General features: G+C 36.6%; 2 protein-coding genes across 2 annotated transcripts; both read right to left on the bottom strand.

Moving 5' to 3' along the window:
* Positions 1 to 11678: 11678 nt before the first annotated feature.
* Positions 11679 to 12618, bottom strand: LOC115965701 (15.7 kDa heat shock protein, peroxisomal-like). The gene is made up of 2 exons (XM_031084994.1): positions 12350 to 12618; positions 11679 to 12089 (listed from the first exon to the last, which is right to left on the bottom strand). The coding sequence occupies exons 1-2, from the start codon at positions 12486 to 12488 to the stop codon at positions 11800 to 11802; spliced, it is 429 nt and encodes a 142-aa protein (XP_030940854.1). The 5' UTR covers positions 12489 to 12618; the 3' UTR covers positions 11679 to 11799.
* A 13345-nt stretch (positions 12619 to 25963) lies between these two features.
* LOC115965576 (plasmodesmata-located protein 7-like) lies at positions 25964 to 28138 on the bottom strand. Its single transcript, XM_031084835.1, has 3 exons — positions 27394 to 28138; positions 26466 to 26579; positions 25964 to 26316 (listed from the first exon to the last, which is right to left on the bottom strand). The coding sequence occupies exons 1-3, from the start codon at positions 28136 to 28138 to the stop codon at positions 26309 to 26311; spliced, it is 867 nt and encodes a 288-aa protein (XP_030940695.1). The 3' UTR covers positions 25964 to 26308.
* Positions 28139 to 72089: the final 43951 nt, after the last annotated feature.

Raw genomic sequence — 72089 nt, 5'->3', positions numbered from 1 at the left:
ATCAGGACATTGTATGGTCCACGGACTCAAGCTTATGGGGAAACCAACTACCTGGATGAGGAAAACTAGGTTTTGGACAGAACCAGGCATTGTATAGTCCTCGGACTCAAGCCTATGGGGAAACCAACTACCTGGATGAGGAAAACTAGGTTTTGGACAGAACCAGGGCATTGCATGGTCTACGGACTCAAGCCTATGGGGAAACCAACTACCTGGATGAGGAAAACTAGGTTTTGGACAGAACCAAGACATTGTATAGTCCTCGGACTCAAGCCTATGGGGAAACCAACTACCTGGATGAGGAAAACTAGGTTTTGGACAAAACCAAGGCATTGTATAGTCCTCGGACTCAAGCCTATGGGGAAACCAACTACCTGGATGAGGAAAACTAGGTTTTGGACAGATGGGTTAATACCTTGATTGCGCGGATTCCTCGGTCTACCCTCAGATCCCCAGTATCAAAGGGGTTGATGCGATACGGCGCAACATATTACCCAAAAGCACAACCAAAGCCCCTCGATACTCGGCTACCCTCTCGGACGAATGATTTAGAGTTTATCGTTCTCGGACATCGCTCTAGTATGCATCGCGCAGCACTCAGCGGTTATCCCGGTTAGTTCCAAGAGTTTAATTTATTGATGATTAACCTTGTTATGCTTGATAATATTTGTAAGTTTAAACTAGTATGAATCTGTGTTAAGACATTTTTCTGCCTAGAATGTCATTAAGGGCAAGCTTATATTTAACATTCATGCACAAAGTAGTGGTTACGGAGAAGAAAGATATGTATAGAGAAATAGACACATATTTTATTAAGACAAAGGAACAGTACAGTGTACAATGAAAAGCCGAAACAAAGCCTATATTGAAGCTAACTACGTAAGTAACGAAAAATACAAGAGAGTGAAGATAAAGCCGTGGAGGTAGCAAAGAGGAGAGGTTGACTGCTGCCTCGAGACCTTATTTCTCCTCAATGCTTCTGCGCGCCCATAACTCAGGCAGCAAAAGAACCCAACTTGAGGCCTGCACCGGTGAAGAAAATGTGCAGGGAACCTGACCTCAGGCTAACACCATCTACAGGAAAGGTGCAGGGAGCCGGAAGTTGGGGAGCCCCCACAAAAATTTGCCTGCTACAAGGCAGACGGCGCTGATGGCGGAAATTCTTTTTTCTGACATACCAAAAATCTGGCATGACCAGAACCTGCTTCGGATTTTGGCTAAAAGAAGGAGGAATACTATCTTCCTCCTGTCAAGGCGGAGGACTGGCTTGGATCTGTGCCATCCTTGTCCATACCACATCACCTTGAGGATTCGGTGCCTCTGAAGCGGGTGGAGACCTTTCATCCCCATCCACGCCTCAAACATCTTGCTTTGAGGCAGTGGCACTAGAAAGAGAGATCGCGGATATGGAAGAAGTATGGTTCTGAAGGGAACATGAGAGTTCATGTGCAAGTGAAGTGACCCCCTATCCCATTTATACCCAGAAATAAACCGGTGGCATTTAATTCACGCAGCGTCCCAAGGAACGCTACAGACAAAACGTCTCAGGCTCGATTTCCAACGCCTTCTGCAGCCTTGAGGTTAAAGAAGTCTCGAGAAAGCGCACCTCGAACACTGGGACGCCAAAAAGTACCGCGTGATCAAAGACTATGGAAATACCTCTTAATTTATGGGCCCAGTAAATTCGCGGCCCAGGCCCGTTCAGCATATGGGCCCAGGGACAGAACCAAGGCCTTGCATGGTCCTCGGACTTAAGCCTATGGGGAAACCAAGTACAAAAAAGAAAAAAATCACAAGTTTTGGACAGAACCAAGGCCTTGCATGGTCCTCGGACTCAAGCCTATGGGGAAACCGAGTACAAAAAAGAAAAAAAATCACAAGTTTTAGACAGAACCAAGGCCTTGCATGGTCCTCGGACTCAAGCCTATGGGGAAACCAAGTACAAAAAAGAAAAAAATCACAAGTTTTGGACAGAACCAAGGCCTTGCATGATCCTCGGACTCAAGCCTATGGGGAAACCAAGTACAAAAAAGAAAAAATCACAAGTTTTGGACAGAATCAAGGCCTTGCATGGTCCTCGGACTCAAGCCTATGGGGGAACCAAGTACAAAAACGAAAAAATCACAAGTTTTGGACAGAACCAAGGCCTTGTATGGTCCTCGGACCCAAGCCAATGGGGAAACCAAATACTTGGACAAGGAAAGGTTTGAATTTTGTAAGATGGGTTACTTGATAAAAATGTCAGGTCACTTCACCCACGGCTTAAACACCATAAAGAGGTTAAGACCAGTAAAGTTGTGAGGAAGGTGGTGAAACGCCCAAGCATTAAGTCGCATAAGAAGGCTGTTCATTTGGTGAGTGCGATATCTTCAAATGGTTATTCCTCACACGGCATCAAACCTTCGTTTTACTCCTCGGCTAGCATGGGGTAAGTATTACTTTTCACTGGTCGGCCTTATTGTGCCAAGCGTTTCTATTAAAGTTATGGCGACATCTTTTTATTATCAAGTATTTTGATCTTAGTCGTCATTGATTTAGATGCTATATTATTGTGCCGAGCAGCGTTTGTAAATTTAAAAAAAAGAAAAGAAAAGAAAAGAAAAGCCATAGAGACAAAACATGCGAAATAAAGTAACAACAATTTTTATTAATACGAAAAATTATTACAACGTACAAAGAGGGGCTCAAGCGAGCCTATACAAAATGAGAACTGCCTAAGCAACAATTACATCCGTAGTACAGATAAGTAAACTGTCAGGCGTCTTTTAAACTCGTCTTCAAAGTCTCTCCAATCTCTGCCTCAATACTGCTCATATTACGATAAGAACCTTCTTTGAAAAAAAAAATGAATGAAGGAGAAGGAAATAGTAAGGAAGAAATCAATGAAGAAGATGGAGGAGATGAATGAAGAAGATGGAGGACATGAGTAAAGAAGGAGGAGAAGAAGAGAGAAGAGATGAAAAGAAAGAAAAAGGAGCAAAAGAGGGAGAAGTGAAAGCACCAGGATGGAACTGGTGCTGGGAAGACTAAGAGAGGGAGACGGAGGATAGCACCAGTGAAGGAAGAGAGGGGGAAGTAAGGGCACTTAGTCCCTGCCTCGATCCTGACTCCCAACACACTGGAGCCATACTAGGTATGCTCATAGGAGAGCGGTTGGTACTGATGGTAGGTGTTCTCGACTCAGTCACGCCGAAAGTTGGACGTGACAAGCCCCTGCTTCGGATTTTGACTGAAAGAAGGGTGAGGTTGATTTTGAGTCTTCGCCATCCCTGTCCCGATCGAGCTATAATGAGCTTTATTGGAACATGGCGTTTATGGGAGGGGTTTGACTCCTGCATCACTCGTTGTTATGATAAATTATACCACGATTTAGTTTGTGAACCAGTGGGTAAAATGAACCCTAGGGGAGGCCAAGTATTTTAAATCTCAGAAAGATGAGAAAGAATTCTTTTCGAAAACAATAACCTTCTCCCTTCCTTCTTATACAGAGGGTGGAGCGGGAGACATTTAATAGGTTCAGATCTCCAAAGAAATCTGCCAACACCAACATGCCGGTTCCGTTTCTCCACCCCATCAAAACAAACCGCCGTATTAAAGTAGTCTCGTAAATAGTGGTCATTAAAAGCACGTTTTGGGAAACCCAAACGATAAGAGCGCATCAAGCGCGAAATCAAAAACTGTCTCATAGATCGGCACATTTCTTGGACAGATGAAGAGCTGCCAGTATTATTAATGGGCCAAATTGATTGGGCCGTAGGAAAAGGTTCGGCATCACCAAAACCCCCCTTCCCAACCAAGAGGTTGGACAGCTGTGTTTTGAGGGGCTATTGTGGGGCCCAAATGATTTATGGGCCAGGCTCCTCTACCTGGGGAGAATCCGAAGGCCCAAGCCGAGGAGAGCTACGGCCCAAGCTCGACAAAATAGCCTATGGATACCGCCGAGGACAGCTCAGTCCTCGGCAGACCCAAAGTCCCCCCTGAAAGAAGGGTAAAAACGGTATAGGACTGAAACTAGGAAGAAAGATCTAAAATATCCAGGGAAAGCTGCCCTTACTGCCATTCAATGCTCTAAACCTGACAGAGCCGCATTCTTTGACTTTTACAACCACCCCCAACGACTTTGAATATGGGTTGATGGGACAAGTATCAATCTTGGAAAAGTTGACCCTATACGTGGACGAAGGACAATAAACGCAGGCGAATATAAAAGGAAAAAACAAGTAACCTAAAAGGAGGGTTGGGAAAAATGGCCAAAAACCAGAGCCTCCCAGTCTACCTCCAGGAGAAAGACTCCAGGGGTGAAGGAAAACCGAAACTTGTATGAATACCACAAAAAGCCCACTGCCTTTCCACCAAGGCCTAGCCTTCCAAACCCACGCTCTACAAATGATATTGTTAGGGGCATTTTCACGTGCGAACCCGACACTGTTTAGGTTCGTCACCAAATCGCGTCCTTACACTATGATTTTGATTTTCTTCAATATTATGGGTTATTATGGTTAAGTAATACCATGTACCACAATAGTTTTTAAAACTTTCATATTTGTATTACATTCACTACGTATATTTTAACATTCAAATTTGACGAGTGAATATATCGTGGTTTAAGGCTTTGTGATGTGAATTTAGGTGTTTAAAATTAAACCAGGTTAGTCTCTTGTGATTTTTTCCCCGGCCCTCTTATTTCTTCTTAATATGTTAACATTTATATATAGTTACTACTTAGGTATGTGTTAGTTTGATTATAAATTTATAATCATTTTAAAAGTTTTTGGATGAAGTTGTTTAGAATATGAGGGAACAAACATAGTAAAAATATTAGTAAAATTAATGTTGCTGAAAAAGCTCTAGGCAAGGAAAAGTTTTGCCTCTCCCAAGAAAACTTCTACAACTCTTTTCAACGGATAAATGTTATTTTGAATATCATTCAGGCTAGATGAAGTAACAAAAGTGTATCATATATTTTATTTTGATCGATACATTTTTTCTATCTTTATAATCTTAAGAAAAGAAAAGAATGCACTTGTAATTTATGTCAAAGTATGTGATTATACTAGTTTTACAATCTTTTTTAGCTCCGACGGAAAGAAGTAAAATGCAGAAGAGAGATGAAAACAGATTTTTTTTTTGTTTTTGTTTTTTTGGTTAAAGATGAAAACAGTTTCTCCCAAACTGTTTTCTTGAAAAACTTGTCCCAAATTTTAAATATAAATCATAAATAAGTGTTGGGATAGTCTGACAACCTTAACGACAAGCTAGGAAAACATATAAAGCCGTCGTTCTCTAATCTCCATTACAAGAGTCAACTTTCGATTTGGTCGGTTTTATATCCATACTTTCTGCTCGTGGGTCATGTGCAATGAATTTGCAGCACAGAAAAGCAGCTCATTGTGAGGAACAAATTATTTATGTTTTAATTGGACAAAACATGGTAGGTGTTGTTTTTTAGGTTCTCCATTTAAAATTGAGCTATGTGACTACTTAACTAAAAAAATACACTTCTATTCTATAAAGAAAAATCCATATGACTGAATTTTAAGAGGAGAACGTAAGGAACAACATCTAAGTACTGTACCTAAGTCTTGCCTGTTTTTATTGCGATGGTTACCAAATTTGTGTGTGAAGAGTTTTAGGATCTCAAATTATTTCACAACTTTTTTATCACAAATTTGATATGGCAAATTGTGAAACCATTATTTACACACATGAACTCACAAATTTTTTTCACTAATCACATTCACCAAGTTATGACTGGCAAAAAATTGTGAAAAATTTTGTAGTCTTAAATTTTTTTTTTTTCTTTTGGTAAATTACTTTTTATTTTTATGCTGGTTGCTACACTTGATAAATATGAACTGTTCTATAGTGTAGACCACCAAAATAAAAATTCATTCAATAATAATATTTTTTAGCCTTTTATCAAATAAATAGATGACTTTAAAAGATAAATTTAATAGGATAAAATTTAGTTAGCATAAAATTAAAATCTTACTCAATAAAATAAGCATTACTACATATTTTGAAAATCTAATCATTGAATTGCATTTTTTTTACACTCTTAATACACATGTCAACTTTTGTGTCAATCAAATGTTATTTACTATATGATCGATGGAATATAAACTTATATTTTCTGCATAATTTTAAACTACAAAAACTATCAGTTTAAAGAATTTATTGATGACATAACTATTGATTTTTAATTTCTTATAAATTTTGTAAGTATAAGAAAAAGATGTAATCCAACGGTGTATTTTTCAAAATTCAAATCCAATAAAATGATTTTAAATAAAGTTGTAGTTTAAGGTTATAATCAATTTTTTAACTAAATTTTGTCCAATTTAATATCTAAATTTAAAGAAATTAGTTCCTAAAAGAAGAAAAAAATTCAAAGAAATCTAATATGTATCTACTACAATCAGATAAGATTCTTTTAAAAAAAACTAACCTAACAATTTATCAATCTATATACTTAACTCATAATAACAAAAAAAGTTCAATCTTTAAATGATAAAATTAATTGAAATAAAGACACCCAACTAACATTGTTGGATATCGTACCCATACGACGCAAAAGGAAAAGACAGTGGGGTCCTCTTATTTGTTTCCCAACAGGGAGATGACGAACTGACATATAAATAGTTGGCCTTATGTCAAGTTACGGCGCTTTCTATTTGTTGGGTAACCTAACAATTGTTTCATCCCTTCTTAAAGTCTTTGATAAAAGTAATGGGAAATGTTAGCCAGCACCGTGCAAATGCAGGTTAACATTTTCTTTTTTTGTGTCTCACTTAAATAAAAAAAGTTATCAAAAAAATTATTAAAAGAAATAAAAAATTATCTAAAATTGGTCAAAAAGTTGAAAAACTACCAATAATTGTGTTGTTAACGGTGCCCATTAATACAACCCAAAAGTAATTATAGTGTGAACAAGGATTATGTTGTTGCAAGTAAGCTTAGTAAGACTATTAGCATTTGGAATTGCAAATAATATCATCCCAGTTTCTATTTTACTGTACAACTTATTAAAATAATATATACTATCCAATAAAATAAATAATCCAAAGAGAAATTAATCAAATGAAAGTTGTGATGTATCTCTGAGTTATGGTGTGTATATTGTTGTTGATGGCCATTTTGGAAGCCCAAGTGGAAGGGAGAAGCCCAGCAACACAGACAGAAAGGAGTTGGCAAACGGATAGAAAACCCATTAAGCTCAAGCGGTAGGAATAATGGATCACAGGCCCATGAGATAAACAAATGAGTTTTGAAGAGGTAAATGGGCTTAAAGGAGCCTGGAAAGAGAGAAAAAGCAAATTATGGACAGTATATGATGTGAAAAAGTGAGAATGGGCCGCGACAGGCTCAAAGTAACGAAAGTAAAGAAAGTAAGGGGTTGATGGCAAGCCCATGAACCCCCATGAACCCCAAGGATGAGAAATAACGTAATTAAGCCGAGGAAGCCCAAATAATTTAGTAAAAGCCCATGGTAATGTGAAGTTAGGAAAAGGGCCAAGGAAGCCCAAGGAAAGCAAACGGGTCCGGGATGCCCAAGGGAAAACAAATGGGACACAGGAGTTCGCTAGTAATGTAACACAAGAACCAATGGTCTTGCTTGGCCATTAGAGGAAGAATAAACGCCAGGCCCAAAAGGAAGCAAACGGGCCTGGGACGCCCAAGGAAAAACAAATGGGATACATGAGCCCGCTAGTAATGTAATACAAGAACCAATGGTTTTGCTGAGCCATTAGGGGAAGAATAAACGGCAGGCCCAAATGGACCCAGCCAGATTGAAACAAAACAACTTCGCAGCAGGAATGATAAAGTGGTATGACAGGAGATAGTAGCAAGAAGAATGGTGGGTTGAGGTAAAAGCAAAGCCCACCATCAAGTAAGGCCCAGCCCCAACTAGGGCAAGCCATAAAGGAAAGGGAAATCAGAAAATGGTCAAGAATGGACGGTAGACTGTGCAGACCAATCACGGTAGGTGCATGAGCAGCAGGCAGATTTTGGACATACATGGAAGAGAGGCACGCGCAAGGCCTAGACCTCACCAGCCTGTACCTAGCCAATATAGGACATGGTGAGGTCATGTGTCAGAAGTAAGAGGGCATGGTTTGGTGGTGGGGAAAGGGGAAAACCTATTTTGAGGTTCCTGCTAGGGCTCTTTTGGGGGAAGTGTTCTGCTGGGATGACATACCACCTAAATGGGCATAGCTGAGTTGGAACCACTAGGTGCATGCCATGAGGGATAGGGAGAGAGAAGGCACCCACATCGTAGTAGGAAAGGGTGCCACAGCAGACAAACAGACAAAATAACTTTCTTTTGTCTGGCGATGGGGAGTGGCATACAGTCGGATCAGTGGTAGTCGGCAAGTACACCCAAACCAGATAAAGGTGGTTAAGGGCTAGAATAGTAAAATCCGGTCACGGCAGGCACTATAAAGAGGCCCTTGCCGTGTACAAGAAAAAACACAACAACAACAGTAAGCATTGCAGTGTTGAGGACTTGAAAACCAGGAAATAGAAACGAGGATTAAGAAAAGAAAAAAGATAAGAAAAAGGGGAATATTAGAAAAGGAGAGAAAAAAAAGATAGAGAATGAGAACGGCAGGCATGCACCAATAGGTTGATTCCCCCTCTCCCTCTCAAAATCTTGCTCTCTGCCGGAAATGAAAGGTGTTCTTGTGTGCCAATAATTCAGGTCCACTTCCCTTAAAATGATTAATTTCCGTGGCAGGATCTCCCTGAGAGATTATTCACTTTGAGAAGAGGTATTCTTCCCTCTCTGGTTTTGGTTCTGCGGGTCAGACCTGATCTAATTTATTTACACTCTCAATCAACTCACATACTACCCACTTGTTCCCCTTTACTTTTCTTATAAAATAATTGTTGTTAAAACTGTGATTATCTTTTTCTTTAAGTAAGGTTTATCTATTCACCTTAATAAAGATCTCAAAGTCTTTGATTTTATTATTATTATCATATCTGCTTGCCGCAATCCATTTGAAACAGTTCCGCCTGCCGTAAGCGTGCTCCTGGCAGACGATGCATAGTTTTTGCACAAGCCAGATCAAGTTGAATTACAGTTGGATCGGTCTCAACTTCCTTACTCAAAACACTCAGGCCCAATAACACAGGAGGCAGCCCAACCCACTTTAACCACAAAAAGGCCCACTACAATTGTATTGATTTGGATTTGATCAATATAAATGTGTGTTATGAGCATGCCGCATGCATTCAGTCATACATCAAATGTGTACTAGATTAATCTGAATATGAATACAAATATTCTGTCTTATGCTTTTTGTTTTATTTTATACTCTACCAATTATGGTGTGTCATGTGTTTGATTTTTTTTTTTCCCAATTTAAATTTTGGTTATTTTATAAGGAAAATCTAATGAATATATGACAAGTAATGATTGATGGAATATGAAGTGAAACATAAAAGTGAGACAGATGATTTTACTATTAAGTGGTTAAGTGGTTAAGAGAAACCTTAATTGTAGTTTGACTAGTCATTTTGAAGTATAGGATAATAAACAAAAAATTTAATTTGAATTTTTTTTGAGGTTAAATTTTGACATATAATTTTGCAAGATTTATGTCATAAATTGTAGTACTTATAGCTGAACTTGACTTACATATCTTAAGGAATGATGACAGATAATCAAGGTGTTCAAAGTGAGCGAGCAATAATGACGTGGGATCTAATGAGAAGTTAAGAAATTAGTGAACAATATTATTTCGTTTATAATATTAGAGTGTAACTCCATGCATATGCACAAGTACAATTAATTAAAAACAATCACAATTATACAGTTCAAATTATAATTTTTTTTAGAAGATGTTGAAATTATGCATGGTATTATTTTACACATTTTTCAAACTATTGATTTTTAAAATATGTAATGGTTTCTCATTATATATATGATTTAGAATTTAATCGGATTTAGGCTCTTCGATTTTTGCAACCAATAATTCACTTGTTACAAAAATTTAAAATTTAGATAGACACGTGGCGCAAAATTGAATTTCAATTGAAATCCAATTTAAAATCTAATTGAATTTAGAATTTTTGATTTTTCACTCGATAATTTACTTGATACAAAAATTAAATGGGACACATAACACACAATTGAACTCCAATTGAAATTCGATTTAGAGTTTAGTTTAATTTTCTTTGAGTTTTGGTTTTTAATATATATATATATATATATATGTGTGTGTGTGTATGTGTGTATGTGTGCATGCGCGCGCACACGTGCACGAATCCTAATTACGTAGGTTCATACAATATGAGAGAGATAATGCGTATAAGAGATGCCATGATATATTTCTTAGAACAACAAGCATTAAATTAACCAGCTGCCTAACCAATTGTAGTACTAGTATCCTTATAAATAAATAAAAATTGTGCAGTAATAGTACGTTCTACTTCCATGTTTTGCAGAAATCTATCCAACTCATTATCAAATGAAATGATGACATCTTCTTATGTAAATGAATTAAAATAGCGAGGCCCATGCCATATATTCAAACCCAACTTAGCTATTACTGCCCAAAATTTTTACCAGGATTTGATAAGGTCCAATCTAAAATTATATAATGGATTGGGTACCTTTTGCAAGATAAATAGAGGATGAAGAAGACAAATATATTTACACCAAAAAAAGAAGAAGACAAATATATGAACCGTGCGAAGCAAAGTGACTGACGAACTGGATCCTTTTCGTCCTGTAAATCATGATCATACATGAATGACAAGAGAAGATGTTGTCAACCTGAATGATCAGAGTGGACCACAAATGGAGGGGCTGATGTTGAAATTATCTCTTGTAATAGTCATATCAAGTCACCCGTATAAGTCAATAAGTAAAAACCATGCGTGAGATTGGTTGGTCAAGAATGACAAGGGATTATAAATTGAATGACATGCCATCACAAACTAACTTCTTAATTACATTAAGTGACTTGGTAGATTCTTTTCATGTTGTATGGGGGCATGTTGGAAGTTTTGTGATGGGATATTAGTTCAGAAGTCTTATTTGTAACTAAATGGAAGCAATAAAGATTTCATCTTTTCGTGTTTGATTCTAGAGAAGACTAAGGGTACCCCATATAACAGAGAAATATATTGCAAATTATTTGAGTTAATTACAAAGAAGCAAAAAGCACCTCAGGCTTAAGAACATTGCTCTCTGATTCAATATCATATAAAAGGGTATATAAGGGTAGAGAAAGTCCAGAGAAACAATAAAAATTTGATACCGCTAATGTGTGGCAAATGGATAGCAATAAATAAAAAAGTAATATCATTGATGGGTCAAAATAAAAATCTAGTAAATGCATACCAACACAGCCGACGTTAAAAAGAATGTCAAATTTTTTGTGTATACAGTAATATTAATTATAAGAATTTATTAATGTTTGTTTTATTTTATTAATACGCCCTTAAGACGCATGTTAACCCGACCCTTAATCATACAAGGGTGTCAAATTTTTTGTGTATACAGTAGTATTTATCATATAAGGGTATCCTCTGAAACGGCATCCTTGTTATACCAAAGTAGGATCAGACTCATGTATAAAAGTCCTCTACCATTTGATAAATATGCATGGATTATGAAAGATAGAAGTGTTTATGAAGAAAGGCAATCTGAACCCAGAAAAGACGTCATTGGTATTATTGGAGTCGATTTTATTACACATAATATCCCATACATTATACATTTTAGAGACCATCCACTATTATTCTCAAACCATCATTCTGGGCTTCTAGCTCAAGCCTTAAAACTCAAAGCTTGCTAGTAATGTTGATGTTTCTAACTTTGGATGACTTTTGGGTAGTATCTTTTGGGACAGTAATAGTGAGAACACCATTCTCTACTTGGGCCTTAATCTGATCCACCTTCACATTCTCCGGCAATTCAATTTCCCTAGAAAACTCTTCCTTTCCTGTCCCTCTCTCAGCTACAAGCCAAACAGTGTCTTTTGCATTGTGCTGCTCGTCTTTCCCACCTTCTCCTTTTATGTGCAAAACGTTACCATCCTCTATTTGCACCTTTATGTTATCTTTGCTGTAACCTATTCACACACAAATTCGCTTAGTCCAAATCCATAATTTGAGCAAAACCCATTTGAAAAAAAATTGAAAACTCTTACAAACTCACAAAAATTTTCCTCTCAAAAAGGTGAGACAATTGCAAAATAAGAAAAACCCAGTTGAAAATTGAAATTGAAAAATTAAAAAGCAAAGAGAATTAAAAGATTGGGAGAATATATGAATAACAATGATTCAATTATGCTTAGTACCCAAATGAAATGAGAGAGTCCAGTGGTGTTACCTGGAACGTTGATCTTGTAGATGTGGGCATTAGGGGATTCGAGCCAGTCCATGAGGGCCGTCGATCCTGACCATTCACGGAAGATCGTAGGGCTCAAGAAGAAGCGCCTGAAGGGGTACCCAAAAAACGCATCAGCCATGGTGTTATTTTCTTAAGAGTTTAGCTTTGGCTTAGATATGTCTGAAATTGGATATAAGAAGCAATTTGTTTTAGCTTCTAGGTGTAACGGAGAGAATCCAGAAGGTTCCGTGGGTCTAAGAAGCAAATTGGATATAAGAAGCAATTTGTTTTAGCCTCTAGCTTTGTCTAGAACTTTGGAGAAAATGATGATCCAACTTGTGTTATTTCAAAAAAAAAAAAAAAAAAATTATATAAAAATCATTTTGAATTACTTCAAAAAAAAAAAAATCTTTAAAAAAATCATTTTTAATTACTTTATGTACATGTGGATTACGTGGGTATCAGAAAAATATTAAAATAATTATAAATTTTACTATTTAAGCTATTTTTATAGTAATAAATGTAAGTAATAATTTAATAAATAAATTTATTAATTTTTTTGTATTTAAAGTTTTTTTTAATAGAAAATTGTATATCTGTCATTTATACACAATCAACATTATTTATATTAGGCGAGTTCCAGTTACCTTAACTGTTAAAGTTTCTGATGGTTGAATAAGAGATCTATGTTTCAATTCTCGCTTACACCAAAAACTGATTGGTATCTTAGTCTGATGAGAAAAGGTTATAATTAGGTTGAAACTCTCTTAAAAAAAATTATTTATATTTGAAGAGCATTATAATTTAATGATATTGTTTATTTTCTTTTATAAAGAGAATTATGATTCATAACCTTCCTTGCTATTGTTATAATTATTGAATTATAAAAAATGATATCATATTTGTGAAATGCTAGAAATAAAAATATTTTCACATTTAGAAATTAAGAAAAAAAGAATCATTATTTTCCTCACAATTGGTTAAAGTGAAAAGTTGTGATTAAAATAATTATCATTTTCATATAAACTCACAAATAACATCACTCTTAATAAGCAAAAAATCGTCGCAGAAAATACTTCAAACAATTATGAAAAATTTGTATCAATAGATTTGTTATTTACATTTCCATGTTATCACCTGTTTGACCTAGCGAGAAATTCTAGGCTTGGGCTTTGAAGATGTTTTGGTCTATTAAATTTGAACTGGGCCTCGTTCAATAATAATTTGCGTCAACTCAGACTAGTGAAAGAAAGAAACGAACAGTCCGAATCTATCTTGGTGTCAATTTATCTCTTGTTTTTTAATTTCTTATTTTTTTACTGAACTCTTGTTTTTTAACCTGGACAACTTCTCACGTGAAACTTTAGAAGTTAGAACAACAGTGCCCTAAAGGCTTTTTCTTTATTTTTATTTTATTTTTTATTTTATTTTATGTGTGTCTACTGCTCGGTAAGGATAAATTTATTTTGTTTAAAATTTTTTAAAAAACTGGGTTTTTTTTGGTAAAATTTGTTGGTTAGGATTTTTTTTTTTTTTTGGCTTGTATATTTTGTTTTAGATTTTGGACTTATAATTTTTTTAGGCTTTTAAAAGTAGAAAAATGTTAGAGTTACAAACTTTATTATAAATTACTAATGTCATTAGTAAGTAAAAAAGTAATGTAAGTGGTAGACCTAAATGCAAACTAATAAGAATTTATTATCTCAATAATTTGTAAAAATATTGTAGAAAATTTTGTGGTTATATCATTACTCTTAAAAGAATTAAAGATATTGTTAAAGAGGCAAAGTGCAAATTTATAGAACAAAATTGCTAAAATTAATAACTATATATATACTAATATTTTTTTATAAAAAAAATTGGGGGCCATTCGCCCCCATAGTCCAAGCTTAGCTCCATCCCTGGAGCTGCGTTATTTGCAAAGACAATTATGAATATAGTGTCTTACAAGGCTGTTGTAGTTGGAAAGGCAGTAGCAAAGTCTACAAAGAGTTTCAAGCATTTTTTCCAATTCATCTAGTTTACACTATCCAAATTCCAGAAATGGATCTTATATTTAGAAGGCCATTCAGGTGGGATGTGCCTATATTAAAAGAGTAAAATCTAGGATTTTAGAATTTAGACCGATAGAAATACTGAAATCAATAGTATTGTATTTCATAGTGAAAGAATATACATGGGTGTCTTTATATAGGAGGTAAATGTGTGCAGTACAAGTAATAGTGTAGTACAAGAATGTGTGCTATACAAGTAATCTAGTTGGGCCTAAAGCTCACAACACTATACACGTTAACAACCCCCCTTAAACTCAAGGTGGATGTGAGACCAGCTTGAGATTGTCAACCAAATCACGAAGGTGTCCCTTAGGATATGACTTGATGAAGATATCTGCAAGTTGATCTTTAGAGGAGACCGAGAAGAGCTTGAGAGCACCATGGACAAGATGATAACGGATAAAATGGTAATCAATCTCGATGTGTTTAGTCTGTTTATGGAAGACATCATTGTGAGCAATATGAATGGCACTCTGGTTGTCACAATAAAGAGGAGTAGCAGAGGATGTGGACACACCTAAGTCCTTAAGAAGCCATCGTAGCCAAAGAAGCTCAGATGTGGTATCAATAAGGGCACGATATTCTGCTTTAGTATTGGAGCGGGCCACAAAGGTTTGTTTCTTGCTTCGCTAAGAAATCAAAGAAGAACCAAAGAGAAAACAATAACTAATAGTGGACCTGCGATCAGTGGGATCTCCTGCCCAATTAACATCAGAGAATGCACGGAGTACAAGAGGAGACTGAGCTGAGTAGAAAAGGCCATGGAAGAGAGCACCTTGCAAGTATCGAAGAATGTGCAGAACAGTAACAAAGTGAGTCGATCGTGGAGCAGACAGATACTGGCTCACTTGATGAACAACATAGGCAATGTCTGGACGAGTAACTGTGAGATAAACTAAACTGCTAACCAATTTTCTGTAAAGAGAGGGATTAGACAATGGTTTCCCTCCTGAGGGTGTCAGATGCACATTAAGTTCAACTAAAGTGTTAACAGTCTTGCTGTCAGTGAGTCCAGCTCGAGACAAAAGGTCAGACGCATACTTGGCTTGAGTAATATAAAGACTATGTGTGAAATGAGTGATTTCAAGACCCAAGAAATAGTTGAGATGTCCAAGATCTTTCATCTCAAACTACTGATTGAGGAAATCCTTGAGTTCTTGAATGCTACTAAGGTCATCACTAGTTATGATCATATCATCCACATATAGGAGAAGCAAAATGGTGCCTTTATCAGTGCAAAGAAGAAATAAGGCAAAATCATAAAGACTGGTAGTGTAACCCAAGTGAAAGATGGTGGAGCTGAACTTTGCAAACCAAGCTCGTGGAGCTTGTTTAAGGCCATAAAGTGTACGTTGAAGGCGACAACCTTATTTGATTCAACAGAGAGACTAGGGGGAGATTGCATATAAACTTCTTCACTTAAATCCCCATTAAGGAAGACATTTTTAACATACATATGAAAAAGATCCCATTTACTAGCAGCGGTAACAGCTAAGAGGGCATAAATAGATGAGATACGAGCAACTAGAGTAAAGATCTCTTAATAATCAATCCTATACTCCTATGTAAAACCCTTTACAACAAGACGAGCCTTGTAACACTCAATGGACCCATCAGAGTGAGTCTTGATTTTATAGATCCACTTATGACCAACCACAGATTGTCTAGGAGGGAGAGTAACTAGATCCCAAGTATGATTTTTGGTTAATACATCAAGTTCATCTTTCATTGCAATCTTCCATAAAGGGTTAGTGGAGGCCTCACGATAGGTGTGAGGCTCGTGGAGTATAGCAAAGGCAGTGTAATGATAGTCAAGTAAATGTGCAGGAATGGATCTTACCTGAGTTGAGTGGCGAGGTGGAATGTCTTGTGGAGGATCTTTAGGCAGAGCAGGAGCAGGGGATCCAAGCTTAAGGTGGGGCAGCTCGTCATCAACCTATTCATCTTCGACCTGTCTAGGAGAAGCATTAAAAATATCTGGAGGTTGGATAGAGAAGTCCAAAGGAAGATCAAGAGTATTTGTAAAAGGAACATGAGACTCATTTGGAAAGATTTCTAAAACAGAGGAGGTAGTCAGGGAAGAATGAAAGTAAGAAAATTCAACAAACAAGCGGTGTTCCCAAAAGACAACATTACGGGAAACACGAAGACAATGAGAGACAGGATCATAACATCGTTACCCCTTTTGAGTTTCATCATAACCAAGGAAACAACAAAGTTTAGATCGAGGCTCAAGTTTGTTGTGCTCATGAGGCTGAAGAAAAACGAAACAAGCAGATCCGAAGAAGCGCAGATGATGATAGTCAGAGGGTGACCCAAAAAGGCGCTCATACGGAGTTTGATTATGGATGACAGTGCTTGGAATGCGATTAATAGCATAAACAGCATGAAGAATAGCTTCACCCCAAAATGGGGTAGGAACTTTGGCAGAAAGAAGAAGAGCATGAACAGTGTTAAGAATATGACAAAATTTTCGTTTGGCTCGACCATTTTGCTGAGAGGTATTTGGACAAGTTAGATGATTATAGTGCCATAGGAATGTAATAGAGCTTGAAAAGTATATTGAGTATATTCAAGAGCATTATCAGATCAAAAAGTTTTGATATGTTTGGGGAATTGTGTTTCAACCATTTTTGTAAAATTACTGTATATTGGTAAAATTTTAGAATGAGATTTCATAGAAAAGATCCAACTATAACGAGAATAATCATCAATAAAAATAACAAAATATTAAGATTCACCAATACTAGCAATAGGAGAAAGTCCCTAAACATCATAATGAATTAACTCAAAATATTATTAGAGATAGATTCACTATTATTGAAAGGTAAAGCTAACTGTTTTCCTAACTAGCATGAAGTGCAATCAAAATTGTCTTTGGACACAGAACCTAATAGACCCTTAGAAGCTAATTGTTGTACCATAGAAGATGGTGCATGACCAAGATGAGAATGCCAAAGAGCGAGAGAAGGTAAGGAAGAAACCACAGCAGCAACAGAAACATGAGCAACAGGTGGAAGATGAAGATTGTCCACAGAAAACATACGCCCAACTCTAGGACTGGTCTCAAACTCTTGCCCCTTCCTCGGATCCTGCACAATACATTTAGAATAGTAAAAAATAAGGCGATATCCTAGTTCAGCTAATTGTCCCACAGAGCACAAATTATAAGATAGGTCAGGTTCATGGAAGACCCTAGGAATAGAGATGTTGGAGGTCGAAACAAAACCTAGACTATTCTCATGCATGGTGGAACCATCAGCTATATGAATATTAAGAGAATGTGATGCAGGGTTAAGTTTGGAGAATAAGGACGAGTGAGGTGTCATGTGATTGCAATAGACAGAATTAAAAAGCCAAGTTTGAGACTTACTGGGAAAAACTGAGAGAGCAGTGGAAAGAGATGCATTACCAGCCATACAAACAACCTGAGCTATGATGTCCTGTGGTTCAGTAGGGGAGAGGTTGATAGTGGATCCAGAAGAATAAGACTCAGCTGAAATGGAAGGCATCAACGGAGTAGGCTCAGTATTAGCAACAACAGCAGTAGATTTGTTGCGATAGTAACAAGTCTCAATAGTTACAGAACTTTTTATTGGTCTGCTTGCGACGATTGCTAGAGCCAGAGGAATCACCTGATTGCTGAGGTTGCTCTATAGGTAGAGCAGAAGGAGTAATAGCCAAAACATTAAACTTATTCTAGGCTTGAAGGGTTGCAAGACGAGTTTCTTCTCTAACCAACTCGTTTACATCAGTATCAAGAGAGGGAGGAGGACTGCGATTAAGAAGCTGACCTCAAATGGGCTCAAAGTCCTTGTGAAGTGACATCAGGAATTCATAGAGACGAAATTCATCTCTAATGGTAGCATATTGCTGAGCATCCTTTGAGCATGCCCAAGTTGGATCAGAAAGGTCAATTTGGTCCCAAATGAAGTGAAGCTGATCATAGTAGTCATTGATGGATTGCCCTGGTTCTTGCCTGAGTTGATGCAGTTCAACCACTAATTGATATTTCATGGATCTGTGAGTAATGGAGTACCTTTTAAGAAGCTAACCTCAGATGGGCTCAAAGTCCTTGTGAAGTGACATCAGGAATTCATAGAGACGAAATTCATCTCTAATGGTAGCATATTGCTGAGCATCCTTTGAGCATGCTCAAGTTGGATCAGAAAGGTCAATTTGGTCCCAAATGAAGCGAAGCTGATCATAGTAGTCATTGATGGATTGCCCTGGTTCTTGCTTGAGTTGATGTAGTTCAACCACTAACTGATATTTCATGGATCCGTGAGTAGTGGAGTACCTTTTGGCCAACATATCGATTTTGTATCATCAAAGCTGCCCAACAGATTGGAGATGCAGAAATGGAAGTGTTCCGAATCCATGTGAGGATCATGTGGTTGTGACTATCCCATTCAATCATGCAACTGAAGAAGGCAACATCTTCTTCACTTGCCCCCTTGATAAGAATAGTAATTGCACCAGTACAATATTGCTAGAGCATGCGACTCTTAAGAAAATTGTGAATAGCTTAAGACCAAGATAAGTAATTCTTATTCCCCTCCAATATAGTGTTGATAGGGCGAGGAAGAAAAATATCTTTTTTATCCATTTAGAGACAATATGCAAAAACAGACTACAAAAAAAAAAAATCTACGTGAAAAACTGGGTAAGGTGAACCTAGACGGCAAAAGTCAACCCTAGGGAATAGTCAACAATCAAAGTCAACTCAGTCAACGGTTAGCGGAGATGACATCAGCAAGATGACATGGCGTTAACGTCAGCAGATGACTGGATGTTGACGTAAGCTAGGGCCAACGTGGCAATGATGATGTCACAGGTGACGTCAGCTTAGAGTTGATGACGGTGCGTGGGGCATGTGAGCTTCGACGTAGAAACTTTGGGCAACATGTGCAGTCGATGATGTCTGCGAGGCTTCCACCAATGTGTAGATCAGCATAAGATGGTCTCAGTGATACCTGCAGAAACATAATCGGTGCAACATTTGCGGTGGTGATGACACGTGTAGTGGTTTGTGCGGTGCAGGACTCCTCAACGGTAGCGGTTGCAGGTTCAGAACCTAAAGACAACAGCTGGAAGACGTCAGAGGTTCAACGGCAAGAGGCTGTGGCGACTGTTGTGACGGCGGAAGTGATGTTAAGAATGGAGTAATGCCAATGAAGACAAGATTGCTAAGAAAGGTCAAAGCAATGGCTTTGATACCATGTTAGAAATACTGAAATTAATAGTATTGTATTTCATAGTAAAAGAATATACATGAGTGTCTTTATATAGGAGGCATATGTGTGTAATACAAGTAAGAGTGTAGTACAAGAATGTGTGCTATACAAGTAATCTAGTTGGGCCTAAAGCCCACAACACTATACACGTTAACATAGACAATATATCTCTTTAAAGGAGGAAGTACTTTTATGAGCAAAATAGTGCAAACAAATATTCACAGAGTTTTCAGCATAAAGTGGCGATTAGCACTTAAGTCAGATTTAGAATCTAGCCTTCTAATCAGTAGATGGAGGCCTCATTTTGACACTTCCTTGACACCTTAAGTGCTTATCAACCTAGAACCTCTTTGCTTCCAAATTGACACAACAATCTCTAGGACTAAGGACACATGTTAGAAGCATGTTGAATTGGAGCTCACATTAGAATTCTCTTATATAATTTGGTTAAATAATAAAAGTTAGTTAGACTTGATAAGTTCTAGCATATGCACAAATTAAATAGTACATGCGTGTTTGTTGGGAGTAAGGGTGCTCACTGTTCAAGTTGGATTGGGTTTAAGGTGCTCCTGCCACTTGACTTAACAACTTTGGGTGTTGAAGTTCTAGACCTTTTTGCCAACCATAGATTATGTTGAAATTGATCACCACATGCCTTGTAATCCCTTTGGTTGAGTTCATCAAAGTTGCTTCTCTCATGGTGTATGTCGATGTCATTGTCATCACACTATGGAACTCAAGAGGTTTGACCAAGTTGTCACTAGTTCTTGTTGAGATCTCAATAGATTTGTAGAGATCTCCATTGATTTGGTGAAGATCTCTCCGAATCTACGATGAACAATAACAAAACTTGAAGAAAGTGGCTCATGGTGAGGGGAGGGGGAGAACAATGGGGTCTTAGGTCAAATCGAGTTTCTCGAGTCTTAGATAGTGAAACTTGTCACTTAGCATGCCAATATCAGGTGTTGAAGACACATACCAACTGCTGACCACCACACTACTCAGATCGAGTCAGTTCCAATTTTGATGGCTCTGATGAAAAGGATGGATTTTTTGAGTTTTGGTTGGACAACCCTATTTAGACTTTATTTAACACTAGTTAAATATACAATTATCCATCTTTAACATCTACTAGAAAGGCCACCCAATAGGAGAGAGCCACATGTGGCCAAATAGAATTAGATGTTAAGTTGTATAAATAGAAAAGTGTTATCCCTCATTTGATAAGAATGAGATAGAATAAACTTGTTTATCCTTAGACTATTGTAGTCTTGCTTGGAGGTCAAGATACCTTAGAAGTGATCTCATTTGAGAAAAAGTAACTCTCTCAAAGGGATTACAACCATTCCCCTCATCCAGCACTCACATGTAATTCCATTCTTAAATCTATCTTTCATACAATTCCTACATACAATCCAAAACCCTAATTGCTTAACCATCAACCCTAGCTTTATCTAACATCAATTTGCATCTTTTTAATCATCAAGAACCATTAGAACACAAACATGTAAGACCTCCTAAGCCCCTAAAAACCAATATACAACACCTCAATCCTCATTATCGATTTAGCTAACCAATGAACACTACCCTTAAATGTATTCCTTCCATTTGGTACTTGAGTTTGATACTTGAAACTACTATTATTTTTATTTTCCTTGATATGTTGATGCCTACCTCTATTGTTGGTAGAATTTTGATTCCTACAATATACTAAAGTCCTATATTGAATAATGATGAGAAGAATAAGTAGTTAATATAACATAATTGAGCATATATCCATTGGGCTTAGGCTTTTTGAGTTAAAATGTATCTCTATATATTACATTAACTGTTCAAGAAAGTTCTCCAAAGTGTTTATCTCCCCAACTAGTGGTATTAGAGCCCATAGTGGTGCAGGGCAAAAGGTGGCAAGCTTACTTGGAGCCCTTTAGCAAATGGAGCGGGGATGGATCCCTTTCACAGTTGGAGCAAGATGGTATATTACACCAAGCAAGCCCATAAAGCCCACACAAATGATCTTGGAAAAAAGGCCCAACAAATGAGTATTATTACCAATGGTGCTAGACAACAGTGGGGTGTGAGGTTCTCATGAAGGATAAGAGACGTGCGAGATTGACACGTGGAGGAGGCGCATAGATGATGCACTAGTGAAGGAAAAATCTCATTAGGCAAGGGGGAATGAGTAGGACTCGTTCATGGCTCACAGAGAGGTTTTGAAACCCATAAAGCGGCAGAGACTCACATGTGAGGGGGAGACTGTTGGGTATACAGGAGTCCCATATTAAACAATGATGAGAGAAATGAGTAATTAATATAATATAATTGAACACGTATCTATTAGGCTTAGGCTTTTTGGGTTAGAGTGTGTCTTTATATATTATATTAATTATTTAAGGAAACTCCCCAAAGTATTTATCTCCATGTCCTTAACATTTTCTTTTTTCATGTGAAGGTTTTTTGAGTGATAATTTCCAAAGTCACATTGAGAATATTCAAAAAGAAAAAGAAATTATTGAGTAAAACTATTTGTTTTCTCCACTTTATAATAATGTGTAATTCACATATATTGATATGACTCATGGATACTCATAGTAATCGATTCTACAATGTTCTTTTCTCGATTGAAATATATAAAGCTTATGTGACTTGACAATGTTTAAAGGGAAATTAAAGTTGGTATCCTGAGCTTCACATTTTGTAATATGTACACCAAAAGCTACCGAAAGAGATTAGCATTATTGATATCTTTGTATCAATCATGGGATGTTTGAAAAAGATGGCCTTATTGCTTAACAGTGCATTTGCATATCAATTATATACTGGTTATCAAATTGAAAGGTTATCGACAGATAAAGTTATATTGGTCTATACTAGCTGTAATTTATTAGGACTTTTTCTTTCTTTCAGGGCATAAATAATGACTCTTGGTTCTTTTATTTTTTGAATGAATACCTTTTTTTGGTTCCTTTCCTGGAAGACCACAATCTCTTTCATGCTACGTTTTTATTTTTTTCTCTGTGTGTGTGGTTCCTTAACTAATAAGCTCAGCAATCCCAGTGGTTGATTCCATACAACTCTATTATATGTGGGGTGGAGGGTTGCTGAATTGTATATACTCAGTCTAGCATAAAAGGTTTGGCCTCGCAAGTCGCAACCATAATTGGTATAAACAACTGAACTTGTTCCCATTCGATGATTTGTCAAGTGCTTTGTGGTATGAAATTAATTCTATCTAAACGTTGCTGCGTTAAGTTTTTCCACTTTAGGTCATATTCATTACTAAAAGCTCTAATAATCGGTAAGAGCATATACTGTGTGGTTCTTGCTTTTAGAGAGAAAACAAGCAATTTTCGTGTCTCATTATGCCAGCATGTAATCCACTAAATGCTGGATTGCATTATTATTTACTAAAGAAGAAGAGGCTGGTCAAAATATTGTTGACAGAACTCCCTTTTTAGCATTAGTTGATGGCCTTTCCAACCTCTAGTTTGGGTGTCTTGGTGTTTGTTTAGGATTATATTTTTATGTACTTGACGTATCCTATAACAAAATGTATTTTACTTGAATTTGGGTAGTTCTAAGTGGATTCGAGAATATTATGAAGTATTTTGAAAAGATTTTACAAATGGTAGTATTACAGCACAAAGAAATAAGTGTGAAAAGCTGAAAACTGGTGGCTCAACACCTAGCTCAATACCTGCTTCTATTGAGAATTAATGAACCTTGATATATCTCAATCTATCGAACTTCACAGATCTCGAATTTTTGGATCTGTTTTTCAGTCCATGATGACTTGGCTTTCTAGGGTTTCATTTTCTAACATATCAGATGATATAAAAGCTTTATTTTTCAACCGTCATCATACACAGAGACTCATATAGAAAATCTATATGCTTCTTGTGAAGTTATTGCTCACTTATGCACCTTAGGTGACCAAGTTGTTTTCTCTTCTACAAGTGTGTAGTAAAGAACTTTGCATCCAATAACAAACTTCAAGTTACTGAGAGTTAGTCACAGATTAGAGATTTGTGAAATTGAAAAAGTCTCTACAAAATCAAGTCTAATTGGAAATTAGCATAAGGATTCTACTGCAGGTAGGTACTTTGGGATAGGTCGGGTAGTGGTAAGATTCTTTGTACTAGTAATCACTTAATTCTTGATTAGTGGATTCTTAAGAGTAGTGACTTGAAATTCATTCAGTGGGGTTTTTGCCTTGATAAGGTTTTCCCTATGAATCAACAAATCACTCTGTCAAATTTATTTCCGTTGCACTCTAGATTAGAATTGTGATTTCTGTTGCGTTCATGATATTGCATGTAATTTGACATAATTGATCAACTTGGATAATTGAATTAACTAATTGGGGTCAATCTATAATCCAACAGTCTCGTTGGAAAGTTTGTGTTGGCTAGCTACTTTCAAATGGTACCAAGTTTATGCAATTTTGATCGAGAATTAGAACTGTCAATTCAGGTGGGATATCGGGTGGTTTAGTCAATTTTTCAAAATGATTTATTATCATTTTGCTTGATTGGTATTCGGAAAATAAGTGAAAATCCGGTGAAATAGTTTAAAGCAAGTAAGCGGACCAAGCTGATTTTGTGTAAAACTTGGATTTTTCCACGATTTTTTCCACTTTCACAGACTTGACTCTTGGCCTTACCAACCTCAATTTGGCTCAAACAACGTATCACCATTTTTTTTTTTTTTTTTTGAGAATCAAGTATCACCATAAAGTTTGAACACCAATTTTCTCAAGATACCAATGCTGAATCTTAACGATTTAGAATGGGGAAGTTATTGGCACATATTTTGTTCCAAAATCCCCTTTTTCATTTTCTTGTGAGTTATCTGGGCTTGTGTGAAATTTTTGTATGTTGGAACTCGCCATATTGAAGCTTTTGATCATTCCAATGGCATCATATTTGTGTCAATCCAACATTGTTTTTTCACGGTTAGACCATGATGACAACTCATCTCATTTGCCTATAGGATCTGCATGTGTGTGTGATATTGCATGCATCCAAAACAATTGATACCGCCTAAAAATGGATCTAAAATTTTTGGTGAAAGAGAAATAAATTTTCATTTCAAAAAACCTAGGGAGGACGACTAGAGACAAGAAAAACACCATTTGTCCATCTTCCATTCATTCCTTCCTCATTAGATTAAATCCCAAGTACCTTCCATCAAAATCCAAAACACTGAGTGTCCATAAAATGGCCACCTCTTTAATCAACTCCAAATGTTTCATCAATTGAAGTTTCAGGCTTTCAGCACATCATCCATTAATTTCATCATCTCATTCTTAATATGATATAGTTTGCATTTGACTTTGACTTATTTAACTTTTTGCTGATTGTTATTTTGTTAAAAGTAGGCTAAATTATACATATACTTTCAAAAATTGTGGTTTAAAAAAGCTCTACATAAGTAAAAAGAAAAAAAAAGAAAAAAAAAAGAAAAAGTACACAAACAAATATAAAGTTGACAAATTCATTCAAGAGCATACCATCCATAAAAGCCAAACGTGTCAGGTTATACATCCTTAATCAACGACAAATGCATTGACAAGCACTATTTCCTTAACTGAGCAAGTGGAAGATTGATGGATTGATCCAAGGAAGCAAGTATTGTAACACAAATCTGTTTTTTATTTATTTATTTATTTTTAAAGGTAATCCACCATTAAACCATTTTCAAGAGCAGGTGCATGCAAGTAAGCATCTAAACCAAATTTAATTTGATTTAAAATTGCACAACATGCTAAATGTTGATGACATGGGCTAATGTTTGAACATATTTTTTTTAGTGAACTCTAGCAGCGTGGCATGGGCTCTACCTATCTCTTATAAAAAATATTTTTTGAATATTTGTTTGCATCCAATATCTTTGCATAAAACCAATAAGTAGTTTGGGTTTTTTTTTTTTTTTTTTTTTTTTTTTAATTATTTTTTTTAGACGTTATTGATTTGTAATATATATTGGCTTGTTCAAGTGTTTCTAAGTACATGTTTATGCACATGTAATACTTTTTTCTTACCAACAATCTAAAAAAAAAAAAAAAAGACTAACAGTCAAAACTTTGAAATTAAGATAAGAGTATATAATATTATTATGTAATCACATATTTCTAGGTTGGGAATGTTAATTGGCATATATATCATTTGGGGCCAGGAATTATTTTGCTTTGAGTGGTTTATAAAATCCTTGTATTATGAGGATACAAAAAAGTAAATAAAATTAATAACACGAATACAACATCAAGAAGAAACATCATCTGATTACCAAAAAAAAAAAAAAGAAGAAGCATCATCTGCAACTTTACATAAAGAATATGCCATTTTCATATTTAGACAAAACAGCTTTGTCAATAGGAAAAGAAAGTGGAATCTTTTAGTCTCCTCTTATCCCCTTTTAAACTTTGGTTTTTTCCGAGTAAGTGCCCCATCACAAGTCTTTCAATCCTTCTTATAATCCTCCTTTTGGAGTGAGAAATAAAGCAAATCCAAGAGAAGAACAAAGGAAAAAGATAGAGGCAGAGGAAAAGTAGGCATCATTGGGGAAAAAAAGGAAGCAAAAAGAGCCAGAGTCTAAAAAAGCAAAACACTTGAGGAGAGGTCGAGAATTTGAGTGCTGAGTGCCGATAACTTTGATAAATATATAATTTATTTACCTGCATGAAAAGAGTAGCAGCCAAATAATCAAAAGTTAACACTTATTAACACTGATTTCTGCTTTTCCAGTTCTAAGATGGAAATGAAATAAAGTACATGAGGAAGATATTAAATTAAAGGCATAAAAGAAAGTGAAGAATTTAATTACCTGGTCCCTCGAACACCTTTCTTATGAATGTAAGGAAAATAATGAGTAGAGCCACTCCGGTTAATAATCCAATTATTATTGCGAATGTCTTCTCACCGTCAGTAGTCGATTTATCTGCAAACAACCACAACCTATAAACAATGGAGTTCACTGACAAAACTTAGAAAATTCTTAGGTTTTTTCCCCCACATATTTAAATTTTTATGTTTCTTTATTAAAGAAAAATGCTGTACACTTTTGGCCTTTTCCCAGATCCAATCAACATATACGGCTGAACATTTCAGAATATTCTATTACTCTAATACTGGAAAATCAAATAAAATTGAGCATACAATCAGACCGATTCAGTTTGGTAATATTTCAATTGCTACCCATAACACAAATTAATCCAGGATTGGCCACAACAATCAACATGGCTGAAAATTCTTATGAAAAAAAAAAAAAAAACATGGCTGAAAATTTCAGAATCTAATAATCTAATACTGGATAATCAAATTTGATTATACAAAAATAGACTAGTTCCAATTGCTACCAATAACACAAACTAACCAAGGATTGACCACGATATTTTCCACGCTTGATAAGCCATTTTTTGTAATATCTTACAAAATCATAGCCATGTTGATTTGTTCATGACCGTGAGTGTCTTAAAGACACAAATTAAGGAATAATAGATGTTGTAATACACATTTAATTGTTGAAAAGTAAAAATACATTTGTCAATAATTCATTCGTTTATACAGGCATCGCCCCCATTGATTTACATATACAAATTCATCATGATTATCAGTAATTTTCCCAATGTGTGTACAGATTGATTTTACTTCGCTCACAGTGTCACATACTCACATTACAAGAAGAATTGAAACAGTGAACCAAATCAGTGGAAACATTTTGGTAGTAGAAGTAGTAAAATGGGCTAGCTTACCATGATGAGCCTTGGAGTAAATACTGTGTGCACTACCAGTCTGATACCTTGCATAACACTTAGCCAAGAACATATCACCATAAACAGCCCCACCGCAATCGCTTTTCAACCGTCCGATGGCCTCAGACACACAATCCTGACACTCACCCGAGCTCAAATCCCCAACACACTGTGCCACTCCTTGTACCTGACCGGACCCCCCAACCCTATATGGCCCTCCAGAGCTAGCCAAAGCACCCAACACCGCATCTCTACGGCTCATAGCATCATCATCATACCCAATCGACGGTCCACATTTCTTCAACACCACAGTCTTGTCCTCCACACCTAGAAACGTAGCATTATCGTACTTGACATAACACCCTTGAAGCTGTACGGCTCCACCGCAAGTTTGGGGGCACAAAACGCCGAATTGGGTGACCGAGCGAGCCACACAAGTTGCACAGTCAGGCATGGAAAGGTCACCACGGCATTGGTAAAGGCCGTAGAGTGTGTCTTGTGGGGTTGAGGCAGTGATGGTGTAGTTGTTGTAGGAACTGTAGGTGGCTGAGTTTACAAGAGAGGTGAGGAGGGAGTTGAGGTTGGATTCGTAGGGTGAGTTTTGTGTGTATTTTTGCTGAGTGCATCCTCCGAAGACAAAGGTGTCTGTGTCGGAAGAGAGAGAAGGAATGGGGAGAGAAGTGAATGAGACAAGGAAGATGAAGAGTGATAGAAATGATGAGCTTGAGCTTCTTCTTCTTCCCATGTTTGAACTTTGGAGTAGTTTCTCTTTAGATAGAGATATAGAGAGAGTGCTTGATGGATATGTTTATAACCACGCTCAACTTGCCAGAAACTTCGAAGTGGGTTTAAAAAGTGTCAGTGAGTGTGTGTGTGTGTGTTTTTTTTCTTTTTTCTACGAACTCTGGGTGGGGAAGGCAATTCAATCGCTTTGTTGCTTTGTTACGTAATTAGCACTTTACGTAGAACTTAAAGCTATGATTAGTGAGTCCTTTTGATGGTTAATGATGGATTGATGCTGGTGTTCTTGGTATAATACAAAGTTTAATACATAAATTATAGATTAAATTTATAATACACTTCTGGCTTTTTTATGTTTAGAGTCCCTTTATTTGGAGTCTTTCACATTTCAAAATTTTCATTTAAATTCTTTATGTTTGATTACACCTTCATATATTAACCCTAATAAAGCGCAATTTCGCCTCGTCAATATGTTCCTCGCTAGTACGATGGACAACTTGGAAATATGGTGTAAGAGAAAACACTAAGTAGATAATGATACCAGTTTGGGGCCTGCAAGGACCTTCCAATACTTAAATTAATTTAAACTCTTTAGAAATAAGTAATCTGTAAAGCAATTTGTGAGTGTGTTCAACATGAATCATTTACTTGTCTCTCCTGGCTTTTTATAGCCTTTGTGTGAGTGAATGCTCAATCTATTGGCCTCTCTAACATTATAACACAGCTGGAGGATTTATGGCCTACTAATGACCATTTATCCTCAGTCCTTTAACGCCTGTAACAGCCATTAAATGCATATAATTGGACGGCAGTAATGGCTCCATGCTCATTTATCATTTGGACATTAAATATTATCTGGAACTAGTACACTTACGCTCGTCAATACTTTTATTCATCATTAACATGGACGGTTTGTAACTATGAACAAGCATGTTATTGCTATCCATCAGTTATGGTTGAAATGGAGGGTTAAATGGCTCATTTAATAGCCATTTAACTTCCCCATTCAATTTTCTGTAATGGCTATGTAATAGTCAACTTGAGGTAGTTGTAACAGTTATGAGCTGGTGGCTGGAAAGACTGTACGTCCGTTACACTTGTGCCATTTAAGTGATGAATTTATATTTGAACATTAATGTATGCTTACGATTGTACTTAATAATGACGACCGTCTTTAGTAATGATGGTCGTCCTTAGTAATGACAGTCACTTTATGATGACCATTTTACACTAATCGTTAAACCATATTATCCATTTTATTTGTTAGTAATATGATTGAATGTTTTTTTTTTTAGTTTACAATAATGAAAATTTTGTACTCTTCAACATTTTTGGGTTATTTTTTTTATATGAATTTGTTAAAATATGACGAACGTTAATGGTCAGATTATTAATAAAAATGCACTAAAAGAAGAGTATGATTGAAAACAGGTAATTTTATAAATTGAAATGTTAATTATTAAATAAAAAATAAACAAAAAAAAAAAAATCGTCATTTCAATCTTTAAGTTTTTTATAATAAAATTCTTTAGACTTTTGAATTTTTTTTAAAAGAATATAATATAGCCATGTCAACAAAGCATTAGGTTTCAGGTATGGGCCTCGAAATTTCATACGGTCAAAATTAATCAAATTATTTTATTTTTACTCTACTTGTTAGCACATAAACATTGAATAATTTAGAACCAATTTTGCCAATAATTGTGCATAGGCTAATGAAGAAAAAAAAGAAAAAGAAAAAGAAAAAAGAGAGATCTGTTTCGAGGGAAAGGAGGGTGTATAGATCTGTTTCGCATGGTTTAGACGCCTGTGGGGAATAATTAAATTAAAAACGTCTATTTCTCGAAATGGTGACCCATATTGCATGGATTTGCATGAATTTAAAGTAATTAAAGTAAGCTTTCTTTAAAATTGAGAATCTGAGATGATAAAGTAGTTTGTCAGTAAACAAGAATAAAGATAAAGATAAAGCCTGCCCAAAACGTTATTTGTTGAGAATGTAACGTGGATTTGGCATAAATTATTTTTGTTAATTTATTTTATTATTTAACTTATTTTTATTACTATTTATGGATTACACTGTACTTTTTGGTATTATTTATGGGTTTAATTGTATTATTTCAACTAACTTTTACCTTTATCTATAGTACTTTTAGTAAAAAGTTTTTAATTTCAACAAAATAAACAGATCTCAAACGAACAATTAAGACAACTTATCTCACGACACTAACTACAGCCATTTTAATTTCTTTGCTAATCTTCTCCTATTTCAAGGAAATTTCCATACATATACAAGATGTTATATAGTAAAGAAAAAAAAAATATTTTTTCACTTTCTTTGACGAGAAATGTTTCACACAATGCCCACACATTCAAACCATATATTCAGGGGCGGAGTCAGAAATTTTGGTTTGGGGGGGCCAAGTTGTGATGCTAATATATTAGTTAAGACAAACCTCTACACACACACATGTATATAAATTAATTTACTAAGAGAATTTATCATTTTCAAAATTTTAATGAGTATATAAAAAAGTCATGTATTTCTTTTATTAGACATGTACAAAACTTTATCATTTTCTACATAGTTTAATTTGTTAAACCTCTTAAATTATATGATTTTAATATAATTTCTTTTTCTTTTAAGAGTACCATTGAAATAACTCAAAATTTGGGGGGGTCAACTTCAATTTTTACATGCTACATTTTTTTACATATAAATAATATATATACTATAAATTAATTTTTTAAAATTTTGGGCGCCCCCCCCCCCCCGGGGCTTTGTGTGTGGCTCCGCCACTGCATATATTCACATTTTTTACATCAAGTTAAAGAATTCGGGTATAATATAAAAGAGTGTAGACAGTGTTGGATCTGACACTAATTGGCATCGTGGCATTTATAGATTGTCATGGTGCTAAAAAAATGATATGTTCCATTGTACCTTGTACATATATGTCATAGAACGTATATATGTATTTAAGTAAACTCCAAGTAGAATGAAATCACTAGAGGTTTCATTAGGCCAAAAACACATTGATTGATACGTCCTCTCTAATGAGGGCCATATCATGGATGCCAGAAAGTTTTGAAAATTTATTCTCTCTTTATTACTTTTGCTAGTCATACAGGAATGAGACGTTAATTATGCAGAAAAAGGCATTGCGCTTCTTTTTAATTAATATATGTGTTTGTTGGTAGTGTTTCTTTCATGCACAAACTTTATGAATGAAGACACACAAACAACTGTGCCCATCGCACTTCTGCTCCCTCATCCTACTTTAGACTTCCATAAATTAGGAGAAATATGTTAAATATTCGTTTGAGTTTGGGTTCAATCTATTTAGAAACCTAGCTAGTTTCATCAGCATTAATAGCCTTAACACTTTTTTGGCTAGCATGAGAATGTAAAGAGAGAATGAATATTTTGTACTTGACATATGCATGAATGTTAGAGCACCATGTGAATTTGGAGAGAATCAATGCGGGCCTACAGGCCATTGTATACTCACGGGAAAATTTGAACTCCTACAAGGAAATTACAATTGATATCATTACAAGGAAGCTAAATGATTTCTCTATAGTTTCTTTCCCGATAATCAATATTTCTATTATTGACTAGTAGTACCATACCAAATGGTCCCCCAGAACAGTACTCAGCAGCTACAAGGATGGTCCCTTTCTTTTGTATGTAGCCTTTAATGTGTATAACCTCTATATGTGAATTTTGGGGTAGCATTTTTGGATCATTCTGCTACTTTGTATATCTCCATTATCCAAAGTATGGTGACTTCTTTTGGTTTCTTATAAATACATCATGAATTTAATTAGTATTCTTATTTTGCAGCTGGCCGGACTTTCCCCCTTTTTATTTGGGTGAAGGGGGGAATTTATTTGGTCCTTTGGACTTGGCCTGAATTTGATTTTGTAATCTTTGGGGATTCGAATATGAAACTGTTTAAAGTAAAAGTAAGTTTTATTGTAATTTGATTACAACCTCACATAATTGTTAGGTTTGATAATATCTAAACTCTACTACATATGTATTTTGCATTGGCATAGGGAATGCAACCTACGGATTGAAGAAATTGCAAATACACGACCAATGAGCTTACTCTCTATTTATTTACAATGTATAATGCACCATAGATCCCTTGATTTAAGGAAATAATAAAGTACATTAAATCAGCTGATTTAGGGAGATGATTAAAGTTGTTACAAGCAGTAGACATCTTATTTCATGTTGCTTAATATATATATATATATATATATATATATTTTAGAGATAGTTTTTAACATACAGCATCCACTTCTAATGATTACTTTTTTATCATTAGATTAAGACACTAATTAGTTTTTAGTGTGGAGGGAATCAGACCCTAAATTTCTTATTTGACGATAATAGTGCTTAATAAACTTAAGTTGTTAATCTTTTCAAGGAATAATCCTCACATCCACAAATGAGAAGGCTTCACAACTTGATAAAAAAAAAAGGAAATAAACATAAATTTTTTTTATTATAAAACTTGGAGAGTTGCTCTGGCTTGAAGTGGCATACCGCATACTCCACTTTCATGTTGGCATACACTAGCATGGGGACAATGTACACCAGATTTTAACGGAAACCCTAATTTTTCAAGTCTTTTTTCTCATTTATCCATCCAACGCCAAGATCTTATTCCACCAAGCCAAACCTAAAGGGTTCTCTGACTCTATAAATAAGAACTTAGAGCTTAGACCCTTAGGCTTTGTTTGGGAGTTCATAAGGAAATAAAATGGAATGATTATAAAGGAATTGAAATGTGAATAGAATTGAATGAAATGTATTTAAGTAAGAGAAATGAATGGAATGAAATTAAGTAATCTTATTTGGATATTTTAAAATAAAGGAATGGAAATTAATGCAAATGAATGGAATGTAAATAATCTTATTTGGGAATAACATAGAGGCAAATTAATGGAATTATTTTGTGACAATGTTATTATTAGACTTCTATTTTAAAATAAAGGATTGAATATATAGGGGTATTTTGGGAATTTTAATAAAAAATTCATTAAATCTAATTTTTTTCCCTCAAATTCCTCCTAATTTCGAGGGGACTGAAAATTTGAGGTTTCAAGGGAATAGAGAGGAATGAGTGTTCCCTTTTACTCATTATATTCCCTTCTACTTAAACTTCCAAATAAGTGAATTGATTTTCCATTCGCTTTATTAAAACTCCCAAACAAGGGAAAAAAAAAGAATATTCTAAAATAATTATCTTCATTCCTTTCCATTACATTTCATTCCCTCCTCCCAAACGAGAGCTTAGGAAAAATCATCTTTTATATACATAGGGTGGAGAAAATAGCAAGTAGAATAAATTCCAATTCTTCCATAATTCAATGAAAAATATCTTCTCTTATAGATAAAGCCCTTCTGTAACATTTTCATTTGAAAAATACTATGTTCATAATATTTTCATAATACTTTCATAAAACATCATAAATGGTAAGTTGGTATACCACTATAATTACTTTTTTGTCCACTAATGAAAATTTGTAACAATATATTATTTAAGAGCATCTTCAGCAGATTTTTTAAATTTTTGTACTGTGTGAAGAATGAACAGTGACTTTTACCTTCTAGCTACCCACTTTTTCAAATATATTTTCCAACAGATTCTTTTTTTTTTTTTTTTTTGAAGAGGAAAACTGCCTCTCCAACAGATTCTTTATCCATTCTCTATCTCATTTCAAATTATTTCTTCATTCTTTTTTTATTCTTCCTTTGCATATCACCCTTTGTAGTAGAAAAAGAACAAGAGGAGAGAATAATTTTTTTTTCTTTCTGTTGTTTGATTTTGTTGGTTGACATCAATGATCTCACAGTGCTGGAATTTGAGAAGACAACAACAAGAATCCAAGAAAAAAATATAAAGGCAGAGCCTCCTTTCACTTGTTCTGTGAGAAGCAATGAAGAAAGAGTATGAAAGAAAAAAGAAATCTGAAGAAAGAGAAAGAATTGATATAATAGTAGATGATATAATATTTTAATAAAAAAAATCCAATTGCTAATGTACAGTAGCTCATCAAACTTGATAAGCTACTGTTCATGAGCAAAAAAAAAAAAAAAAAAATTGTGATTTATAGAATCTGCTAGAGACTATTTTTATTTATTTATTTTTGTTTCATTATCTATTATAGAGATTATTTTTCTTTTACCTAAGCTATTGGAGATGCTTTTAAGATTATTTATGAAAGTGCTATAAAAATAATGTAGACAAAACATTTCTCTTTTATTTTTATATTTTCAAATCTCAGAAAGTAAGAAATAAGTTTCATTAATGGAATGGTTCTTTGTATGAAAAAGATGTTTTTTACAGAAATTTTTTTGAACTGAGATGACATACTCCTATTCTATAACTCGTACACCAAAAGTTTTGTTTATTTCTTGAATTAAAAATTTCTCATTTAATTCCTTGGCTTTTCTGTTCTAAAGTCCAAAATTCCCGAAAATCAATGTTCTCGAAATAAATATTTATTCACAATTTGAAATTTGAATTCCATGATTTTATGATTTTGTCTATTCTAAAATTTGAAATCAATATTCATTCATTTATTTATTTTCACAAATGTGATTTTTCTATAACATTTGAATAAGTTTCATTCCTCTGACTATGTACACTCCGTGTGTTTTGATGGAAAACATTGTGTGAGGATAGTTATTCGTGTTTTTTAGTATTTGGTAGCATAAAAAAAATGAGTAAAAGAAAAACTATTTTTGGTCAACATAAAAAGTATGACTTATTTTTAGAGATTGTTTTCCACTATCTCACAGCAAGCTAAATAAGAGAACTCAGAGAATTGTTTTTCAACTCATTTAAGGTTACTACCAAACATAGGAAAATGAGATAGTTTTATAGAAAATACTTTTTGAAAAATGACTCAGTTTCTATAAAATATTATTGCCGAAACATACAGAGCGGTAGCCTTTGGATAAAATCCCCCAATTAGGAGATCTTTGGAATATTGAAATCTCGTCATTATAGCATGGATTTTAATTTCATCAAATGCTAGGATAATTTACTTAGAATAGAATTGATGCATAAGATTTATTTTTGGACTTTTTCACTTTCACATGATAGAATCAGCCAATAAGGCATAATCAAGACAACAATTTTTACTTATTTTGAGTTTGAGTTTGGATTTGAATTTAAATTGAAATTTTAATATTAATATGATCTTTTTTTTGTTACATGGAAAATTAAATGTAATTGAATGCTAAGAATTTTTTTGCTGTCTTTCCTTTTTTTTTTTTAATTAGGTCACATGCTTTTTAACTTTATTATTTGCACGATTTGGGTTATTTGAATATGAAAATTAATGATTGATCATGTTATTTAAATCAAGCTTTCACGATTTAGGGATTTTTGTGTGATTAGGAGATTGATATTTCAATTAAATGTTGATTTAATTTTTTTTTTTTTTGAAACCGGTCCAACTATATTATTAATCATTCAAGTGAATAGAATCTGTGTACAATGCTTCAAGAGCTGGAGGTGGAGACTCCTCCATCCAATAGACATCCTCCTCTATCAAACTAGCATACTTAGCTAAGGAGTGGGCCACATGATTTGCACTACGATTGACCCAAAGAAAGGACAGACACCGACACCCTGTTGCTAATACATGAATGTTTGCATAAATATTTCCTAGCCTAGAGTGGACAGCACTTGAAGTAGCCAAAGATCTCATCACAGTAACATTATCACCTTCAATCTCAAGCTCCGCAAATCCCGTATCAACTGCAAACTCCAGAGCTCTTCGACATGCAAGTACCTCAGCCTCTTCGCTATCCCCAACAGCAGGTCCTTTGGCAGACAAAGCAGCCAATATCTCCCCCAAATTATTTCGTATAACCACCCCAAAACCTGAAGAGTTTGAATTGGTAAACACCGCGGCATCGAAGTTCACTTTGTAGAGCGAACCCATTGGAGGTCGCCATGCCTCAACTGAACCAACTGTTCCCGAGAAACCGAGCTGTACCTGTGCCATCCTAAACTCCTCCAGATAGTCTATAGCACGTTGGTTCAGTCTGCCCGGGTCTTGGATGACTCCTCCATGCATTAAGGTGTTACGTTGGTTCCAAATCAACCAACTTTGGACCCAAAACAATTCCAGCTCCTCCTTGGACATTCTACCTTGCATTTCTTCCACCAAATGTAGCATATCCACGTGACCAATCCTGCCCTTTTGCAAACCTCTTGTGCAACCAGCCCAAACATCTTGGGCTAGTCCGCATTCCCACAAAGCATGGTACTCTGTTTCAGTGGCCGATAAACAGACCCCACATCTTGCATTCTCAATAATCCTTCTTCGAGCCAAATTCTCACGTGTAGGCAGAATCTCCTGGCAGGCACGCCAACCAAACACTTTAATTTTGTTTGGGATCTTGAGCTTCCACAACCTTGCCCAGACCGGACCACCAATCACCTCCCCTAAAATCTCCCCCTTCTCTGCTTCTTGTTTTGAAAGCAACCTCGCAGTGTGATATCCAGATTTCACTGAATACTCACCACTCTTTGTGTAGAGCCAGAAGATAGTATCAGGGACTTGTCTACGGCTTAAGGGGATTTGAAGGATAGCTGCTGCATCAGACCTCTGAAATTTAGACACTACCATCTCTCGGTCCCAGGAATTTGTTCTCCAATCAATGAGGTCCGAAACCCGCCACTCCCATTCCTCTTCCACTGGTGGGTGCAGTACTCGGTTTGTGACTTGATTCGGAATCCACTTATCATAAGTAACCCGAATGGCCGTATCGTCTCCCACTCTCCAACAACAACCCCGCTTCAAAATAGACTGTGCTGCCATTAAGCTCTTCCACACATAGGAGTTGTTAGGAACATCCGAGGCCTCAAGAAAACTGGACTGTGGAAAATAACGTGCTTTGAAACACCTGTATAGCAATGTGTCCTTTTTTTGAATCAGCCTCCACCCTTGCTTGGCAAGCATCGCCAAATTGAAATCTTTCAAGTCGCGAAAACCCATACCACCATCTTTTTTGGGCAGACATAATGCCTCCCAATTTTTCCAATGAACCTTTCTTTTGTCTCCGGTTTGACCCCACCAAAACCTTGCACACAAGGCATTAAGTTCATGGCAAAGCTTAGCCGGGAGCAAAAACACCCCCATAGTATATGTTGGGATTGACTGAGCCACAGCTTTAATTAAAACTTCTTTGCCCGCTCGTGAAAGCATTCTCCCTTTCCATCCTTGTAGCTTTTTCAAAACTCTATCCTTCAAGAAGGAAAAAGCTTGGTATTTTGATTGACCAATAAGCGTAGGCAGCCCAAGATAGGTTTCAAATTTATCCACCTCCTTCACCCCCAACAAGTGTTTTAAGATTTCTCTCTGCCCATTCGTCGTGTTGCTGCTGAAATACATGGAAGACTTTTCAAAATTAATACATTGGCCGGAAGAGTCTGCATATAACTGTAGAGTATCTGTGGTACTTTGCACTTCCTCCTGAGATGCCTGACAAAAAAGCAATGAGTCATCTGCAAATAATAAATGAGAAATGCGAGGTGCTTTTCTACAAACCACAACCCCAGTCAGCCTCCCCTCAATTTCTGCTTTAGTCAGCAAAGCTGTGAATCCCTCAGCACAAAGCAAAAATAAATAAGGTGATAATGGGTCGCTCTGGCGAAGTCCTCTTGAAGGCATAATATTCCCATAAGCTTTACCATTAATACAAACTAAGAATGAGGGAGTAGAAACACAGCACATCACCCTCTCAATCCAGGTCATAGGAAATCCCAATCTGGTCATTATTCCTTCCAAAAATTCCCATTCAACCCTATCATAAGCCTTACTTACATCCAGCTTCAAAGCTAGAGATCCCTTTTTGCCTGATTTTCTGCAGTGCATAGCATGCAAGGTTTCGTATGCCACTAATACATTATCAGTGATAAGTCTGCCTGGAACAAAAGCACTTTGGGTAGGAGCAATCAACTGAGGGAGAATCTGTTTCAATCTGTTAGCCATCACTTTAGAAATAATTTTATAAATTACATTACAAAGGCTAATAGGTCTAAAGTCAGATATTTTCTCAGGAGACTTCACTTTAGGAATAAGAACAATATGAGTATAATTAATTTCAGGAAGCATGTTACCAGAATTTAGAAAATCAAGTACAGCAGCAGTCACATCATCTCCAACAATGTGCCAATATTTTTGGTAAAAAAGGGCATTCATACCATCAGGTCCAGGCGCCTTTGTTGGTCCCATTTGGAACAATGCATCTTTGATTTCCTCCTTGCTATAGTCACAGGACAATATATCCTGCATTGCTGAAGTCACCTTATGTTGAACTGCACTAAGACATTCCTCCATTCTTTGACATGTACCCGTCTGAAAAATACTCTTAAAATACTCTACTGCCACACCAGCCACTTCTTCAGGTTCTTCCACCCAGTTATTGTGTTGATCTCTAACCCCATGAATGAAGTTTCTCTTCCGCCTTTGAGAAGCTTTTGAATGGAAAAACTTAGTGTTCTTGTCCCCATGCTTCAACCACGATACTCTAGACCGTTGGGCCCAGTACACTTCCTGTTTGAGAAGCAACTCATCCAATGTCTTGCTTGCTGCCAAAAACTCATCCTTGTTTGCCATTGTCGGTTCAGCCATGCTTAAATCTTCCACCCTTTTTTGGAGTTTCTTGATTTCCTTCTCACTTGGATTATTGTCAGATGCCCCCCATGCCTGGAGTACTGATCCACACCTGCTAATTTTCTCCTTCATGCAGCGTAAACCTGGCTCCATAGTGCCTACTGAACTCCACGCCTCATTAATTACCTCCTCACAATCAGTCTTCAATAACCAAGCTTCTTCAAACCTAAAACTCCTTGTACTCCTACCTCGGTGTCGTAAAATTGTTTTGGCTTGCAGCAACAAAGGTCGATGATCCGATGCATGTGAAAATAAATGAATCACTGAGACCGCTTGAAACTTATCCTTCCAACTTGAGTTGACCACCACCCTATCCAATCTCTCCTACGTGTTTTCTAGCCCTGGCCTTTTATTATTCCATGTAAAGGGATAGCCAACAAAACCCAAATCTGCCAATCTACAAACATCCAGTGCGTTACGAAAGTCATCCATTTGTTTATAAGGAGGAGGATACTTACTTTGTTTCTCTGAGGAGTGTAGTATAGCGTTGAAGTCGCCCACACAACACCATGGTCCATCCACAAATGAGCGCAAATGATTAAGCAAAGCCCATGATTTTGGTTTTTGGCTTGCTTTTGGCCATCCATAAAAACACGTCAACATCCATGCAAAGCCGTCATCTTCCACCACCCTAGCTAAGATATGATTATCCGTAAAGTTTATCACTTCCATATTCACCTCCGTATTCCAAATAAGGGCTAGACCACCACCACCATTAGGCTTTTTAACTATAAACTTATTTTGGAAAGGAAGTTCTCTACAGTGTTTCTCATAACCTTCTCTGTCTAAGCGTGTCTCCATTAAGAAACATGCATTGGGAGCTTGATCCTTCACTAGCTTATGAAGGCTACGAACTGTCCAAGAGTTCCCAAGCCCTTGGCAGTTCCAGCTTAAAAGTCTCATTTTGCTCGGCAAGAGTGCTCCTGCACCCCCGCCGCTTCAATCGTTTGAAAATCTGCAGAACGTCGACCACGTTTACCCAGCTGACCTTCAGACTCATTATCAACTTCTATTTCAGCTTCCTGGATACCTCTTTTCCCCAACGTATGTGGCCTATTTTCTGTTTTTACTAAGCTCGGCCCACACTCCATCCTTGCAAGTCTTGTCCAAGTGGGCTTCGACTTAACACCTTGAGGCCCATCAAGTTCCTTCCCCTCCACGCGGCCCACAGTAAATTCAGACCCATTGACCTCCACGTGTTGTGGCTCATTAATAGGGGATTTACTCTCCTTATTTAAATTTGATTCCTCAGGCTTGGTAACCGCTGGAAACGGCTCCAAACTTTCCTTAGATGTTCCATTTGTTACGGAAGCAGCATCCGCCAATCCCGGAACAATCCCTGCAGTTCCGTCCTTTCCGTTTACGTGCAAAATACCAGCTGTAACGTTAGAACCTTTTGTCACCTCCTCCGCCGACCGCCTCACCGGACTGCTACTATTATCGGTCTGAGCCTCAGTCGGATTTACAGTATTCGGATGGTGATTCTTGGCCGGACCCATCCTTGGCGGAGATCTAGAACGGCCACCAGCAGCTTTTAGCCACTCCCCGTACTGGTATACCACCTCTCCTCCATACTTACACCTTGCAAAATGTTCTGCACAGTGTTTTAAGTCATGTCCCAAAAGTCCACAGAAGTGGCAGAATAAGGGGAGACGCTCATACTTATACGTAACCCATGATCTCTTTCCGTCCGAACCGCCGATGAAACCACCGCGCCGTAGAGGTTTTGACGTTGGGACAGCAACCTTGACCCTCATGAAGAAGCTTTGTGCATCCAGTTTTTGCCTCTTCTCTACTTCCTCCACCTTTCCCAAGCGACCACCTATCTCTTCCGCCACCTTAGGAGACAACATATCGAATGGCGCACCCCAAATCTGAACCCAAAGAGCCACCGAGTCAAACGTGACGTTCGCCGCTGTCATGCCGGGTTGCCACCTTCTCAACAAGAGCACTTGGTTGTCAAAAGACCAAGGTCCTCCTTTTAGCACACGGTCCATGTCAAACTCTCTAATGAACTTGAATTGAAAAAGATTGGACCCTACTTCTACTATCTGAACTGAACCCTCCAGACCCCAGGCTCGCCTCAACGTTGTCTGAGCAGCCCGTTTGTTGAAAGGCTTGCATGTGAGAAACTTGCCGATCAAACTCAGATGACAGCTTTCAAGTTCTTCCTTCCTGCCTTCGTCCGAGATCAATATTACTTCTTCTTCCTCCAACGTCAACTTCATCTTCTCCAGGACTTTTATTACGTCTTTAGCCATGAAAAAGAGACACAAATCAAAACAAAAAAAGGAAAAGTCAAACCCTTAGGAAGCCTAAGGGAGGATTTTAAATTTGAAATCCTTCCATTTTATGTTAGTTGATAGTTGAACATTTTCCTTGTTTGTGTATTTAATAAAGGTCAGATTCATTTGTAATTTTTCTTTTAATATGGCCTAGTTACGAGTGAAGGTTAACAATGTAGGTAGGCAAGCTTGAAGTATAAGTTGAACCATGTGTTTATAAGCTCTTGGGCACTCTCCCCTTGCAACCCGGTTTTCAAGGATGAGTTCTACACATGGATTCCTAACATTTGGTATTAGAGTCAACACCACCTCAAGTAATTGGGTGTAGCTCATTGATTATGGGATCAAATGAGTTGTGGTTTTGTGGTCGGATCCCGGAGGGGGCGACCTAAATGCTAAATTAAAATAACTGATAGGTGAGTGGAGCTACCAAAAGAGAAAGGGTTACCATTTGGCCAGTGTTGCTAAAGTGAGCCGTCATGGACGTCAGCTGCGAAACGTGGTGGTATGTTATAACCCTAGTGTCCCACATGTATTAAGTAGAAGCTTAACCACGTGTTTAAACTCTTGGGCACCTTCCCCTTGCAAACTAGTTTTCAAAGGAGAGTTCTACCCATGGGTTCCTAACAGATGCCTAATAGGCTAATACCTTCCCAAGACAATATTCTAATTCTAAATTCAATCTAGGCTAGTAGTTCCTTTGTGAATGTGGTTCGAAGTTAGTTTCGAACCTATAACCAATTGAAAACTCTTTTATCCACCTTGACATGAGGTTTATGGTGTACTCTCTAGCCCATATGTAGGATGGGCATACATTAGGAAGCACCCAAGAGAGCTATTAAATTGAGAAAAATGTGGTAGTATTCACAAGCCATGACTAAAGTCATGATATTTGCCTGTGTACAATTGCATGATTGCGTCCTTATATGTAGCCAAGAATGGTGATAATTGTCAAGAGCATTGTAACTTTTTAGATTCTACATATTTAGGATTAAATGTTTAGGTTCTAATTTTATGTATGTTGACAAACCGATAACAAAAACATGTCTAGGTTAAGATATTCATGCCTTAGAACAAGTTTTAGACATTGCTCAAGATGGTTTAAGTCAAGATTCAAGAACAATCAAGCTATAGAAAGAAGAATTCATAAATTTCCTTGCTCAATCGATCAAGAGACAAGCTCGACTAATTGAAAGTTGATTTCTGCAGTATTTAAATCAAGCTTGAAAGCTTGTGAAACGCTTAAGGTTTGAGTCCAACACTGTTAGGTATAAAAGGAAAACCCAAAATCACATTTCAGAAGTTATACGAAGTCTTGTGAGTTACTTTTGTGAGATTTGAGAGGTTTTGTAACCTTCTAACTCAACTAATATCTATCGGAAAGAAGATCCATATACAAGAACTGGTGGAGATAAGTTACTGCATACAAGATCAACAACTGTTGATGATCTAAAGTTTTGAGTGGGATCTCAGAGTTACAAACGGGGTGTTTGTGTGTGACAAATTTAGATAGAAGAGTTCATGAATTCGGAGCTGCGTGTGGTCACGTGAGTAAGTACTACAAGAGGTAGTTTTAGATTTATGGAAAAATCTATTGTAAAACTTCTATTCTATTTAGTGAACTTGTTGTTTTGAGGATAGTTAAGTTAAATCATCCCCAAGTTTTTTACCTTGAAACTAAATGGTTTCATTGGTTTTCCTAGGTCATCATATTGCTTGTCTTCTTTACTTTTCCGCATGAAGTGATATGATTGTTTGTGTTTAACCTAGATTTGAATAATAAACCTAAGTAACAACTTGGTTAATTAATTAGGTTAAATAATCTGAGTATACATGGGTTTAAATAATCCAATATAACTTAATTGGCACTTCTCAATGCACAAGTCTAGGGGGAAAAAGGTTCGAACTACATGGTTTGCAGCATATTGTAATTATCTAAATAAAAAATAAAAAGGAAAAAGAACGGTGATTGTTGACTATTACCTATTTTAGCGGGATCGGCTTGATATTTGCCTACGTGGCTATTACTCTCTGAAATAGAATTTCCTTGATTACTACCTAGTGGCATCATAAAGAGAGATTTTAATATTCGAAGAACCAGCTGCGATGTTTTACACCTAAGTTTTTGCACCAAGCTGAGTTTTCAGAGTTGTGAAGTTTAGAGTGTTCCATTCAAGATTGCTGCACCTATTGCCTTTAATAATCAAAGTGTGATTGTGTGAAATAAGTCACAGATTGGATATCCATGCACCAAAGAGACTCGCGAGTCGCGTGAAGAGTAGTCCAATAGGGTAGGAGCTGCACTAGGATAGTTTAGTAAGTTTTAGTGTAGGTGGGTACTTTCGGGTCATATATATTTCTTGTACTTGTAATTTCAATCTTCATAGTGATGAATTCTTCAATTTTGGTGGTTGTCTTTAAACCACCCATTGGAGTTTTTTTCGTATCAAGGTTTCATCATTGTGATCATATTGTTTGTGTTCAAATTTATTTTTTCACTGCATGAAACTCTAGATTGGCAATGTGATTGTGCTTTAACTAAATGAAGGATAAAGTTTCGTTGCAAAATCGGTTGCAGCCGAAGGCTATAATTTCCTTTTAAAAAATTAGCATTGTTACATATTTTGAAAATCTAATTATTAAATTGCATATTTTGTACACTCTTAATACATATGTCAAATTTTGTGCCAATAAGATTTTATTTACTATCTGTAGTTCCTATGAACAATATTTGATAAATAAATAATATTCAAATTAACATTGAAATAATAATGTATCACATAAATTAGAATTTACCGTAAAATTAGAGAATAGTGGAAAGAAATACCTCAATGATGCTTTAAAGTAGTCTCATAGCATGAGAATAATTTACCATGTCGTCCCTGGTCCCAGCCACCTTGCTAATTATTCTTACAAGTCTACACCACTTGTAGAATATGAGACTCTCAAAATAGCACTTTCTTTATACAAAATAGAAATTCTACTCTATCCTAATATAAGTGTATATGTGTATGAAATTCCCTCTTGAAGACTTGAACATCGGCCATACTCCCCACACGCCACAAATACTTAGGGTATGTTTGGTATGTTATAATAACTCCTGTAATGGATTAATTATTTATATGTAATAGCAATTTGGTCATTTAGTTGCATCTTTATTACAAAGATTAGTTATTACATTGGAATAACTATTCTTTAAATTGAAGAATAATTATTTCTCTTTAAAATGGATGTAATAGCTATTCCTTAGTGCATATAATATGTTTTAAAATTAATATATTTCCAAAAATATAAAGTTTCCTTATACATCATCTTTTACAAGCTTTCCATATGTAACAACCAAACTTATAAATAGTAATAGTTATTCCACTACAATGTTTTCTATTTTCAGTAATAAAGATTACTATTTCTAATGTGATCTACATTTAGTGTACCAAGCGTACCCTTATACCTATGGGGTGACCATCGCGCTAAGGGTACGCAATGGTTGATGACAATAACTTTAATCCCATTAAGGCAACGTTTGAAACAATTGAAAACTATAAGCCACTTATGTACACAAAATTTTCCTAACAAAAAGTCTTCCTTATAAAGTTACTAAATTGTCAAAAAGAAACTGAATTGTCATTAATATAAGAAAACCGATATGTTAATGAATAAAATTAATCTGATATTATTTTTTCAATTAATGACGATTTAATCAAAAATATATTTTTATAAAATAATCAAATTCATAAACTTATTTTTTCATGCCTATTAAAAATAAAAGTAAAAAAACTTATTTTTTTATGCATAATTTTAGACTACAAAAAATTTAAAATTTAAACAGTTGATTGATGACATAGGTATTGATTTTTTATCTTCGAGAAATTTTGCAAGTATGAAAGATATAAAAAAAAAAAAAATGTAATCTAATGGTAGATTTGTCAAAATCCTCATTCAATAAAAAGATATTGAGTGATGTTATAGTCTTAAACTACAACAAATTTTGTAGCAAATTTTTATCCTTAAATGAATAGGACCATTATATAATTGGTTAAATTAACCAGGTTCAATTTCATCCCAACAAGTTCTGTCACGGCAAGTGATGAGCCCAATCGTTTTATGTTAAGGGTGTGTATGGGTCGGGTTGGGTCGGGTTGAGAGGATTTTTTTACCCAACCCACCATGGTGGGTCAAAAAAAATTCAACCCAACCCAACCCATCACATAAGTCCAACCCAACTCAATCCAACCCACATGGGTCGGGTTGAACCCATGGGTTTGATAAATTTTTATTATTATTATTATTAAATTGAGTAGAAAAAAATATTAGTATTAATATTTTAAAAAAAAGCTAAAGATTAGTATCAATGTAACTCCTTAAAGGCAAACAACACTAATGACTAAACAACAATAGTAATTTATTAGGATTTGTGTGAACTAATTGGCTTTTATATGGGATAGGAAAAACTGGTTATTTAAAAAAAAATTATTAATTATATAATATATTATATTTAATTAGTATTAGTAGGAGGAATCGAGGAAGTGCTATTCTACAACTGTTTTTTTTTTAATTATTAAATATATAATATATGTAAGGACTTGATTTGTAACGATCCCAAATTCGTATTGGGTTTGAACGTTAAAGGCCCAAACAATAAATTTGTAGAGCATGGATGTAAAAGAACTAGGTTAACTCCAAAAAAAAAACGATTAGACTTAACATTTGTAAATGGATTAGCGCCAATATAACGATCAATTTCTCCTTGAAACAAGTTCAGTTCTTTCTCAATAGCCAAGGTTAGAAGTTGAGGTTGGTCGTAGATCAGGTCAACCAAGAGGTTTTGGTCTCCTTCCTAGGGTCAGAGAAAGCAAATGTAAAGTGTCAAGGAAGCTCTAAGGCTAGCTAGACGGCGAAGACTCTGATCGGAAGTGGGCTCAAAAGCCATGTTCATTAGTTCAAAATCTTCTTGCTACCACTCGGGTGATTGGACCTGAAAGCCTGTCAAATGGATCTCTTCTTAGAGAGATGTGGGCATCTAATCTATCTTGCCTTGACAGCTTTCTTTCATGCGTTCAAGCATTGAATGAAGGAAGGTTTGAAGGAGGCAGGCAGGCTCGGGCAACGTCATTTTTCCTTAGCTTCGTATCGGGCATTTTCAGGGTAGAAGTGCATCTTAATATCTTTCTTTCATCCCAAGGTGAACGTACCTTGTTCCATTTCTCCACTTCGCCGACGCCACCACACCACAAGAGAGCATTTTCGGTGAGGAATAAGGTAAGGAGATCTTTATAGCATCGTCCTCCACTTGTCAACGTAACCCAACGAGTTCTTATTCTTCAATAGCAGTCCGGGTCGAGGTACCATGCCTTCTCCTTGACAGATGGAGATAGCTTCGAATGATGAGAAAGTGCGATACCTACTTTTCATGGTAAATGCTATAAGCTCCGGCTTTGCGATATGACCCACGTTGCAATGTTCTAAGATGATGCTTCTGGAAACCGGAAGAATATGCTAAAGTTGCCTGAGTTTGATAAGCAATTTTCGGTTGAAACTTTCGCTCCGATCCCCCTTTCCTTAATGCATTCTTCCATGTTATATATTGCCCTCTTAGTATCATCTTCACCATACACGTGTAGGTTGGGTTTGGAGGATCCCTTCCTGTCCTATCCAACACCTTCTGGAACCTCCAACCAGCAGCTGTAAGGCTACCTCATCACTGTTCAGGTATCACCTCCACATTAATGCGGTCAGAGAGTTGGTTGAGAGGCAATTAATACAGAGGCAGCTGTTGTTAAAAATATTTTTTTACCTTTTCTTTCTTATCCTTGGTCCCATGTCCTACTTTTAGTGGTAACGTAGCTCCGAAGTGTGTTTGTAACAATGTGGCATTCAGGTCGTCCTCAGACTCATATTGCCAAGAAGGATTTTGTCCTCGGACGAATACTGAACTCACCTCACATGATATCTACTCTTCCTTTCGTTTGGTTACCCTTATAACCTGATATGGGCCTCCTCGGATAGTTTTACGTCCCTATCTCCCATGTTCAACGATGAGATGTAAATCGAATGGTAGGGGGTCTATCTCGTTTCGTGAGCGGAAACTTTCCCGCTCATAATTTCTGCACGACTATAAAGGCATTCTCAGATCAATTCTCTTTCTTACCTTCAGCGATCACACAATTCTAGAGTTCATACACTGAACCTGTTTTTCTCATTTTTTTTCATTTTCCTGGAGTCTACAAATACTTAAATCTTGTCCGAGGTCCCTCTTTCAAACTTGTAAGTTTTCTCAAAACCTTTACCGCTTTCATCTTAAAGTTGTTAATTTTTCTACTAAATCCTTTAGGAAAATGGGGAAAAAGGAGGGTAAGTTTCGATGTCTAGTTGAGTCCGAGGAAAGTATGAGAAATTTTCGCTCTAAGTATAGGATTCCTTCTACGGTGGGTATGAGGTACACAGCCCAAGGGAAATGGACCGACGCTAGGCAAACAAGGGAAGTGGTGTACAATCTCCATCACTTGAAGGGGCAGGGGTACTATCTAAAGTCGAGATATCCCGAGGTGAGGCTAATTCAATGCCTTCCCACTTCAAACAAGAACCTAAAGGAGGTTTTCTTTATCTTCTCTGGGGAATGGCATGATGGTCTGCCATGCCCCGTGGAGGAAGGAGTACCAGGTGAGAATGTAGTCATAGATTCATAACATTTGGTTTACACATACATGTTTTTTCCCTTTTTCTCTTTTTTTGTTTTGAGTTTTAGTACTCCTATCCCTAATGACGTTTCATTTCAATTCAATGGTTTTGCAGATAGACGTTTCACGAAGTCCAACCTTAAGTTAGTCAATAAAGCAAGCTTGGATAAGGTATTGAAAGCCGAGATATACGTGAACAAAGCTGACGGCCAACTTCGGGCAGCACATTTAATTCTCGGCTACACCCCCCTTTCATTTACTTTCTAGGCGCTGAAGTGCGTGATCAGAGCCCGCGATCCTCGGCTTTACCGCATTAGTGTTGCCTTCAAGGGATTCATTGTTCCAAAAGGTATCCCACTTCCCCTAGATACATCCCGCACCGAGCCCCTTTTTGTGGTTGCTGTCTCAACAGGAGCCTCTTCATCCCAGCATATCCTCAGAGAAGAGGAAGTAGAAGAGAAGGAGGAAGAGGAAGAAGAAGAGGAAGAAGTTGTAGAACTCTCAGACTCCTCGGAAGATTTTGGGGTTTTTGATCAACCTATATGCTCCAAGGAAGGTCTTGACGAAATGGGAATACAAAGAAAGCCCCAAAAAAGTTTAATGGAGTTGATTGAAAATCAGCCTGGGGGGAAGAACGCGACGGGGAAATCAACGCAATCCCAGATTACCTCTCTTCCCACCAAGTCTCCACCTCCTGCTCCTCGTCCACCTTCTCATCAACCTCAATAGCAAGTCAGAGATGATGCGGCCGAATTGAAAAGGCGCAGGGAACAGAAAGGGAAGGAAGGGGTGGACTCTGGCAAGTCCCGTCAAACCCGTGAGGAAGATGCCCAAAGAGCTGCAAAGCAACAAAAGACCAGCCATCTTCCTTAGCGAGGCCAGGAGAGGTCTGAAACTCAACCTCCTGAGCCTTAGGCCTGGCTGCCAGCACCCATGCATGGTGGGGAGCCCCTACAAGATGATGCATCTATTAGGGACTTCAACGGTGACATTGGGTGTCATATAGCCTCGACTATAGAGGAGGCCTTGTTACTCCCTAAGGATATGGCCGAAATAAAGAATGCGAGGAAGAGTGAACTCATGCTCAATAACAAAAGATACTTGGGCATGGTATAGTGCTAACTCTTCTCTTTTTCTTTTTTTGATCATTACTCATTGGTGTGTACTTTTTACTGACTATAGTATTAATCTCTTCCTTGTAGGTTATCCAAAATACTTTTAAGCTGGATGAGATGCTCAATATCTGCTACAGTCAGCTAGACGATGAAAAGAAAAAATGGGCAACGGCTGTACAGACTTTGACACAATCCAAGAAAGACTTGGCTGATGCAAGGAAAAAGCTACTTGCTAAGGAGCAAGCTCGCAAGAGCGCTAACTCGGCCTTGGAAGGCTATCAAAAGCAGGCTGAGGACCAGGGGAAGCACCTGCATGAGGCAAATGCAAAACTGAAGAAAGCTTGGGAGCAAGTTACAGCCCTTAAGAAGCACTTGGAGGAAACCCAATAGCTGAGGGAGCAAGCTGAAAAGTCTAGGGAGGAAGCTGAGAAAGCAAAAATCGAGGCCGAATAGGCAATGAATGAAACTGAGCAGAAAGGCTATGAGATCGGTGTAGCTGAGACCGAGGAGACTCTGAGGGTCGAGGTGCCAATGGTGTGCCGCATCTACTGCGCCCAAACTTGGGATGAGGCCCTTAACTGAGCTGGGGTTGAGGCTTCATCCGAGTTAAGGAGGCCAGAGAATGTAGCCTACCCTGAAGCAATCCGCCCCTCAGCTCCTCCATCCAATCAAACTGAAGCCACTCCCTCAACCGTTAATCCCAATGAGGAGATTTTGCCTCCAAGTCTTCCTCCTCCTGGCCAACCAGAACCGCTAAAGAGAATACTGCCCCTCCAGAAGCCTCCTTGGATAAGACTGCAGCAGCTTCTGAGGTAGAGGTGGCCTCCCAAAGCTTTCAACAGAATTTAGCCTCTACAGTCTTGCCAGTTAGGGGAGCAACTAACGATAAAGAGGAAGTCACCACCTCGGAGGCAGACAAACTAGCCAGCCAAGCTCCAAAGATCCAAATCAAGTTGAAAAAATAGGACTTGTTTTGTAATTTGATTAGAAATTTTGTAAGGATTCTTATGTTTACTTGCTTATCGTTATTGTCGCTTTATGTTATTTTTGTACTTATTCACTGTGCTATCGTAATTTGGATGGACCCATTTTGGCTATCTTTTGTTTACAGGAGAAAAATAACTTATAAATATTAACAATTGGGGATTAAAAATGGGTGATAACCATTAATACTATGAGGTCTCAGGGAGACATCTTGGATACATACACATTGTTTCTAATCAATCGAAACTTTAGGGAATGTTCAAAAGTTGGATAAAGTTGGGTCTACAGTACTTCAATTGTACATTAGATGATGTTCATAGGCTTAGTGGGGTTTATATCTCCAATAGGTAATTAAAAATCCTGTGATCTTAGGACAGTATTTGAAAATTTGTTGTCATGGAATGCATAAGCCCAAGTGGCCCTAGTACTTTGATAGCAAGAGACTGTATTAGTTTCAAAGGAACCCACTTAGTGACCCAATAAATTTCACAGGATATTAATTTCCACTAAGTTTGTGGTCCGAGGACCTGACATAACTTAGTTTCTGTTTAATACTTCACAAGATGCAATAGGGTATTAATTTCCACTAAGTTCGTGGTCCGAGGACCTAACATAACTTAGTTTCTGTTTAATACTTCACAAGATGCAATAGGGTATTAATTTCCACTAAGTTCGTGGTCCGAGGATCTGACATAACTTAGTTTCTGTTTAATACTTCAATGGGTGTTATAGGGTATTAATTTTCACTAAGTTTGTGAACCGAGGACCTGACATAACTTAGTTTCTGTTTAATACTTCAATGGGTGTCATAGGGTATTAATTTCCACTAAGTTTGTGGTCCGAGGACTTGACATAACTTAATTTCTGTTTAATACTTCACAAGATGTAATAGGGTATTAATTTCCACTAAGTTCGTGGTCCGAGGACCTGACATAGTTTAGTTTCTATTTAATACTTCAATAGATGTCATAGGGCATTAATTTCCACTAAGTTTGTGGTCCGAGGACCTGACATAGTTTAGTTTCTGTTTAATACTCTTGAAATTATTTACATTCCAAGGATGAAGTATAGCTTTTTCATCTAGGTCTTCCAGATAGTAGGCTCCTATTCCGGCTATTGAAGTAATCCGATAAGGCCTTTCCCAATTAGGACCCAATTTTCCCCAAGCTAGATTCTTGGTGGCTCCCAGAACTTTCCTCAGCACCAGATCTCCTACGGCTAACGGTCTCAGCTTCACATTAATATCATAGCCTTACTTGAGTTTATGCTGGTAGTAAGCCAATCGGACCATTACATTCTCCCTTTGCTCTTCGATCAAGTCTAAACTTTTTTCCAACATCCTATCATTACTGTCCGAGGAAAATGTATTAGTCCTTAACGTTGGGAACCCAGTTTCCAAAAGGATAACGGCCTCGATCTCTCCTGTTGATCGTCGAGGCGTTGTTCGATAGGTCCAAAGAACATGTGGTAATTCCTCCACCTATTTTCCTTTTACATCATCCAGTCTCTTCTTAAGTCCACTGACTATTACTTTATTAACAGCTTCAACTTGCCCATTCCCTTGAGGATAAGTCGGAGTGGAATATCGATTCTTTATACCTAAGTCTGAACAGTATTGCCTAAAGGCCTTACTATCAAATTAAAGGCCGTTATTCGAGACAAGAGTGCGCAGAGTTTCAAATCGTGTGACAATATTCTTCCAGATAAACCTCTTAACATCTACGTCTCTAATGTTAGCCAAAAGTTCAACTTCAACCCATTTAGTGAAATAATCTGTGCCGACCAGCAGATACTTTTTATTTCCTAAGACTTTAGGAAAAGGGCCGACAATATCTAGCCCCCATTGAGCAAAAGGCAAAGGGCTGGACAGAGGGTTAAGAATTCCTCCAGGCTAGTGGATGTTGGAGCAAACCGTTGACACTAGTCACATTTTCTAACATACTCCTGTGCTTCCTTCTGCATATTTGACCACCAATATCCTTGAGTAATGGCCCGGTGTGATAGGGACCTTCCTCCTGTATGACATCCACAAATGCCTTCATGCAGCTCTTCTAGAAGTGACTCTGACATCTCGGGATGTACACAAAGTAAGTACGGCCCAGAGAAGGACCGTTTGTATAACTTTTTGTCCTCGGATAACCAGAACCAAGGAGCTTTCCTCCGTATTTTCTCAGCTTCTATTTTCTCTTCAGGCAAGGTGTCACTTTCGAGGAATTTCAATATGGGATCCATCCAGCTTGGCGCTAGATTAACTTGATGAACCTGACATACGTCCCTTTCTGGTGAAGTGGGTGTATGCAAATCTTCGACGATTATCACCCGAGGAAAATTCCGTGTTGAAGAGGTGGCAAGGGTTGCCAGGGAATTGGCATGGGTATTTTCACTTCGAGGGATGTGCGACAAGATGAAAGATTCAAATTTCGTTTTCATACGCCTAACTTGACTCAAATACCCCTGCATCCTTGGACTCGATTTGGGTTTGTAATGATCCCAAATTCGTATTGGGTTTGAACGTTAAAGGCCCAAACAATAAATTTGTAAAGCGTGGATGTCAAAGAACTATGTTAACTCCAAAAGAAAAATGATTAGACTTAACGTTTGTAGATGGATTAGCACCAATATAACGATCAATTTCTCCTTGAAATAAGTTCAGTTCTTTCTCATAAGGTTTTCTTCTAAGTGCCCTTTGTTTAGAGGTTTCGATTTCCCTTTCCTCAATGCATTCTTCCATATTATATACTGCCCTCTTGGTGTCATCTTCACCACACACGTGTAGGTTGGGTTCGGGGGATCCCTTCCTGTCCCATCCAACACCTTTTGGAACCTCCAACCAGCAGCTGTAAGGCTACCTCATCACTGTTCAGGCATTACCTCCACATTAATGCGGCCAGAGAGTTGGTTGAGAGGCAATTATTACGGAGGCAGCTGTTGTTAAAGATATTTGTTTACCTTTTCTTTCTTATCTTTGGTCTCATGTCCCACTTTTAGTGGTAACATAGCTCTGAAGTGTGTTTCTAACAATGTGGCGTTCAGGTTGTCCTCAGACTCATATTGCCGAGAAGGATTTTGTCCTCGGACGAATACTGAACTCACCTCACGTGATATCTACTCTTCATTTCGTTTGGTTACCCTTATAACCTGATATGGGTCTCCTCGGACAGTTTTACGTCCTCAGATGGGCCACAGACCCAATTAACATGATTTTAATAATTTATTGATTAACCGGCTCCTACAATATATATTTAAATAAATAAATAAATAAATATATATATATATATATATATAAATGCCCAGCAGTTGATTTTAAAAAATATTTATTAAATATATAATATATTTTAAATATATATTAAATATGGGTGGGTTAGGTCGGATTTGGTGGGTTTGTAATTTTATGACCCAAACCCAACCCAACCCGCTATTAAAAAAAAAAATTTGTAATCCAACCCAATCCACCAAACCTTAAAAACCGACCCAACCCGACAGGTTAGGTTAGGTCGAGTTTGGCGGATCGGTGGGTTTTCTGCACACCCCTATTTTATGTGATGAAGGATGTAAGAGTCGTCAAGAGAAAGACCAAAATGCCACCATCATGAAATGTAAATAAGGAATAGTCTGCCTGTGATGCCACAAAAGCAAGATCCTTAAGATAATAAGAAAAACGTTAGAACCATGCTTGAGGTGCTGTTCTAAGAAATAAAGGGTTCTGTAGAGTCTACAAACGTGATGAGGATAATTATGATCTTTGAACCCCCGAGGTTGACACATATATACTTCCGCTATTAAATTACCACGGAGAAATGTATTTTGTACATAACGTTGGGGAGCTTGCTAATGCTTAATAGCTTTGCATGCAACTATGCAAGAACAATATCAATTTTAATGTGTTTGACTCCTGAGCTGATATGTTTTTATGCCCCCATTTAAATCCCTAACATTCTTGTTAGAGCCCACTTTCGGGATAGTGTTTGAGCCCATACAAGACTTTGGTACGATTTATAATAGTCAAAAGAAAAACATTAGTCACATCTGCGATATACCTAGAAAGAATTAGTCTAATTACAATTAAGATTCATTATAGTTGTTCATCTTCAATCTAATATAGGTCCAATATAAGACTCAAGACACACCCACGTAAAACACAATTATCAATATTCAATCAATCTATGGCATCATAATATATTAGAGTGTTGAGGAGCAGGAGGAGAAATGTCAAATTTTGTAGAGTAGGGTAGGGAGAGCACATGGGAGAGAGGGTGGTAAATTGGGGTATCAAAGGTGCATGAGAGCAAAATAGGATTGGTTTAATTAAAATGTTAATGTGTTTTCTTTTTTTACATAGAGTGAGTAGGAACTCGAGATACTGCATATGATTTAAAGAGGAAAGAAGTTTCGTTAAAGAGAGAACATGATGAGATATATATAAACAAAACTCTATTAATTTAGTAAATAATTTTTGTTTTTTATTTTTTGCTTTTACTATCTATTTTATTATTAAATTTAATTATTCTATTTCTTCAGTGGCACGTCAATATCATAAGTTTTACTATTTTATCTATTACGCCGGAAAAGAAAATAATATGAAATCCCAGCAATATCTGGACCCTGCAACTAAAAATTATATCAAATCCGAGCAATATATGAGACCCTGAAACTAAAGGCAATATAGGCTATTCTAGTTTCCCTTGCCCCAGCCTTCACTTAATTGGGAGATTGCATAACTCTCACAAATTGCCATACGTAGCGAAAGTAAATAAATATTGGAATCCATACTATTGTATCTAGTGCAGAATTCGATGTTCTTGTAATATATACATGGTGCATGCCATTTCTTGATGCACTCTCAAATTATTCATTCGCTGAAATTCAAAATGTTACTAGGAGTGGACAACATTTTGTGGTTCAAGATCAGTGGTTTATGATGAATGCCATTTTCCTTAGATAAAACATCTTGAACCAGCAATCGGTGCTTTTCTTACCCATCTTATGTACCTTATGAGGAGTTGGTATAGTTTCAGATTAGATCCCTTCCAATTAAATTCTCTAATTCTCTTCAATTTTTATTTAGATGTACGACATGTGACATTTAAAAAATAAATAAATATCATATATCGTACATTTAGTTAAAATATGAGGAAATTAGAGGATTTGATTGGAGGGGATTATTTTCTATTAGTTTCTACGTTTTGTAGTCATCCAAATGTCACGAGACTTGTTTTTGTGCTCACACGTTGTCCTACGACTACTCATAAATTATGGGGCACTCTAAATTTATTGCCTAGACTAGTTCTTGCTTCAGCTCCACAACAAGACTTGTGGTCTCCCTATTTTTATGTCACAAATTTTGTTTGCTTACATAGTTAAGTAGTAGTCAGTATAGAGTGGATGAGCACAAGTGAAAACAAAGAAGAACAGTGTCACATTCAATAATATCATTTTAATTTAATGATAGTTTGTTTTGTATTGGTCCATACTGCCGGCAGTACTTTCGTGGTGTAACATCCGACCAACCGATTGTCATTGTCATGAAGATAAGAGTTCCTCATGAGCTGCCCACACTATGTGCTCCCAAAGAAACATTTGATTTAATTTTGCCCAATCAGCTTCTGTGGTGACCGATTCAATTATTAGACCAAGGAGGAGTTTGTGATTCAGAAATTAGCTGAAACTCAATTCCGGGGTTAAACATGATCTTGTGGATTAATTTTTATCTATTTTTTTGAATCATTTCACTTGTTCGCATATATTACCTATCCAATAAATTCATACAAAATTTGTATATCAAACATTCAACTATCAAGATTCTTGTAACTGATCAATTGACACTTCTTAGCATTTTTAATGATATCTAAAATTCAAATTTCTCTTTTTCCGACTAACAATGAATAAAAGAAAGAAAAAAAAATCTAACTTGTGGGGTTGAAATTAGGATTATAAATAAGACTCACAATTAATTTAAAACTAGTGGAAGAGAAAATTCACAATAAGAGATCAAAAAGGGAAATTCCGATCAACAGCTAATAAAAGTAGACTGGATGATAATAACTTGTACATTAACTCTCTTGACCTAGGAACACAGATTACATTTGAGGCTCACTCTTTTCACTCTATCTCTCCAATTTTTCTACCTCTTATTCCATGAGGGGAGGGCTCTATTTATACTAGCGAATATTTTCTCTTTGGTGGGTTGTATGGTATTGGGAGAAGATATTTGTTCCATCAAAGGTGTTAAATATTGGTATTGATATGTATACCTTGTTGTATATGTTAGAGTAGATATGAAAGATGAAACATAGAATAGGAATACAGTAACACGAAGGATACTATGTCTAAAAAGAAAATCCTTAAGAACTATATGTTTATAATGTAAGAATATAGTACAAAATCTATATTACAATAAACCATAACATAATTATTTATATAAAAGCAAATCCTAGACTACAGTACAAGTAACACACTTATCATGTGAGCTTGGACCTATTGTATTATTCTGGCGGATCAACATTTATTGCAGCTCATGTTTGGCAGGTGAAGTCATTTAATGCGGAGAGGACTGTAGGCACAACCTTCTCGCATTCTTTGGCTATGCTTCTTTCTCAAGTTTTATGTTGTTTTTGTTTCTTTCATAGCTGGCTTGGCTCCTCGGCCATGATACGAGGAAAGGAGAAATTATAAAGTTCATACGGTGAAAAAGTGATATAATCCATCATATTATTAAAAACCTTTCTCCTGTTTCAAATTATTAGTTAGAAAATTTTTTTAAATAGAAATTAATTATTGATTCAAAAATTTTAAATAAGTAAAAGATTTTAATGGAATAGTGGACGTTGTCCACCAGAAGACTCTATAATTTACTCTATAATTTCTCCGAGAAAAGGTTACTTCTCAGCTATGTAAGGAGAAAAAAATTGGCTCCTTAGAAGAAAATGCTTTGCTAGCTTCTCAAACCTCTATCTTTATCTTCCTCTGTAGTGCCTGACCCTTGTCTTCCTTTATGTGTCCTTCTTGGGCTCGGCCTACGGTTCTCTTTCTTCTCTCTCATGTTTTTCTAGTTTTTGGACCTGACGGCCTGCGATGTCCAGTCCTTCTTGTACTATTGTTTTTCTTTTTTTTGGGTTTTGTTTTGCTTCCACTGCTACTAATTTATAGCACTTCAATTATTTTCTTATGTTTATTTTTCTTAGAATTTTTTTTTCTTTTTTTTTAGTTTCTTACGTATTACCTGTTCTTATGGAATTTTATGTGAATGAGCTTTCTGAAATATTCAGAAGATGGCAGGAACGAGATCAGACAATAAGGAGAAAGAAATTTAGGTTTTAGAATCTATCTTGTTAATTCATTAGCATATATTTATTATTATTAATTTTTTCCAACTACGACATGATAATCTAAAAATCAATATTGCTATCATGGAAAATATTATCATTAGAATCTCTGTTTTGAAAATCTAAAGCATGCTCGTCTTCGCTTCCTAGATATAAAATCAAGTCAACAATTTTATTTATAACCAAACAAATCACAAAAAATATCCAATTTTAAAATCAAACAATTATAAAACCAAGCATTCAATTAATTAAGATAAATCCTAAATCATAAGAAAAACATGATTGAACTCATATCTAGAATCCTATCTTGGTCAATTGATTTGAAGTAAGAATAATTTAAATCATTAAAGAACAAATATTGTGGGAAAAATTAAATCACATAAATAATACTGATAATCTTTAACAAGATTTTATCCTCAACCTTAATTATAAACTAGTTTGTAACCCCATGAATATGCATGGATATACTTAAAGATAAACAACAATATACATAGTATAATTTTATATATATATATATATATAATTTAAATATCATTCTTATATTTTCTTAACTCTTTAAAAGTCTTATAAGAATATTATTAGGTATTGTAAGGACAATATTCGTAACGAACCGTAATGGTGTTGGGCTCGCACGTGAAAAGGCCCAAACAATATCATTTGTAGAGCGTGGGTTTAGAAGGCTAGGCTTTAGTCACTTGGTGGTGGATTTTTCGTGGTGTTCATACATGGTTAAGTGTTCTTCACCCCTGGAATCTTTCTCCTGGAGGTGGGCTGAGAGGCTCTGGTTTTTTGCCATTTTTCCCAGCCCCTTCTCTAGTTTACTTACTTTTCCTTTTATATTAGTCTGTGTTCACTGTCCTTCGTCCACGTGTAGGGTCAAACTTTCCAAGGCTGATACTTGTCCCATCAGCCCATACCCAAAGTCGTTGGGGGTGGTTGTAAAAGCCAAAGAATGCGGCTCTGTCAGGTTCAGAGCATTGAATGGCAGTAAGGGCAGCTTTCCCCGGATATTTTAGATTTCCTTTCAAACTTATTCCTATACCGTTTTTGCCCCTCTCTTTGGTGGGGTTTTGGGTTTGCCGAGGACAGAACTGTCTTCGGCTGAATCTCAAAGCTATCCCGCTGAACTTGGGCCACAGCCTTTCCTTGGCTTGGGCCTCTGGCCCCCTTCACGGGTAAACGGGCCCGGCCCATAAATTATTTGGGCCCCACAATAGCCCCTCAAAACCCTGTTATCCAACCTCTTGGTTGGAAAGGGGGGTTTTGGTAACACCGAGCCTTTATTATGGCCCAGTCAACTCGGCCTATCAATAATGCTGGCGGCTCTTCATCTGCCCAGGAAATGCACCTGTCTACGAGACAGTCTTTTGATTTTACTCTTGATGCGTTCTTATCGTTTGGGTATCCAAAACGCGCTTTTAATGACCTCTATTTACGAGGCTACTTTAATTCGACGGTTTGTTTTGATGAGGTGGAGAAATGGAACCGACATGTTTGTGTTTACAGATTCCTTTGGAGATCTGAACCTATTAAATGCCTCCCGCTCCACCCTCTGTATAAGAAGGAAGGTAGGAGGTTTATTGTTTTTGTAAAGAGTCCATTTTCATCCTTTTGAGATTTGAAATACTTGGCCTCCCCTAGAGTTTATTTTACCCATCAGTTTATACACTAAATCGTGATACACTTTACCATAACAACGAGTGATGAAGGAGCCATACCCCTCCCGTAAACGCCACATTCCAATAAAACTCGTAATGGCTCAGTCAGGACAGGGATGGCGAAGACTCAAAATCAACCTCACCTTTCTTTCAGCCAAAATCCGAAGCAGGGACTCGTCACGTCAAACCTTCGGCGTGACTGAGTCGAGGACACCCATCATCGGTACCATCCGCTCTCTCATGAGAATACCTAATATGGCACCAGTGTGTTAGGAGTCAAGACTGAAGCAGGGTGTAAGCGCCCCTGCTTCTTCCCCTCTTCGTTCACTGGCGCCTCCCTCCGCCTCTCTTTCTTAGTCTTCCCAGCACCAGATCCATCCTGGTGCTTTTCCTTCTCCCTCTTTTGCTCCTTTTTCTTTCTTTTCATCTCTTCTCTCTTCTTCTCCTCCTTCTTTTCATTTATCTCCTCCATCTTCTTCTTCCTTCTCCTTCATCTTTTTTCAAAGAAAGTTCTTCTCTCAATATGAGTAATACTGAGGCAGAGATTGGAGAGACTTTGAAGACGAGTTTAAAAGACACTTGACTGTTTACTTATCTGTTCTGCGGATGTTATCGTTGTTTCGGCAATTTACCTTTTGTATAGGTTTGTTTGAGCCCCTCTTTGTACGTTGTAATAATTTTTCATATTAATAAAAATTGTTGTTATTTTACTTCGCATGTTCTGTCTCTATGTTTTTACAAATTTGCAAGCGCTACTCGGCACAATAATATAGCGTTTGAATCAATGACAACTAAGGCCAAAATAGTTGCTAATAAAAAGATGTCACCATAACTTTGATAGAATTGTTTGACATAGCAATGCGTACCTGTGAATAACGATACTTGCCCGAAACAATGCCGAGATTAGAACTGGATGCTCTATGCGGTGTAGGAAGTAATCATTCGAAGACATATCACCCGCCAAAATGAACAGCCCCCTTAGGCCACCGAATAGTGGAGCGTCCCGCCATCATCCTAACACTCTTATTGGCCTTAACATTTTACAGTGTTTAAACCGAGGACTTTCCCCATCCGAGTAGTTGGTTTCCCCACAAGCTTGAGTCCGAGGACTATGCAATGCCTTGGTTCTGTCCAAAACCTAGTTTTCCTCATCCAGGTAGTTGGTTTCCCCATAGGCTTGAGTCCGAAGACTATGCAATGCCTTGGCTCTGTCCAAAACCTAGTTTTCCTCATCCAGGTAGTTGGTTTCCCCATAGGTTTGAGTCCGAGGACTATGCAATGCCTTGGTTCTGTCCAAAACCTAGTTTTCCTTTGGCGCTGGACCTTGGCTTTAGGGGAGTTAGCTCCCCGGCCAAGCCCCTAGAATTATCCGCTCGATTAACGCTACCAAGCGTAGCCCCTAGTCAAGAAGCATAGCCCCTAGCGGAACTTTACTCTAAAACTCTATAACCAGTTGTCAGAAATGACAAGGGAACTCTCTCGACCCACCGCCTATGCCAACACACAAGCCTTTCCCACAGACGGCGCCAATTGTAAGGACACGATTCGTAACGAACGGTAATGGTGTTGGGTTCGCATGTGAAAAGGCCCAAACAATATCATTTGTAGAACGTGGGTTTAGAAGGCTAAGCCTTAGTCACCTAGTGGTGGGTTTTTCGTGGTGTTCATACATGGTTAAGTGTTCTTCACCCCTGGAATCTTTCTCCTGGAGGTGGGCTGGGAGGTTCTGGTTTTTTGCCCTTTTTCCCAGCCCTTTCTCTAGTTTACTTACTTTTCCTTTTATACTAGTCTTTGTTCACTGTCCTTCGTCCACGTGTAGGGTCAAACTTTCTAGGACTGATATTTGTCCCATCAGCCCATACCCAAAGTCGTTGGGGGTGGTTGTAAAATCCAAAGAATGCGGCTCTGTCAGGTTCAGAGCATTGAATGGCAGTAAGGGCAGCTTTCCCCGGATATTTTAGATTTCCTTTCAAACTTATTCCTATACCGTTTTTGCCCCTCTCTTTGGTGGGGCTTTGGGTTTGCCGAGGACAGAACTGTCCTCGGCTAAATCTCAAAGCTATCCCGCCGAACTTGGGCCACAGCCTTTCCTTGGCTTGGGCCTCTGGCCCCCTTTACGGGTAAACGGGCCCGACCTATAAATTATTTGGGCCCCACAGGTATAAAATTTAAACTGTCTATGTTTATTTATTTATTTATTTATTACTTAATTTTTTTAATTGTGAAGCAATTTTTTTATTTTTTTTTTACGATTCATTTATTCTAGATTCTTTAATTTTTGTATTTAATAACTCACTTAGATGAATATTTATGATGTGGTCCTACGTTTGATTCTAAAATTAGAAAATAAAATTCTCTCTAAAAATAAATAATTTATGACATATAGTGCAAAATTGGATTCTAATTTGAAATTCTAATATATATATATATATATATATATATATATATGGGTTAGGTTCAAGTTACACCTGGTGTAATATTGGTGTAACTTTATGTAATGTTACACCAACCAATAATTTTTAATTGGATGTAAATTTTGACAAATCCATCGTTAGATTACATTATCTTCATATATTCTCTATGCCTGCAAAATTTCAAGGTGATCAAATATTAATAGTCACGTCATCAATCAATTGTTTAAATTCAAGTTTTTATAGTTTGAAATAATATATAAAGATTAGTTTATGGATCGAATGGTAAATTACATCTGCTTGGCATGAAATTTGGCATGTATGTTAAGAACATATAGAATATGTAATTCAACGGTTAGATTTTCAAAATATAAATTCAATAATAAGTTATTGAGTAGTGTAACATTACTTAAAGTTACACCAGGTATAACTTGAAACCCACCCTATATATATATATATATAGCTACTCCTAGTAATTGAAAGAAAACACAGTGCTGTCATGAAGAAAAATTACAAAGAAAGCTACGGCATGGCCTCTACATGCTACATGTTCAACCCTAGCCTCCTCTTTTTATTTTTCTATTTGCTCTCTATTTATATAACTACGCACTGCCTAACTCTATGAAATTGTCATTTTTTTAACACAAGATTAAAATTCTATTCTAGTATAATCTAAGTATATATGTGTGTGAAGTTTCCTCCTAAAGACTTGAACTCTGACTTTTATACTTGTAGAATGACCATCACACCAAAAGTGTGGTACTCTATATAATTGCCCTAATACAAGTGAGACTAGGATTTTAAGACCTGTAAGCCACACGCTACGCTTCAAGTTGTGCCCAGCCGAAACGGAAGACTAGCCCAAAAGTGTTTGTGTTTCAATAAGTAATAGAGAGGCCCACAAACAACAATACAATTAGTGATTTGGACTCTAAAGCCCACCACGTTGACTTTGTTTTCTTCTGTGACACACCTGTGCTTGGTTTTAGGATTTTCTTTCCATGCAAACTTCATACACTTTGGATTGCATCTCGGCTTCTTCTTACCTTTTTTCTTTCTTTGCATTTGGTCTTCTCTTGAATTCAAGCCTGGGCCGGATGTTTACTGGAATGAATCTTTACTTCATGCCTCACATCTGGGTTTTAAGTTAGTTTGACAATTGGCTTAGCCCAACTTTGTAGGTAAAGTCTTTATTACCTATAAAACAAAGACAACTTTTAATTAGTCACAAAATAACATAAAATTGCAGCTAAAAATACAAATATTGTATATATTTCATGCTCATCAATAAAGAAGATTTTATTTATTTATTTGTAAAGAATAATTGTAACACAGCTTGGTATTCTCACAACGAGAAACTTCAAGCTGAGAAAAGAAAGGAGGGCTTATTGGGTTTATATATTAAAAGATGAAATGTTTTGAGAAAAATATGAAGATGAAGATTATCAATTACTGCTTCTCAGAGAGCAGCGAACTTCCGACAATGGTGACTTAACGGAGCCCCATGATGGCCACATTTGAAGGTTGGGAATGGAGGTCCATGGCTCTGTGATTATTATTATTATTTTTTCCGCTGGGTATGTGTTTGTGATTTGAGTAGAGGTATGTAGGTTGTTGATTTGTAGAAAAAATCTGGTAGAAGATAGTCGAGCAAAATTGCAAATGACAGAGAAATTTGTAGCCTGAATTTCCTCTTGTTTTAGCCAAAATAAGAATTTAGGGTTACTAAAAATTTAAAATGATGGCTTTATCACAAATCCTTGCAACAAATGTTGCATCCAAACATATGTACATTTAATGTCTAGACCTTCAAGTAGTATATACATTCTTTACATTAAAAAGTACACCATTGTTTAATTTGTAGACATTTTTCTTCTCATTCAATGTCCAGGAAGAATGTACATAATTCTATATATGTAATATCCAGGGCCTTCAAGAAATGTACACAAGTCTAAACATTCAAAATAAAAAATTGTTTGATGCGTGGACATTTTTCTTTACAAATGACTGAGTGTAAAGTTTGCACTGCTTAAATCTTCAAAGAATATACTTAATTTTGTACATTTAATATCCATATCTTCAAAGAGTATATATAATTCTGTATATTTAATGTGCAAACGTTTAAGAAATGTACACTAGTTGGTAAAATTAAAGTAGAGTCCTAGGACCCTACTTTTTTTTTTTTTTCATTTCTCAAAAAAAGAAAAAAGAAAGAAAGTGGAGTCTTATTAGCGAGTACTCTTAAGACATTTGTTAATAGATTATTTTAGAAAACTATCAATACCACTTTCATGAGAAATATAAAAATTTGTCAAAATTTTTTATTATATTTTATCTTTTCCCATAAAAGTGTCTAAAAATATTTTATAAACTAATGTTCTTAATATATCCGTTAACTTTTCCATTTGGAGTATTCAATACATTTTTCTTCACAATAATGAGGATGTAAGGTATGTATATTCAATATCCAAACCTTTAATCTCTATAACATGCCTCTCATTATTTGAACCAGAATCACTTAAAAAAATCAAATTCAGCACCGAACTCATCATTTCATTATCAAACACTTCTTATTTTTCATTTTCTTTTTTTATAACACATACCAAATCACCATCTAAACCAAATTGTTATTACCAAAACACCAGATAAACCCATATCACTATGCTAATGAACATCCCAACCAATTGAAATATCAGACCCAAAAAGCAATACCCTTCATTAACAAACTCCAATGAATCTTGATGCGATGACAGCACAGTTCTTGATGCTGCCTTTACCACTGAATTTCCTTCCATTACCGAGTTTGCCACTACAGAACCCCAACTCTTACACTGCAATTGAAGCAAAATGAATATTGATGCGGTGACATGCACCATCGTTTTGGCTAGAAGTGCTCCTGGTACCGATCTAAGCACTAATTGAAGCCAGAGAGAGGTGTTGAAGGGTGGGCCATTTCTCCATCCAATGGTTATAATATTGGAATCAATATTTGAACCCTTGTTTGCTGAAGCATCACTTCCGACATCCAAGCCCCATAGCTTGAAATAATCTTGTGTTTGGTTACAAGATTAGCCTATTCGTGAATAATAGGAAGAATAGTAAGGTGGAATTGGGATAACTAAGGGTCTGTTTAGTTAGGATATTTGAAAAACAGTTTTCAATATTTAAACATTGAAAATTGTGGGCTAAAAAGAAAAAAAAGGCGTTTGATAAGGGTGTTTTTTACTGGAGTGTTTGAGTTACTTTACTCATTTTAGGGTGTATAAACACTGAATTTAGAAAACTCCTCTTACCAGTTTTCAATTTTCAAACAATATTGCTCAATGAAACTTTTGTAAATATGTTGAAAACCATGAGACCCACTTGATTAGACAACACATAAACTAATTTCTCTCTCTCAAGGAAAAAAAATGTATTGTGCTTATCAGTTTTTTTCCTAAAAAAACACACACACACATACCAAACACACAATTACGTTTTTTCATACACTGAAACATGTTATTTGAAACATGGTACCAAATACATTTTTTGCTTTATGAATACTGTAAACACTTATTTTCACAACATTTTTTAAATCATAGTTTTCACATTATTTTAAACAACGATACTAGAAATCTTCAACCAAACAAGCCCTAACCGGGTATTATTTAATGGCCTTTTTTTTGGGACAAATAGAGTGGTGTGTATGAAGAAGAGTGTGAAATAGGTAACATTCGGTCAATCTTGGGTTGACTAGGTGCATTTAGATCATTTTGACCCAAATGACACTTCAAGTGTTTCAATGCCTAAATGGGTTGTACCATGACAATCTAGATGTTCCCATGGAACCCTAGCAAAAAAAGTGATATTTTTTGGAATTTTTAGGGTTTCGCACACAAATCGAGGGCAAACAAAATACGATATCCACAACGTCCAAACCTTTAAAGAATGTATACAATTACATTTAATATACAAAACTTCAAGAATTCTATACATTTTGTACATTCAAAATATACAATTAATTGATTTGTGGACATTTTTCTTCATATTCAATATCCAAACTTTTAAAGAATGTACACAAGAAATGCACACAAGTCTAAACATTCAAAGTACACAATTTTTTGATGTGTGTACATTGTTTCTTTAAAAATTACTAAAAATGTCTACACCTTCAAAGAATATACAAAATTTTGTATATTACCTTCAAGAAATGTACACAACTTTGTACTTTTGCAACAACAACAACAAAAACATACAATTCAACATCAATCCTACCCAGCACTAAATCAAATATAATACACTAATGTGGCGTTTGGTACAGGAGAATCCACATTACTTCTAGCATCCAAATTTTTGGGAATGTGATTCCTTACAATCTAAATGCCTAGGAATGTAGCTATTCCTATGTTTGGTTTTATTGGGAATCTCTTGATATTCCTAAGAATGTGAGATGATAATATTTGATTTATTCTCAGGAATCTTAAATGAATTATTTATTTTTCCCATTCTATCCTTAGATTTGAATGTAAACTACCAAGTCCTTTAAAAAAAAAAAAAAAAAAAATCTTCCTCTAAATAAATAATGAAAAGCAAAACATAAACTATTAATTATGACAAGTTCATTAAAACTGTAGTCTAACATTTCAAAATGACAAATACAATACAAAAATAACAATTTAAATTCTCAAATGCTTTATTCTTAATAATAATTTTTAAAAGAGCTTAATCCATACCTGGCAATAATAGAGGGTCCCCTTCAAACTTCTTTTTCCACATATGAAACCTAAATAAAACTTTGTTAAAGAATATATCAACAGAGTTGTCTATCCTATTTATGTCGTTTTGGTGAGAAAAGATAAAGATAAGGGAAAAGATGTTGATGATTTATTTTATACTTTATCTTAATTGCTTAAATGATAAGGAAAAATGGTTAAAATTGTAAATTTATAAAAAATACAATTTCCTTCAAGCTTGTGAATTTGGATACCCACCTGTTTTAAAGAGAATCCACATTCCTACTGAGAGGGGCTTAAAGGGGGAATCCAGATTTCCCTAGCATCTAATTCCCTAATGTGATTTGCAACCAAACATGAGAATCTTTAAATATTCCTGAGAATCCTAAAACATTACTCTGTACCAAACGCCATATAAAGATACAAAGGAGCAACTCTCAAGAACATTACAAACCAGACTAATAACATAACCATTTCAGAGCAGATCTTTCCTATAGATACAACTAGAAAGCTATAAAACAGCAAGGCTCAACAAACAAAGGCCACCAGTACAAATAAGAGCTCCTAACAATAACCAAAGCCAACCTCTTAAGTTCATACTAGAAAGCATCAGTACTTAGTGCACAAAAGCACTCAATATGCCATGTTTAATCTTCAATTCCTCCAACTTCGAGGGCGGCTATCTAACTATACAGTCACATGCATGCATACAAGTTTATACAATTAATTTTGTATGTAAGCCAATCTAACAAAATTGAATGATCATAATTTTGTATGTAAGCCAATCTAACAAAATTGAATGATCATAAATATCAAATTGTGAAGCCATATATTCTAGGCCGGCCTAGGCCACTTAGGCCATCGCCTAGGCCCCGTATTAGAGAAAGACCCTCAAATTTTGGGACAAAAGATTATATATTAAATATTTTTTTGGAGATATAGGGAAAAAAATTAGTTTTACATTTTTCCTTTATTTTTAAGAAGTCTCAAAGAATTTTATACACGTATACACTTAGATTAGGTTAAAGTATGATTTTATATTGTATAAAAAAAAAAAAAAAAAAAAAGCCCCAAAGAATTGAGTAATGCTAGAGATAATACAACTTTAAATACATGGGTCTTACAAATATATGTGTGCTAATGGCAAGAAATAATTCAAATAGAAAAATGCTAGAAATAATTTTTTATTTTTTATTTTTTTAGAGTTTCAACCTATGACGTCCGCTTTTAATAATAGTTCTTTATCATCAAACCAGGATACCAATCAGTTTTTGGTGTAGGCGATGATTAAACTTCAGATCTCTTATACAACCATTATAGACTTTATTGGTTGAGTTAACTGGAACCCAGTGCTAGAAATATTATTAATTTTACTAATTGAAAACCTTTACAAATTGATGTGACCATTAATGTGATATGTGAAAGTCAGTAACCTATTAAATGTATTTTTTAATTACTTTTTGTGATTGTAGATACATTTTTGTAAGCCTCATGTTATAAAATTTATAATATCTTTAATATCATTCATTCATTCAAATACTTGTTTATTATCTTTTTAAAGTGTAACCACTCACATTTATTGCAATATTGTTTGTAAGTTGTTTTAGTAAAATTTGTTACAACTTTAGCACTTTTCTAAAATAAGAAGAGCATATTACAAAATAAAAGGAATGAATTTTTGTTATAAAAAAAAAAAAAATTATGATGTTAAAAACTAGTGTAAGGACTCAATTTGTAACAATCTCAAACTGATATTGGATTCGTACGTTAAAGGCCCAAACAATAAAATTTGTAGAGAGTGGGTTGAAAGGCTAGGCCTTGGTCACCGGACAGTAGTTAGTCGTGGTGTTCATGGTAATCGCACAAGAGTGAACCATGCTTGCCCAAGAAGTCTTTCTTCTCGGCACGGACTGGGAGGCTCTGGTTCTTGGCCTTTTTTCCTTGCCCCATTTTCTGGATTACTTACTTCTCTTTTTATACTAGCCTTTACCCTCTCTCCAAAATCCACGTGTAGGTTCATATTTCTAGGGTTAATACTTGTCCTATCAACCCATACCCAAAGTGATTGGGGGTGGTTGTAAAAACTGAAAAACATTGTTTTGTCAGGTGCAGAGTACTTAATTGCAGTAATGACAGTCTTTCTCTTGTCCTTTGTCGCCATACTGTTCAGGGGTCTTTTCCCCATCAATGCAGAGGTGTTTAGCTTTTCCATGAACTGTTCCTATACCGTACTTGCCCTTTCTTCCAAGAGCGCTTAGGATGCCGAGGATAGAATCGTCCTCGGCTATGTCTCAAGGCCATTTGGACTTTCATTGTATGTCCTCGACAATATCCCTCCTCGGCTTGGGCCTTGGGCCCTAACGTAAAGTGGGCCGAGGTCAAAAGTTCTTTGGCCCCACAATAGCCCCTCAAAATCCTGCTATCCGGCCCCTCGGACGGAGAGGAGGGTTTTGGTGACGTCGGGCCTATGTCACGGCTTACCAAGCCTCGTCCTTCATCAATGCCGGTGCCTCTTCATTTGCTTGGGACATGCTCCTGGTTATGAGACATTCCCTTAGCTTTATTCACGTCGCGTTCTTACCGTTTCGGTGCATGAGGCGTATCTTTAATAAGCTCCCTTTATGAGGTGACACAAATCCAACAGTTGAAGACAGCGTTGGGAGTTGGGTGGGACTTATCTCGTTTGTAGCTTTTTTTTTTTTTTTTTTTTTTTTTAAGTGATTTGTATAGAGTAAATGCCACCAGGCTTGCCCCCCATATAAGGAGTGCGGTGGGGGGTCATTTTCTTCATTCGCAAACCCTTTAAGCCTTCTAAATCCCTAACTTTCCAGTTGTGCCCATAGCCCCTGTTACCAGTGTGACTGAGCCCTAGGGAGTGATATGGCCAAGTCTAGGATGAGGGCAAAGGGACCACACCCTGTCCAAAGGCATTGGATTTCCCCGAGACTCAAGATGGCCCGGTCAGGGCAAGGGAGACAGAGATTCAAGACATTTCTCTCCCTTGATAAGGCGGGAAAGAAGCATTTTCTTCCTTCAGCCAAAATCTGAAGCAGGTGTTGGTCGCATCAAATTTTTGGTGCGACAGCACTGGGGTTTCTCATTATCGGTACCATCTGCTCTCTCTCGAGCACTACTAATATGGCACTTGCCTGATGGGAGTCAGAGCTGGTACGGGGACCAGGCATCCCCGCTTCCTCCTCTCTTCCTTCGTTGGTGCCCCCTTTTGCCTCCGCTTCTTTTTCTCTTCCATCACTAGGGACATCCTGGTGCTTCTACTTCTTCTTCTGCCTCTTCTTCCCTTCCATCAATGGGGCCATCTTGAAATGCTTAGTTGCTACTAGAGCAGAATTTTGAAGGATTTATCGTTCCCCTGTACCTTTTTCCTTTTTGCTTTTCTTTTTGCTTCTGTAGTTAGCTTCTGGTATTGGCTTGCTTGAACCCCTCACTGTACACTGTATTATTTCTTTGTCTTAATAAAAGATGACTTTATTTTATTCTACGTATTCTTTCTTTTCTGCAATAGTTATTTTGTGAATGAATGTGCTGTTTTTTTTTTTTTTTTGAACGATACTTAGAGCCGAAACCCTTGTTAACAAAAAGCTATTATTTTGGAACTTATTGAAACTAACAGGCACAATAATGCCAACCTGAAGTAGGTTAAACATATAAGACTAACCAAGATAACAGCTAAACGCTCTGTATTGCGTATGAGGTGATCATCCGAGGAGGGGTAACCCAAAATGAACTATTCGAGAGGGTCGTCGAGTACTAGGGTGCTCTGCCACATTCCTTACAACATTCATAGCCTTAACCATTTTTGGCATCCGGTTCGAGGACTGAGGTATGACTATACCGGGCCTAAACACTCGTTTGCATTAACACTCGTTTGCATTAGTTTCCTTAGCACTGGGGTTCCGAGGACAGGGCAGGATTTCCATTCTGTCTAGGACTTAATCCATTTTTTAATGACTAAACTCGCCATAAGTCTGAGTCCGAGAACCATGCAATACCTTGATTTTGTCCAAAACTTACAATTTTTTTTAAGTAGTTGGTTTCCCCATAGGTTTGAGTCCGAGGACCATACAATACCTTGATTCTGTCCAAAACTTATAATTTTCTTCAAGTAGTTGGTTTCCCCATAGGTTTGAGTCCGAGGACCATGCAATACCTTGGTTCTGTCCAAAACTTATAATTTTCTTTAAGTAGTTGGTTTCCACATAGGTTTGAGTTTGAGGACCATGCAATACCTTGATTATGTCCAAAACATATAATTTTCTTTAAGTAGTTGGTTTCCCCATAAGTTTGAGTTCGAGGACCATACAATACCTTGGTTCTGTCCAAAACTTATAATTTTCTTTAAGTAGTTGGTTTTCCCATAGGTTTGAGTCTGAGGACCATGCAATACCTTGGTTCTGTCCAAAACATATAATTTTCTTAAAGTAGTTGGTTTCCCCATAGGTTTGAGTTCGAGGACCACGCAATACCTTAGTTCTGTCCAAAACTTAGAGTTTCTTAAAGTAGTTGGTTTCCTCATAGGTTTGAGTCTGAGGACCATGAAATACCTTGGTTCTGTCCAAAACTTATAATTTTCTTTAAGTAGTTGGTTTCCCATAGGTTTGAGTCCGAGGACCATGCAATACCTTGGTTCTGTCCAAAACTTAGAGTTTCTTAAAGTAGTTGGTTTCCCCATAGGTTTGAGTCTGAGGACCATGCAATACCTTGGTTCTGTCCAAAACTTATAATTTTCTTTAAGTAGTTGGTTTCCCATAAGTTTGAGTCTGAGGACCATACAATACCTTGGTTCTGTCCAAAAGTTATAATTTTCTTTAAGTAGTTGGTTTTCCCATAGGTTTGAGTCTGAGGACCATGCAATACCTTGGTTCTGTCCAAAACATATAATTTTCTTAAAGTAGTTGGTTTCCCCATAGGTTTGAGTTCGAGGACCACGCAATACCTTAGTTCTGTCCAAAACTTAGAGTTTCTTAAAGTAGTTGGTTTCCCCATAGGTTTGAGTCTGAGGACCATGAAATACCTTGGTTCTGTCCAAAACTTATAATTTTCTTTAAGTAGTTGGTTTCCCCATAGGTTTGAGTTTGAGGACCATACAATACCTTGGTTCTTTCCAAAACTTATAATTTTCTTTAAGTAGTTGGTTTTCCCATAGGTTTGAGTCTGAGGACCATGCAATACCTTGATTCTGTCCAAAACATATAATTTTCTTAAAGTAGTTGGTTTCCCCATAGATTTGAGTCTGAGGACCATGAAATACCTTGGTTCTGTCCAAAACTTATAATTTTCTTTAAGTAGTTGGTTTTCCCATAGGTTTGAGTCTGAGGACTATGCAATACCTTGGTTCTGTCCAAAACATATAATTTTCTTAAAGTAGTTGGTTTCCCCATAGGTTTGAGTTCGAGGACCACGCAATACCTTAGTTTTGTCCAAAACTTAGAGTTTCTTAAAGTAGTTGGTTTCCCCATAGGTTTGAGCCCGAGGACCATGCAATACCTTGATTCTGTCCAAAACTTATAATTTTCTTTAAGTTTCGAGGACTAGCCCCTCGACCGAGGTGTGGGGTGTTGACTTGATGTTGGAAGCCCCTAGAATTGCCCATACCACTGGTGCTTCGAAGCGTAGCCCCTAGTGGAACTTTATATTAGGACAACAATAGTGTGCTGCTGGAAATGACAGAGGGGCTTTCTTAGGCCTTTGTTTGACAGGAGCTCGATCCACCACCTGTGCCAACGCACAAACCTTCCCCACAGACGGCGCCAATTGTAAAGACTCAATTTGTAACTATCCCAAACTGATATTGGGTTCGTACGTTAAAGGCCCAAACAATAAAATTTGTAGAGAGTGGGTTGAAAAGTTAGGCCTTGGTCACTGGACAATAGTTGGTTGTGGTGTTCATGGTAATCGCACAAGAGTGAACCGTGCTTGCCCAAGAAGTCTTTCTTCTCGGCACGGACTGGGAGGCTCTGGTTCTTGGCCTTTTTTCCCTGCCTCATTTTCTGGATTACTTACTTCTCTTTTTATACTAGCCTTTACCCTCTCTCCAACGTCCACGTGTAGGTTCATATT

The sequence above is a fragment of the Quercus lobata genome, chromosome 10 (assembly GCF_001633185.2).
Source record: "Quercus lobata isolate SW786 chromosome 10, ValleyOak3.0 Primary Assembly, whole genome shotgun sequence".
NCBI classification, from domain to species: domain Eukaryota; kingdom Viridiplantae; phylum Streptophyta; class Magnoliopsida; order Fagales; family Fagaceae; genus Quercus; species Quercus lobata.
This window is presented reverse-complemented; position numbering and strand designations above follow the sequence as displayed.

Excerpts from the sequence above, each read along its gene's own strand:
- LOC115965701 (XM_031084994.1), bottom strand. The coding sequence starts at position 12,488 with ATGGCTGATGCGTTTTTTGGGTACCCCTTCAGGCGCTTCTTCTTGAGC. Across the intron at positions 12,090-12,349 it reads CTACAAGATCAACGTTCCAG|GTTACAGCAAAGATAACATA; the intron begins GTAACACCACTG and ends GTGTGTGAATAG.
- LOC115965576 (XM_031084835.1), bottom strand. The coding sequence starts at position 28,138 with ATGGGAAGAAGAAGAAGCTCAAGCTCATCATTTCTATCACTCTTCATC. Across the intron at positions 26,580-27,393 it reads TTACTCCAAGGCTCATCATG|ATAAATCGACTACTGACGGT; the intron begins GTAAGCTAGCCC and ends GGTTGTTTGCAG.